Source organism: Carassius carassius, chromosome 46, assembly GCF_963082965.1.
Source record: "Carassius carassius chromosome 46, fCarCar2.1, whole genome shotgun sequence".
Classification (NCBI taxonomy): Eukaryota; Metazoa; Chordata; class Actinopteri; order Cypriniformes; family Cyprinidae; genus Carassius; species Carassius carassius.
In genome coordinates this window covers 3246108-3317648 of record NC_081800.1, presented here as the reverse complement: position 1 = coordinate 3317648, position 71541 = coordinate 3246108, and the positions used below count along the sequence as shown (strand labels likewise).

General features: G+C 40.4%; 4 protein-coding genes across 8 annotated transcripts in view; 3 read left to right on the top strand and 1 right to left on the bottom strand.

The window, feature by feature from the left end:
- Positions 1-1063, bottom strand: part of LOC132129471 (protein snail homolog Sna-like) — a 3099-nt gene extending 2036 nt beyond the window's left edge. The window contains exons 1-2 of the mRNA XM_059541088.1: positions 938-1063; positions 1-451 (exon numbers count right to left, since the gene is read on the bottom strand). The exon at positions 1-451 is cut by the window's left edge and continues 95 nt beyond it. Coding sequence (XP_059397071.1) covers positions 1-451; positions 938-1013 — 527 coding nt within the window. The 5' untranslated portion in view covers positions 1014-1063. The remainder of the gene's footprint in view (positions 452-937) is intronic.
- Positions 1064-18240: 17177 nt separating this feature from the next.
- On the top strand, positions 18241-24813 carry LOC132129249 (tumor protein p53-inducible nuclear protein 2-like). 3 transcript variants are annotated; one of them, XM_059540764.1, is made up of 4 exons: positions 18241-18408; positions 20162-20508; positions 22379-22781; positions 24247-24813. In XM_059540764.1, the coding sequence occupies exons 2-4, from the start codon at positions 20385-20387 to the stop codon at positions 24503-24505; spliced, it is 786 nt and encodes a 261-aa protein (XP_059396747.1). In that variant the 5' UTR covers positions 18241-18408; positions 20162-20384; the 3' UTR covers positions 24506-24813. The 3 variants fall into 3 exon arrangements, with proteins under 3 accessions (XP_059396747.1, XP_059396748.1, XP_059396746.1); XM_059540765.1 differs by having other exon boundaries at positions 18241-18417; positions 22652-22781; XM_059540763.1 differs by having other exon boundaries at positions 18241-18417.
- Positions 24814-27980: 3167 nt separating this feature from the next.
- LOC132128879 (glutathione hydrolase 7-like) lies at positions 27981-38303 on the top strand. Its single transcript, XM_059540260.1, has 16 exons — positions 27981-27993; positions 29182-29378; positions 29444-29655; positions 30863-31014; positions 31541-31655; positions 31771-31838; positions 32037-32110; positions 32238-32431; positions 32650-32737; positions 33513-33640; positions 35882-35970; positions 36041-36193; positions 36366-36483; positions 36918-37055; positions 37142-37241; positions 38080-38303. The coding sequence occupies exons 2-16, from the start codon at positions 29186-29188 to the stop codon at positions 38247-38249; spliced, it is 1992 nt and encodes a 663-aa protein (XP_059396243.1). The 5' UTR covers positions 27981-27993; positions 29182-29185; the 3' UTR covers positions 38250-38303.
- Positions 38304-40842: 2539 nt separating this feature from the next.
- Positions 40843-57230, top strand: LOC132129247 (nuclear receptor coactivator 6-like). Of its 3 annotated transcripts, none has more exons than XM_059540760.1 (15): positions 40843-40993; positions 44017-44271; positions 44614-44769; positions 46289-46411; positions 46951-47079; positions 48016-48858; positions 48964-49095; positions 49200-50502; positions 50612-50727; positions 50815-54327; positions 54427-54474; positions 55257-55287; positions 55637-55678; positions 55984-56129; positions 56784-57230. In XM_059540760.1, exons 2-15 carry the CDS (start codon positions 44061-44063, stop codon positions 56834-56836), a joined length of 6846 nt encoding a protein of 2281 aa, XP_059396743.1. In that variant the 5' UTR covers positions 40843-40993; positions 44017-44060; the 3' UTR covers positions 56837-57230. The 3 variants fall into 3 exon arrangements, with proteins under 3 accessions (XP_059396743.1, XP_059396742.1, XP_059396744.1); XM_059540759.1 differs by having other exon boundaries at positions 44014-44271; XM_059540761.1 differs by lacking the exon at positions 55637-55678 and having other exon boundaries at positions 44014-44271.
- The last annotated feature ends 14311 nt before the right edge of the window (positions 57231-71541 follow it).

The following is a 71541-nucleotide window of genomic DNA, read 5'->3' as shown; positions in this document are numbered from 1 at the left end:
TGCATCTTGAGCGCACCCAGACTGCTGTACTCTTTGGGACAGTGCTTGCAGTGGAAGGCCGCTCTGGTGCTTGTGCTGGTGGCTCCTGCAGCAGTAGTGAGCGTCTGTGGGCTGGCGGTGCAGTGCGTGAGCTGATGGAGAGACAGCACGGCCGGGCTGCTGCAGGTCTTGCCACAGTGGGCGCACTGGAAGCGGTCGGCGGGGTCTGGGCTGGGAGGGTCAGATGTACGGCAGTCGTCCTCCTCTCCACTGCTGCTGGAGCTGGACTGAGAGCTCAGGTCCAGAGGCCCAGGAGGAGAGGGGATGCTGGGTGACACCGCTGTGAAGGTAAGGGGTAAGGCACTGGTGGTCCACACGAGCATGGAGGGATAGGTGGGCACCACAGAGCTGCCTTCTCTGGTGGGGAAGACATCCAGAGGGAAGCATTGTGGGACGACAGCATAGCGTTGGTCTGAGGAAAGAAAAGGTGCCTGTTTAGATGTTTGCTGGACTACATGAAAATGGTTTAGTTTGTTGAAGTAGCCCTTTCTTGTTTGTATATTCTCAAGCTTTCAAACGCAGACTTTATTTGGTTAGCAACCACTGAATATCTGCTACATTATTATCTGCTCTGACTTACTTTTTGCGCTTTTTTAATCAGATTAAATTATTGTGAAATATAACAGCTGAAGCATTTCAGCAGTTAGATAAACTTCACATCCTGCAGTTTGTGCAGATACCATGGTGAAAAAAAAATCTAATTCAAAAAAATATTTATATATTAAATCCCAAAATTAAAATACCTTGAGTATTTAAAATAGGATAATAAAATAATAACGTTTTTATGTCAACAGTTATGGTGCAGGGTGTTATGACAACTTTCGGCTAATCATAAACCGTTTTAATTCACATAATGATATGGCATAAAATAACAAAAAGCTCTTAAAGGCACACTCACCAGTTTGACCCTCCAGTTCACTGTAGTTTGGCTTCTTGTTGGAGAAATATTTCTTGACAAGAAAAGAACGTGGCATTTTGCAGTGATCCTCCTCAAACTTCAGCGAAAGTTTTCGAGCAGCTCTAGATTGATTCCTTCAGAATCGGAGTCAGCTTCGGATGCTCAGAGCGGACGGAGAAGTCTCTGATGAAGTTCCACGTGAACTACTGCCATCAGCCCACACTGCTCTCTTCATATGGGGCTGGGCTGAGGAAGGGGGCGGGGCTCGAGCTCCATCCACGCCCCCCCACACCCCCTGACGGAGCCGGCCTCCTGCAGGTGCCGCACGGGGAACACGCTCTACACCTAACGTGTGTTTAGAAAACTTACAAAAAAATACAAATTAAAATACGTTGATGAGTTGCTGTAAAACAACAGGTAAATTTTATATGGACGAGCTGCGTTGTAATGAGCAGCGTTAAATGTCGTGCGGAATAACCGGTGGTTGTGGAATCAGTTTTATTATAAAAACATTTGTAAAACTGTTTTTTGAACATTGCAGTTGTCTTACTTTATTAATGACTTTATACCTTAATGTTCACATAAATAATAATGACTTAATGCAGGTGACTAAATTTCTATTTATTTATTTTTTATAGAAATGCTATAATAATAATAACATCCAGTAGCCTAATCTTTGTTTTATTTACTAGAAATAGCCTATAGGTGTGCCTTTATTGTCCTAGTCTATAGTTGAGTGTTATTAGCCCACATTATATTTTGGAGGACGGAGAAAACAATCCTCCGACTCAGTGTTTACAACCAATATTCAAAACATCTTTTAAAAACGCATTTATTTGGCTGGCCCACAAATGCAGCCTTGTGATGCACAATTTCAGCGTGTGACCCCCACAAAGGGAGGAATACACAGGCTTAAATTTGACACAAAGCACAATTGCAAGTCATTTAGCAATCATGTGGAGCACAAGCTCCTATTTCTCCTTCATCTCCGCGATCAGAGGGCACACATCAGACTGGTTTCCAGCATGGCCACTGCGGGACACGAGAGGCGCTCAGCGGGTGTGGGGCTGAAAATTAACCCACTTTTCTGAACACAAGTGTCCGTCCTGAATCCTCCTCTGTTGCGCCCCTCTCACGCCTCGGGCACACTCAGCGCTCACCTATTACCATTTCTGGAAAACGAGGTGCAAACTGTCCATCGGATACTTTGCCAATTCATTTGTCCTGGTGTCAGTCAGTGGCCATCAGATGAGCGAGGGTGTTAAGTGTGCTCGTTCAGCATGCATCATTCACCCTGAGCTGCTGTGCCCGGATGGGAACCACAGCCATTCCCTTCAGAAACATCACCATAAACAGCTGTTCACAACAGATGCATGCAACAATATTTACATGTAAAGTAGGCTATAGGCTTATATATTTTATTTTTATTTAAAGCTTTTACACACCTACTTAAAACTCTCACTCTATTTTTTTCTCAAGTCAACATTATTATTTGTTTTATCTACACTGTAAAAAAAAATCCCTTAAAAAAACGGTACAATTCCGGCAGCTGGGGTGCCGGAAAAATACCGTTAAATAACGGGCACATTAAGTAACGGTAATTTTCCGTAATTTTTTTGCTGTAATTTTACATGAGATTTTCTGTATTTTCTTCAGCTTTTAATGTTTAATAATATGTTTTACATAAATATTGTGGAAAGTTGAGAAAAAAAAAACATTAAATTATCATAAAGTTTGAACACTTTTTTTTAACACAGTTTTAACTTCAAATAATCAGCCATAAGTGTGAAAATGTGTTTTAATAGTTTATTGACCTAGCTGCAAGAATATACCAATAGTTTGTTCAGAACTGCAATTTACTAATATTCTTTGTTCAAAACTGCAACAATATACCAGTATAAAGATTATAGCACAACTGCAACAATATTCCAATAATTTGTCCATAACTGCAATAGTATAGAAAATATAATTACAAACGATCATAACTGCAACAATATTCCAGTAAAAAAAATAAGCCCAAAGGTTTAAATTACTGTAGATCACAACTGCAACAACATACCAATTCAGTTTGTTCATAACTGCAACAACACACAATAAAAGAATTGTTAAAAACTGCAACAATATAGCAGTTTGGTAAACAAATAAAAATTAATAATTAAAATTGTCCTTAAAACTGAACCACCTGTGAACAGATTAATTTATCTTGACAACAGATGATGCATGAAAAAAAATAATTCAACCATGAAATCAAATAATCAGCAAGTATTTTAAGTCTGTGACACTGTCAAGAATTTCTGCTAATGTAGGAAGATCTGACACTCAAAGTTTTACTCCATCCTTTCATAGTCCGCAATCTTGTTAATCAGTGAAAGAACCTTTGGACTGACTGACGATTTCTTTCTCGATGTGGTCTTATCCACTTCCGGTCCCTTCTCGGGGTTCATCTTAAAAAGGCATCTGTTGAATGAAAAAAAAATCCTTAGTAATAAAACATGGACTGTAACATATGCTGTGAATATATTTAAAATAAAAGCAGAACAATAAGAACTTGTAAAGGGCATGCTTGTGGTGGATGTTTGCTATAAAGAAGTATGTGAGAGGTTGTTGTGTGTGAGGCAGACTGAGAAGGTTGTGACGATGTAAGAGAGTGTGTAGTGTGAGGATGAGAGTGTGAGGATGCATGTAGGGCTGCACGATTAATCACATGCGGTTGTGAGATGCGTTTGCAGATGAATCGCATTCGATTATGAACAGGATATTGTGTAGCTTGTCAGTGAACTACAGCTACTGAAGTGCATTTCACTTCAGTAACTGTCTGGTTCAGCTCAGCTTCTAAATCGGACCTCAGAAGACTACAGAGGGTAGTCCGGACTGCTGAGCGAATTAACGGTACAACCCTCCCATCTATTCAAGAACTGTACTTATCCAGAGTGAGCAAAAGGGCTGTTAAAATCACTCTGGACCCCTCACATCCAGCACACTCCCTCTTTGAACTGTTGCCATCTGGTCGACGCTACAGAGCACTGAGCACCAGAACGACCAGACACAGGAACAGTTTCTTCCCTCAGGCAATCCATCTTATGAACAGCTGATAATAACTGTGGGACACACTACACTATTTATATTTATATACACTACACTTTTTATCCAACACACATACTTAGCGTACACGTAAATCTTTTGCACATAATATACATGTACATACATGGAACACACTATACTACTTATATTTATATTTATATACACATACACTTATTTATCCAACACACATACTTAGCGTACAGTTACAATTTTTCCACATAATATACATGTACATACATAAATGCTCTTTTTAATATACCTGCCATACATTGTCAATTTGTATATTGTCAATCCTTACCCACCTATTTGTATTTTTTGTATTTTTTATTCCTTATTGTGTTTTTTGTTCTGTCGCTGTTATGTTGCACTGCGGAGCTCTGTCACGAAAACAAATTCCTCGTATGTGTGAACATACCTGGCAATAAAGCTCATTCTGATTCTGATTCTGATTCTGATTCTCTGTGTATTAAATGTTTCTCGATTTGAAAACAGGTGGATATTTACTACTAATCACAGGACCGGCTTTACTGACGAGACACGCCTGAAAAACGCATGTGATTAATCATGCAGCCTTAGAAGCGTGTGTGAGGATTGCGTGTGAGAGTGTGTTAGTGTGTGTGAGGATGCATGTGTGACTGTCTATGTGAGAGTGTGCTTGTGAGAGAGAATGTGTATGTGAGATTGTGTGAGTGTAAGGATGCATTTGTAAGAGTTTGTGAAAGTGTGTAACTGTGTGTGTGTATGTGTGTGTGTGTGAGGATGTGTGTGAGAATGTGTATGTGAGAGTGTGTGAGTGTAAGAATGCATTTGTAAGAGTATGTGAAAGTGTTTAACTGTGTGTGCGAAGGTGTGTGTGTGTGTGTGAGGATGCATTTCTGAGTATGTGTATGTAAGTGTGAGAGTTTGAGTTTGAGGTTGTGTGTGTGACAGTGTGTATATGTGAGAGTGTGAGGATGCATGTGTGACTGTGAGTGTGTGTGTGAGAATGCATGTGAGAGAATGTGTATGTGATAGCGTGTGAGTTTGAGGATGCTTTTGTGAGTCTGTCTATGTGAGTGTGAGGATGTGTGTGTGACTGCATGTATGTGAGTGTATGTGTGTGTGAGAGTGTGTGAGTATGCATGTGTGACTGTGTGACGAAAAATATGATTTTTTTTTAGCTTTTAGACGACGCCTACGATTATGTATATCAAAACCAATTAAAAACACTGCATTATGCGTCGAAGTTCGGTAAAGTTGGCAAAATATCTACATATTCGAACTTAACGTTAACAGATTACCTTCGCTAACTGTTAAATTCATGAGTTCTTAAACCACAAATGATAATAATATTTAATAACAGCATCGTAGACAACCAGCCAACGACTTTCCTTAAAGTCAGCCTGTTTTTCCCTCAGGGACAAAATAACGTTAGAAGTTAGCCACACTTAACGACTAACGGCACTGGTCAGCGAAGTTAAACACTGGTTTAACGATTCAAAAAGGTAAACATTCTAAATGCTGGAACTCAAATATAGTAGAAATAACATATAGTAATGACCAGAATTAGAAAACATGAACTTTACCTGCTTTTTTCGCCTCAGATCGAAGATTGGGTTATATATCAACATCTGTTATCTGCTCTATCATTGCAGTACATTAATGCATTGTGAAATATTGACTGATTTCTGACTGCTGTGCAGTACAAACATTAACTCCTGATGTCTTTTTTTTTTTTCAAAACATCTCACATACAAAAGCTTTTAGTGTTGAACTGGGCTTCACATCATTTGCTGTGTTTTATGCCTGTCAGTGCACATTAGAAAACAGCCACAGGTTGTGTGATCTTTTGACCTGGACACAGGGAGCACATAAAGCACAGAAATGTCCCGAGCTGAGAACAGATGTTTGCCTTGTGTTGCTCAGGAGAGACAGACACTCACTCAGCACAGTGATGAAAAGAGCATTTACACAGCGCTTCATTCAGCACCAGACCTGTATGATCATGTCCCATGATTTGATCAACATCAGACGTGTGATCAGAGCTCACTGAAGACTCCTGCATGTGTGTGTGTTTGAAACAAAAATACAGTAAAAACTTTAATTTAATATATTGTAAACTGTAATGTATTCCTGTGATATGCAGCTGTATTTTCAGCATCATTCCTCTTAATATAAAACTTAATGACTTTTGGCATAAATGAAAAATCAATCATTTTGAGCCATACGATGTATTTTTGGCTATTGCTACAGATATACCCCAGAGACTTAAGACTGCTTTTGTGCTCCAGGGTCACAATTAACAATCAAAAAATTCAAAATACAAGTGTTTCACTCTTAGGTCTTCTGTTTTAACTTCCCTTGGTGTTATAACTTGTGAAAGCGTCATTATAATTCAATTTCTGCCTGATTTTATAGAAGCTGATTGTATGTTATTGAGACAAGCCTCATAAGAAAAGGGAAATCACTGAAAGTCAGTGAGCGGCTCATGTAACGGGAGGAGGGTGTGTGGGGTGTTGGTCTTCAGATCCCCCGCCTGACACAGCAGGAGCAAGATAAGGTACTGTAGAGGCACTGCATGAAGACCCCTCTGGAATTTAAGCTGAAACATATGGTGAAACAGCCCAGGAATTTCACTAAACAACCTTTGTCTACCTTGATGACCTGTCTGTGAAGACTCTGCTGTTCCTCTGGACTCGACCTCAATCAAAACACGAGCGACTCTAAAGCAAACACAACAGCGTCCTCAGATGACCGGCCGAGGCTGGACGCTGGGTGACGCTCACCATCTGCTTTTGGCACGTATACACACTGCCTTGACAAACATAATTCGGAAACAAATATAAGGGTGTTACAGACAAAAAAGGAGGAAGATTTGAATAATAAGTGCTACTTTTGACATGATGCCTTTTTCAACATGGTTAATGAAAATGTGGACAATGTTCAAACAACGGTATTGTGGATTTTTCTAATTGCTGTTCACATTAATATCACATTTTTTTTAGGATTTTTGAAGTCAGATATAACGGGTGCTATGTTAATGATGTTTTCTTCTCATCTCACATGCAAAGTGTTTGCATTTCACTCAAGTGTTATATGTTCAAATGGTGTACTAACTGTAGGTTGATTGTCATCCACATCCATTTTTGCAGATATCTTTGTGTGAGGTGAAGGCACTGGTTCACACCTTAAGGGGGTTTTACACAAAGTGCTCTGTTCATTAGCATTCCCATTCATCTCAGAGACACTTTCCTGGCTAAACGGGACACACTGTACAAAAGTACACAATCTGAAGGTCTTTTATGGTACACAACATTTCGAGCCAAACACCTGAGCTGTAAGTTAAAGATGACAAATCAGTGCAATGAGTGACAGCATATATTCTGTCAGAATATGTGACTACTTTTGAATGTCCATCAATGGACATCACTATAACAGAGGTCACCTGCCTCTTTCTTACACTGCCATCTACATGAGAACAGCAAACCTGCAGTCATTTGATCAGTTTGGCCATTTACCTCCTTTGTGCCATTACAGTGTTTTAATTATCATGCAAATTATTGTGGACTGAAAGTAGGATTGTTTACTAAAAGGCTTTATGGCCTTTACCAGTTAATTCATTGCTGGTTAATTCAAATCTAATTTAAAACACTTCAGACGCTTCCTTTTGAATACAGACTGCTTGTTTAAATACTGAGTTAATGTAAAGATTTGATTTATCCACAGACCACGATCAAAACAAGCAGCTATAAATAAGGGTTTGTGTCCCAAATACATTGATTTAATATTTAGCCATTTAGAAATCTTCTATGTATCCCAAAATTGCAATGTCAGGTGCAAAAAGCTCAGATGTTACACGGATACTTTCAATTGTATTCATAGATATAGTATTGTTGTTTGTATTGTTATTGTATTTATCTATTCAGATCTTCTTTTATTTGTTCTTTGATTGCAAATCAAATTACAAGCTCGGTTATTTTCTAAAAGCAGCTTTTAATGTCTCATGCAGTTGGCTCCTTAAGTAAATGTAACTTGTTTCAAGTGTTGATTAAATTAAAGCAAATCAGACTTGGCTTAAAAATCCACAAGGAAACAAAACACTGCCGTGTCTGTGACTGTGCATCACTCTCCTAACCACTAGAGGTCACACATGCCAAAACAATTCACAGTTTCAGTCCAGGTGTTTTTTCCTCTTTATCTGACTCTTGTTAGAGCCCTTACCATAACTGCACTGTGGAGGGGGAGTGCTGTGCTCCAAGCATAAGTGTGTCTGTCTGTTGGAGACACTTTGGTCAGCTCCATTCAAACTGAATGATGTTGTATGGTGATGTTTTAATAGTCCACACCCTTTGTCTGATGTTAGTGGGGGACAATCTCATGTGCATAGCTGCAAATACCCACAGAGAACAGCTAGGTATTCTGGCTAGACTTTACACTACTGCTGTAGTGGCTTTAGCCCTGTTAAACCAACAGATGCCAGCTCAATACTCAAGTTCTGCCAGAAAGCCTAAAAACAGATCACTATGAAGTACAGGTATCTGAAAGGCTTTAAATAAGTATGTGTTTTGGCTATCAGTGAATAAATAAATAAGCAACCTCCAGTAGCATTTCAGAGATGCGTGGGAGATCTAGGTCTTTGGAAAAGTACATTTTTGTTGACACATATTTTCCTGACTATTTATTCACTATGTTAAAGAGGGATTGGTTCTTTTACTACAATGTACTTTTATTAAGTCATTAGATCATTAAACATGTCACGTACAACAAAGTATCAAGTACGGTAGTCCTATTTTTATTTTTATGTTCTGATAAATGATCCCTTTAACTCTTACACATTCTAACATAAGCTCCCATTACTCAACTATAAGGTGAGGGTTAGTTGCGTGTAATAGTAATAGTTTACACTTATTTACACTTAGGTTACACTTTATTTCAAGGTGTCCTTGTTACAGTGTATTTATGCATTTAAGTACTGAGTAATATTAATAAACTACATGTATTTACCTGAATACTAAGGGCTATTATAAGGGTTACTTGCATGTAATTAATTGTTATTATAATAGTAACTGCATGTGAAGTGTGTAACAAGGACACCTTAAAATAAAGTGTTACCAGACACTGTTATATGAAGTGTTAGCATTCATTTTCTAATGAGTTATGCACTTGAGTCAGTTTCCATAAAGGTAGGCTATACATTTACTTAAGTACAGTTTGAACAGTTCACACAACACTGCTAACTCCATGTTTATAGGTGAAGAATCAGCGCTCTGTGTTTATGGTTAGTTTCTACAGTTTGCACCTGCTGGTAGACATAACTACACCAATCTATATTCCTTGTGATATTTGGAGCAAAATGCACTTGGTCGTGTTTTAAGCAAACTGGTTGAACAAATCATTGAATGACTCGATCATTAAGACTTGTCGCCACCTACTGGCGTGACGATAAAAAGAGACATTTAATGGTTTGGAGTCTGCTTTAACGAGATACCTCCCGCTGCACAACCGCAGAACCATTACGTTTTATCTACTGCCTTGCTTTACTCTGAGTGTATTGTATTATTTTATATTTTCATTTTTTGTGTTTGATACTGTACTCCCTGTGCATTTTGTAAAAAAAAAAAAAAAAAAAAAAAAACCCTTACGTCACAGCAGTCCCAGGATAGCTGCGTCAGGCCGGAAGTGGGCGGAGCAAAAGTTATCTTACTAGGCATATCGCTACATAGAGTTTTGGTTTATTTTAAAGTGTTAAATCCACGTTGATGTCAAGTCAGCATTTTATCATTAATTATTTAATCAGATAATAGATAGATGAGGTAGATAGACAAAAGGAAACTTGAGGATTTGACATTTTTCATTATTATTATTATTCTATTTTTACAATTACAAAATACACATTATCGTACATAAGTAGAAAAAGATTACAAAATAAATAAAACTAAAGAAAATAAACAAATGTTAAAGCAAAGCAGGCACATATTTAACAATAATTATCAAATTTGATAAAAGAAAACTAAAATAAATCTTGAGAAACATGCAATTTATTTTGAGGCCCCTTTTGTCCATGCACTCATCGAGAAAACTGTCCATATTATCCTTATATTGCAATTGGAAAACAAAAGGTTCTTTGGCCAGTTGCTGGTCATCAGTACTTTCGGCCTGTGAAAGCTGAAGATATAAAAAATATATATTTTTTTGTCCCCAACTAAGCAAGCCAGAGGCGACAGCGGCAAGGAACCGAAACTCCATCGGTGACAGAATGGAGAAAAAAACCTTGGGAGAAACCAGGCTCAGTTGGGGGGCCAGTTCTCCTCTGACCAGACGAAACCAGTAGTTCAATTCCAGGCTGCAGCAAAGTCAGATTGTGCAGAAGAATCATCTGTTTCCTGTGGTCTTGTCCTGGTGCTCCTCTGAGACAAGGTCTTTACAGGGGATCTGTATCTGGGGCTCTAGTTGTCCTGGTCTCCACTGTCTTTCAGGGATGTAGAGGTCCTTTCTAGGTGCTGATCCAGCATCTGGTCTGGATACGTACTGGATCCGGGTGACTGCAGTGACCCTCTGATCTGGATACAGACTGGATCTGGTGGCCACGGTGACCTCGGAATAAGAGAGAAACAGACAAATATTAGCATAGATGCCATTCTTCTAATGATGTAGCAAGTACATAGGTTGTTATGGGAAGTGTTTCCGTTTCCGGTTTACCTAATTAATGCAGCCTAAAAATCCGTTAACGGATATGGATATTAAAAGCATATTAGTATGTTATGTGTAAGCCAGGTTAAAGAGATGGGTCTTTAATCTAGATTTAAACTGCAAGAGTGTGTCTGCCTCCCGAACAATGTTAGGTAGGTTATTCAAGAGTTTAGGCGCCAAACAGGAAAAGGATCTGCCGCCTGCAGTTGATTTTGATATTCTAGGTATTATCAAATTGCCTGAGTTTTGAGAACGTAGCGGACGTAGAGGATTATAATGTAACAAGAGCTTGTTCAAATACTGAGATGCTAAACCATTCAGGGCTTTTATAAGTACAAACCTGATTCCAAAAACATTGGGACACTGTACAAATTGTGAGTTAAAAAGGAATGGAATAATTTACAAATCTCATAAACATAAACTTTTATTCACAAAAGGATATAGATAACATATCAAATGTTGAAAGTGAGACATTTTGAAATGTCATGCCAAATATTGGCTCATTTTGGATTTCATGAGAGCTACACATTCCAAAAAAGTTCGGACAGGTAGCAATAAGATCCCGGAAAAGTTACATGTACATATAAGGAACAGCTGGAGGACCAATATGCAACTTATTAGGTCAATTGGCAACATGATTGGGTATAAGAAGAGCCTCTCAGAGTGGCAGTGTCTCTCAGAAGTCAAGATGGGCAGAGGATCACCAATTCCCCCAATGCTGCGGTGAAAAATAGTGGAGCAATATCAGAAAGGAGTTTCTCAGGGAAGAAATGCAAAGAGTTTGAAGTTATCATCATCTACAGTGCATAATATCATCCAAAGATTCAGAGAATCTGGAACAATCTCTGTGTGAAAGGGTCAAGGCCCGAAAACCATACTGGATGCCCGTGATCTTCGGGCCCTTAGACGGCACTGCATCACATACAGGAATGCTACTGTAATGGAAATCATAACATGGGCTCAGGAATACTTCCAGAGAACATTGTTGGTGAACACAATCCACCGTGCCATTCGCCATCATAAAGAGGAAGATGCGACAAAGAAGACCTAAGACAGTTGAGCAACTAGAAGCCTGTATTAGACAAGAATGGGACAACATTCCTACTACTAAACTTGAGCAACTTGTCTCCTCAGTCCTCAGTCGTTAACAGACTGTTATAAAAAGAAGAGGGGATGCCACACAGTGGTAAACATGGCCTTGTCCCAACTTTTTTGATATGTGTTGATGCCATGAAATTTTAAATCAACTTATTTTCCCTTAAAATTATACATTTCTCGGTTTAAACATTTGATATGTCATCTATGTTGTATTCTGAATAAAATATTGAAATTTGAAACTTCCACATCATTGCATTCTGTTTTTATTCACAATTGGTACAGTGTCCCAACTTTGTTGGAATCTGGTTTGTAATAAGCAAGATTTGCTTCACAAACAACACTTCGCCTGCAGGTTTTGTACACACTCAAGCACTGCGTAACCTGTATTTCATTGCGCCATCTGTTGACCTGTAATGTCTCTTCACGCGACCTCTGCTCCATAAGCAGGTTTATGTTATCAGGCTAAGGCTAAGGGTAAGAGGAGACACAGGCCCAGGCAGGATATTTTAGGAAGGAGCAGAGAGAAGTTATGTAATCTGAGGTTTAAACTCACCCCACATGCTATCCATCAACCTGGCCAGTATGTACATGACCGCAGATAAACACAGAACATTGATAAGACAGGTCAAATAAGTCTGTTTCATTGCTCTAATCTAACTGTATGGTGAAAAGCGCTCTCTGTATGACAGGTGGTTGGAGAGGAGGGGAAGAAAAATGGTTGCTGACGTCAGTTTTTTTTTCTTTAGAATAATGTGCACTGATGAATCATGCACCATGAGACCAAGATCATGTTTTAAGAAATCCCTTTTGATTTTATTGTGATCTAGTGAGAGGTTAAATCTTCTTTTGGTCTTATTCTCTGGTGGAGTCTTATCCCCAGTGACTGTGTGCTTCATATTTCTGCCAAGGCCGTTCCTCTGGGACTGTTTGTTCCATTCGTGTAGAGACACCTCAGACGAGCGGAGAAGGCCATGAGGAGGAGGAGGCCACTGAACGAGCGTGTCTTAGTCACTGAGCAGAGAGAATAGTGCAGGAAGTAGCTGCATTTTCTGGCACAAATGAGCCCTTTCATCCGTGTTTACGTGAGTCACAGCACTCAGCTGCAAACGGAAGATCAATTCTATGCAAATGCTTAGATAATACAATTTTGCTTCACTCTTCCTCTGTATAGCCTATCCTGCTTGCTTTCCTTTCTTGATTTTTACTACTTGAGCTCTTGTAAATCCAGGTAGACGTTTGCATTTTCCGATGTAAATGTGAGTGGTATCAGTCTATGCAAAGCACTATGGTGCTGGGTGTTGAAGGTTGTTGCTATGACGTTCATGTAGCCTATGCTTATTAAAGTGTTGCTGGGTGGTTGTTTGGGTTTTGTGGCTGAAGGCTTGGGTGTTGCTACAGGCCCGAGTCAAAAACATCTCTGTGATATTCTAGTTACTAGATATGAGGTCCCTCCTTCAGCGTGAGTTGAAGAGATTTTTATTATTGTCTACTTTATAATGTTAAAGTGAAGAATGTTGGGTCCAAAAAGATTGTACTCCCCGGCAAATTCAACAGTCTTTTCATCTGTTTGAAATATGCTAATACTAAAACTGTAAACAGCACTCAACTGAAAGCACTAAAACTAAACTAAAAACTTATCAAAAATATACTTATGTAAATATATTTTAAATATATATGGTTCTTTATTGGCACCGATGAAGGACCATAGAAACATTCCATTCTAAAAAAGGTCCTTTTAGTGGAAAAATGTTCTTTAGATTATTAAAATGTTCTTCACACTAAAATGATTCTTGAAGAACTGTTCACTGAAAGGTCCCCATTTAGGGACCTTTATTTTTAAGAGTGTACCATTTGGAAATGTTCTTTTGAAATATGTTTAAAAATATATGTATACAGAGAAAATGTCACGATGTCTACTCCGAGGAGTGAGGAATGCAGAGACGAAGGAGATTCGGGATAACAGTCTTTAAAAAACGTAGCAAGGGTTACACAGGGCAGGCAGGAGACACACATGGCACTATCTTCAGATGAACAATACCAGACAGGGAACAACTCTTTAAATACGGGACAAAACCAGGGTAATTGACAGGACACACCTGAATCAAATGAACACAATGAAACCAGGGAGTCACAGGGAGCACATGGGGACAGAAACACAACAAAACAAGAACACAAGTCTGATATTTTATTTAGTTTTTTTGGGCAAAAATTAAGCACTGAAACATTTTTTCTAAATATTTATTTTGTGTTCCGCTGAGGAAAGAAAAGTCACACGGATTTGGAACATCATAAGGGTGAGTTAATACAATTTGTAATTTCTCGAACTGTCCCTATCTGCTATTGTATTATATCAATGTTATGAAGAACACCAGGAAGTGTTTGAGGACTCGCAGCGAGATTACTGCATGTCATCATATCCCACTCTGACCCAGAAACGCTCCATGTGGACTCTAAAGATAAAGAGTGAGAGCAGAGACAGATCAGCAGGCCCCAGAAATGACCTCAGTCTTATCGAGAAATTAGCACTGAAAGAGAGAGAGAGAGTGTGAGGGCTTGCTTGTGATGGACTTGCTCTGCCGGCAAACATGTCTGTTCTTTAGATACAACAGATACGCTGGATGTTATGTGATATTACCATGGAGACAGCCAGTTCAGATAAACAGCATTGATTAACAAAGAGATACATATAAGCTCTAAGTACAGATTCCAGCATTTAAAGAGGCTTGAGTTTCTGTGATGCTCAGAAATAGTGAGGAGTGTCACTCCAGTCAAGTGTTATACATACAGGCTGCTAAAGTTCACAATATAACACCGCAGCACAGTGAACTTTCACCCACTTTTCCACCCTTAATCTAAGGTGAAAGCCTGCGAAAAGACACCAGCCAAACACGCTGATGGCGCTCGAGCTTTAAGAAAGGAAATAGCTGGGAAACAAAGTAAGCAGCGGTGGAAACACAGACAGGGAGATTTAAAGAAACTGATGTTTCTAGGAATGTCAACAATTTTAAAGCTTCAGTGTGACGTTTCTGCAACAATAGTGGTTTCCAAACAGGTTTTCCAAATACTCCTTCCACCCCACCCCAAAGTCACGCTATTGGCTGATATTTATGTTGTTTAAAGAAACAGAGCAATGTTGTGAAAGAAACAATGTACCACTGTTTTCACAAGGGTTCAGGCAAAACTCACAATTTAAGAATTGGCTCCTTTTAGATTCAAGAGTGCATCTTGTAAACCTGCTTCATGTTGTTTGACTCAATTTAGAAAAATGTGTGTGTGTGTGGGGGGGGGGGGGGGGGGTTCTGGCAAATAAAGTGTTTTTTTTGTTGTTTTTGTTTTTTTACCATGTTCTATAAAGTAAAGATCATCCACTTGTTAAGTCTGATGTAATGCTTCACTATTTCTAGGAACAAATGTTCGATAAGATTCCAATACAAACAACAAATGGTGCCAATATACACCCATGATGTGCTGTAGTTACCAAAATATTGTGAACCTTTATCTCCTTACTCAGGAAGTGGGTGCTATTGATGCTGCAGCATTAGGCCCATTCCTGAGAATTTTCCGCTGAACATTTTTCCTATATTAACATCAAAATAATTCTTAGAATTAAATTTCGAGTCTGACTTTTGGACGCGTATACAGCGTTAATTATTTATTATACAGTTACTATTATTCTAGATTCTCTGCGCTGTGATGTTACTGACTTAACTAGGGATGTTCATTTGGTTAATTTTCCTAACCGACAACCAACAAACCAAATATTAACCGTTAACCCACAAGATTATTTTAAATTGAAATTAAATTATCCTTAGACAGGATGAGCGTCTGTGACCCGTTAAAAATAATAATTACGTATTTTAACCATGCAGCAAACCTTTTTAAATATTCTGATAAATTACTGAAAATAAATAAATAAATTACTTTTTAAAGCATTTAACTGATTGTATAAATCAGTCAAAATTAGCTGATACAGTTAGCTGCATTCATGCGCACTCAGAAACCGGTGACTGGGAACGTATTAGAAAAGCTTACCATGTAAAAGCTATTGTCATCATTGAATCTTTCTTAGACATTTCCAATTGTCGAAATTGGGTTGCGCATCTATCTGTGCATGATGGTGTCCAATGCCTCCTGCGAGCAGAGTTTCTCAAAGTTGGGAAGAGTCAAAGGAGAGCTGCGGTCCTCAGTGGGGCAGGAAAGGATAAGCATGCTAGCGCTTATGAGCTTTGAGCAAGAGACTTTTTGCTTTGCAGCTTTAGGCCCAATTTGGTCTTAATCTGGCCCTGTCCTTACTGAAAGGGGATTTCTACTTGGCCAGAAAGTGATTCATCTTTTCTGAATCATTAAAATATTGGTGTCCAGGACATTGTGAGCCTGAAGATTGTATTGAATACTGTGAGTGTATAAAAGCTTAGCTTCAATGTGTAATATATATATATATATATATATATATATATATATATATATATATATATAAGTAGTGCTCATTTACATCTGTTGAGATGGTATTCTCACTTGAAGCAGAGTAGAGACTTGGACCAGGAAACAACAGCAGAAATTGGATTTTATTGAAAGGAACATAAGTAATTATACAAATGCAAATAAATACATATTTATACAGGTGGCATGATTGATGTTGACATTTGTTGTTCATATTATGTAATGTTATTGAAAAGAAAAGGCTAACTTGTGTGTATAATACCATGTTTATGGGTATTGTGTTAAATGTGTTTTATATATATGTGTGTGTGTGTGTGTGTAGTAAACATTGATGCTTGTGAAACTTCCCGGTTATTGGCAGAACACTTTGCTTGCTCAATATGCAGTATCTTGCACCAGACACTACACGTGTATGAAACTGGGCATGTTGTGCCGTGTCTGTTTGATTCTGTAGGGCAGGTGTGAGATAAACAAAGTTTATTGTTATCATTTCAATAGTAATGACCACATCCAGGGTGTAGAAGACCAATCAGCAGGTGACTCAGGGAAAGGGAGGAATTATGGGAAAGGTGTCATTGTTTTGACATATGTAATAGTATCATCCCTAATATATTGACTGTGGGAGTGTGGAGGTGGCTATACATATCACATTCCTCTGATGAACAGGTTATAATATTTGTCTCTGTCCTCATTTATCTGTGATCACTGGAAGGTGTGGAATGACTGGCAAAAACTCGTCTGGTGGCATTAACTCAAGCTATGTCCATATTTGAAAGAAAAAGCAAGTCTACAAATAGCAGTTGATGTTGTAAACATCAGATTCTAACAGGTTATTTGTAGCCTAGATGCCAGATGTTAGGACCCTTTACTTTTCAGGTTCTCAGAAGCAAATGTTCCCTAGTTTGGTAAACTTTTATGGTGAACAGAAACTAGCAAAGAAAAAAAAAAATCAAAGATAGTGTTTGACTTTCCAAAAGAAGGGAAATACATCAAAACATTTATTATGTTTGTCAAATGAGCCTTTGTATTAGAAACACTCATCCAGCATAATTGACCCAAATCAAAAGAGGCCACTTTAATATTCTTGAAAAGAATTTCAATTCTTTTTAAATGTGTATTGACCATAAAAAGAATCATTGCATGCCTGCTAGTGTTAGCGCAAAAGATGCAAATGAAATGAATCGGAGTTAGCCTACTATCTAAAACCCTGTAGCTTAAAATGCCGGTCAACCATTGAGGCCTTTCCGAAGGTTTTCTATCCATTGGTTGTTGACATGTCGGTTTTCAGAGCGGGAGTTATGATTGGTTACCTGTGACACGTGTCCCGCCCCCATAGTGAGGAATGTGGAGAGGGAGGGACAGGCAATATTTACAAACACTGTTTAAAGAGAAAGAGCTCACACAACAGCATCTTGAACCTGCAGTACCAGCAATGCACCGTACCAGCCCAAGCCAGACCAGTAACATAATACTTGATGAATGATGCAAGCCTGTGAAATAACTTCATATCTTTAACCACAGCTGACTTTGGCCTTTATTTCTATGGCTACACAAATCTGACTCCCCAGGTTGAATGACTTTTAACTTTGTTAGATAAAAACATAATTGTATTAACTATATGTCGCAAGGAATCGCTGGTAGCACTATCTGGGTTGTGGCTAGAAGAGATACAGCAAAAACCGGAAGGTAACAATAATTAAATGTGTTTACCTATTAGATTGTGTTTTATTAACGTGTACACCTACCCCAACCCTAAACCTACCCCTTACAAAAATGCAAAAATAGTATTTATTATTGTACCGTGAGATAAAAATGACGCTATATAGATGTGTGCGTGCCATTAGTTTTTGCTGTATCCCTTCTGGCCTTGACCCACTATGTGCCCAACCCCCACCGCTTCACTTCCAGCGCTGGATCTGGTGTAAACCTCTGATTGGTCCAAGCGGCAGGAGTGGGCGGAGTCAGGTCGGTGCTACGAGCACCGTGACGTCACAATCAGCTGTTTGTACGTTCTATATTCTGATCTGCGGATCAGCTGGGCGAAGCAATAACATCACAAACAATATCTGCTTTTTCATATTTTGTACTACCTCATATAAAAAGAATACCTAAAGCTATGCTTTAAGATTTTTGTGGTTTTTAATTGTGTGGTCGTCGCGTTTACAACTTGAATAATTTTGCAGGTAAGACAGGTAAGATGTTGGATCTCTTTTAGTCTTTTAAAGCCAGATCTGTTTCGTAGCAGAATTGAGTCTGGACTAGATCAGACCTGCCTTGTGCTGATAACATCTGTCCATTAATGGATCTGTAGGAACGGTTTTATTCTCTTGTCATTCCTATCGTGAGACATATTTTGCTCTGGTCACAGATCGACTCGTAGCTGTGGACCAAATCCAGTCGATGGTATTTTCGTGTCTTTTCTTACAGAAGTCGTCCTAAAATAGCATTCATGACAATATTGTTTTTTTAAGTCGACGTTTTGTTGCAGTGGGTTTGATTTCTTATATTAACGTCAGGAGCAAGCCTGTATCTGCAGCCCCTCGGTCATCATCCGTCGGATCGGATCGGATCTCGATGAAAGCAGCTCTAATACTGGACAGAATGTGGTTTTTAGAGCTGATGTATACAGGCTGTGGTTATTATATGAGTGATTTGAGAGCTGCTAATACACTTGATCCGAGCTGTCATTGCTGTGACCCTTCTCTCTCTCTCTCTCTCTCTCTCTCTCTCTCTCTCTCTCTCTCTCTCTCTCTGTTCTCTGCTGTTATGCGTTTGGCATTCATGTTCATATTTTGCTTTTCTGTTTTCCAAACATATGGCCACGGCTGCCCAGTATTCACACAGGATACGTCTGTAAACGCACGATTCGATGGTTTTTTTCCAGCAGCATCTGTCAGACAGACGAGCGATAAATTCATGTTTATTGAACGCTTTTTCGGTCTTGGTGAATGCATTCAGTTTATCTGAAAAAAAGAAGAAGCTATTTTGATATTTTGTTGATAAAACCATATAAAAAGGGTTGTTTTTGATGGTTTCTATCAAAATGACCCTGCTTTCTTTCTGTTATTTCATCCTCCGTCCGCTAGTCTCATGAGGGCGGCGTCAGTTGTGCACGTGACGTCATCGTTACGCAGGGTAGATGCCCCGCCCCCAAAATACACTTGTAGACAGCCTGCCTGCAGGGGAGCCATTGGACTAAAGATTTTGTTTGTTCGTTTTCCCCGTTCAGTGAATAAGATGCAAAATAATAATAAAATAAAATAATTTATGCATTATGAACAAATAGTTAATATATATATATATAGTTCATGGATCAGTCATAAAACTATAATGATAATTGTCTGTTCTCTCTTATGATTTAAAACTGGTAGATACTGGTTACATTTCATATTCATATTAAAGTCATAATTAACAAGTACCGATCAACCTAAAATTACAAGATAAAAATATTACATTTAAAAGAAATGTAGCGTGTTTAGGACCATTATGGTTTTTTTTTTCTTCACTGTGACATTTTTTTTTTCATGACAATTTTATGACAGTATATTTCCAACCTAAATAACAATTCTGTGATGCAAAGAATAATAATAAATAAATAAATTACATAATAAATAATTTGTTACATGATACAAATTATTTCAAAACCACATTATTATATTATATTATATTATATTATATTATATTATATTATATTATATTATATTATATTATATTATATTATATTATATTATATTATATTATATTATATTATATTATATTATATTATATTATATTAGAAAATGTCACCAAATACTTGTAGTGCCACCACACTGTTGTTCTAGAGGTTGCAAAATGTTTTTTTTTTTCTTTTTATTTCTTTTTTTTTAAATGTTGTATAATGATATGGTTTTATTGACCAATTCTTTTCTTCTTTTTTTCTCTCTTTATCAAATGTAGATCTTTGCACCAAGTGAGACCTTATATTACACTGCGCCTTCTCTGAGACTCAAAAAAGGCCAATACACCTGTGATCAACCTGCCATCTGTTACATCACAGAAAAACAACATTAGTTACTATAGTTAATATAATAGCTATTTAAAAAAAATAAAAAAATCTTATAAGGCAGCTATCCCTCAGGAAACAAAAAAAAACCTGTGACCTTTGACCTCCGAGACAGCCATGTTCCAGCGGCTCACCAGTTTGTTCTTTGGAAGTGAAGAAGAACTTACTCCAGAGCTGAAGGGACCGAAGCCCTGTGTGTGTGAGGCTGATGAAGAGGGATGGCTCCTGGTCAATCTGAACGGTGCGTGTCCTACACAAACAATGATACATTTATACAGTTTACAAAATAAAGGCAAGGAGTAAATTATATGCATGGTAGTTTGAAGTCTGAAGAGTATGTCAGGGTAACAAGGCAACAATCTCCTGTATGTAGTGGATTAATATATATTAATTTTGAAAACATCAGCTTGGTTCCAAACCCTAGTGAACTGCCTAAAGCCCTGTTCACACCAAGAACTATAACGATAAAGATAGCAATAAAGATAACAATAGTAGCACCCACACCACCGAGCGATATCATCTGTTTATTCCAAGCACACGCGCGTCTCCTCACAGCAGGATTGATTCTGATTGGCTATCAGTGTTTATATCGTTCATCAGCTTGAAAAAAATAATTCTGAAAGTGATTCCAATGATATCGTTTCTCTGTGCCTTTATCGTTATAGCTGTGGTGTGAACTCTGCTATGCTTTAATATTGAGAACGTTTTTTTGAACTATATCGTTATCTTTATAGTTATTGTGCTTGATGTGAACAGGCCTTAAGGCAGCTATCTTCTGAGGCAATATCACAAGCACCACAGAACCCTGTCCAAAATGTTTTTCATTGCCAGCAACTGTTTATTCAGTCACATAGGCAGAACAAACAAATAGTGATTCACTCAACTCACAATTCGATACGATACTGATTTCACGATACGATTTTCTCTTGATTTTGTTTAAAACAAAATTACAAAAGACAAATTATAAATTAAAAGGTGTCCTTTTATTATTGCTTGGACAAAATGATGCACATTTCCTTTTGAAACAGAAATATTTCAAATAACAAAACTAAATTGAAAATTTAAAACGTAGCCCAAATCTAATCCGATAAATAAGACAAAAAACAAAGGCTTTGCCTGTGGTCTTTCCATTTAAAGTTTGAGGCAACCACTGCATTTGAATCACAGTCTAAACAAAGATGCTATATTCATGCAGCATGAGCAATTGTTAAATTTAAATTAGATTGTATAATTCGAACTTTTAAAACAAAAACAGAATGCTTTGACTTTAGGCTTGTGAAACTATAATACATAAAACATTTGCACAAAACAAACACAGCAGAAGCTCTGACTGAGAATGCAAATTCACTGTCTGACAGCAGGTGGCGCAGATGGAACAGGCATTGCAATTATAAACACCACTTTAATATACATTATACAGACATGAGATGAAAAGAAAATACAGTCTAAACCTTACAATACAATCAGTTCTCCTCGGAGATTCATACATTCATATAACTACCATCATAGTCTGAAATCGCATACTTTCTAGTAGATACTAAGATCGATTTGAAAGAATTAAAAAAAAATAATTCTATAGAGTATAAGTATGAGTAGTAGAATTCGGATATACTACAGCCATCATGTTGTCACTGTCACATGACCTACAAGCATCAGTTGTGTGCCATTCACAGCGCCTCTCTTCACAGTAAAGTGGACATCAAATGCACACTCCAGAACCTTGCTGGAAGTAGTTGGCCATTCAAACGCAGCGAATATCTCTAAGCAACGGTTGAGCCAGTGCTATACTGTTTCCAATTGGGCCTTTCGGACTTTTACTAGAAATGACAATATTCCTTTTGCAATGCTGCACGTGGCATTTCACTAGGTTTTGGAACAAAGTCGTTGAGACTTTATAAAGTTGTACATGGTGATTAGACACTAATGGCAGTATTCCTATTTTCTATATTTTTCTGTTGTTTCTGTATCCCTTCTCATTTCCATATTATTCCTTTTATTGGTATGTGTGCTCATGGTACTGGCATCCCCCACTTGCATGGCTTCAACCAAACCTTTCATATTCTGGAAACACACCCTGTTTCTGTCTTCTATCACTTCCCACTTCACTGAAGGTGAGGATGGGCCAGAGGCAGCATCAGTAGCATGTGCCCGTCCCCGCAGTGAATGTCATGCATCTCCTCCCACCTGCAGAAACCGCAGGACTAGATCAGGCAGGATACAGGCAGCACATGCTCCCTCCCCTCCCATCAGCTCTCCTCCTGATCCCACCTCCTTCTCTCACCTTGAGTCAGTAGAAGTGAATGTGTTGATAAGCGAGCGGGGATCATGTTCCTGCAGCATGGATGAGAGCTGGTTTGTCACCCCTCCGCCCTGTTTTACTGCAGAGGGAGCCACGGCGGAGGCCAGCCCCATGGAGGACCTCCTCATCGAGCACCCCAGCATGTCTGTGTACGTCTCCGCTGGCCCTCTCCCTGCGGTGGAAGAGAGCACCACCAGCCTGGCTGGCAGTGTCAGGTACATTTCACTTCTGCTGTTTACGCTCTTTTCTGCAGTGAGATTTCACTTAGTTTCTGTTATTTGTGTAAAACATATTCAAACCAGGTGACTGACAAAATATCTTGTTGTAACAGTTGGTTAGGACAAAAACATGGAAGGAATAATGTTGAGGTGTCCAATCCTGTTCCTGGAGGGCCAATGTCCTGCAAAGTTTAGCCTCAATCCCAGTTAAACACACCTGAACCAGCTAATCAAGGTCTTACTAGGCAAACTGGAAACTTGCAGGCAGGTGTGTTGAGGCAAGCTGAAGGCAAACTCTGCAGGACAGTGGCCCTCCAGGACCAAGTTTGGACACCCCTGGACTAAAACATCTTGATTTATTGCTTGCTGACATTAGATATTTTAAGGAGCCTATTTCAGGGGTTGTAGGAGTTTTGCTCCAACCTTAATCTGAAATAATCTACATTTGTGTCTTATCCTGTCTACTGAGATATTTTCATCTGAATGATTTTTCAAGGCAGCATAGATGTATCCTTCGCTGCAACATTGATATCCCATAATCCTGTGCATTCGATTCCCTCACATTTGAGCTAAAAAATAAAGATGGTATCTGAAAGTTGTAGTTTGTGGTTAGTTTATTTAAATGTATGTTTTTGTCCAACGTTTCCTACTTTAGATGTCATTCTAGCAAGAAATGAGTACTATAGTAATTTAATATTTGCTTAGTTATTACAAAAGCTCTTTCTGTTTTGTTGTAGATTTTTTTAACTTATGCTACACCTTAGAAGCCCATCCAAAATCAGTTTTTGAAGGTACCTTTGTGCATAAATGCCGTCATTGCCTGATAGAGCAGCGAGGCAGCAAGTCAGCTTTCGGACTTAGCCTTTAAGAAATGTATTATAGTACCAAATATTGTAGTACCATCTGGTGGAAAATGTTAAAAAATTTGGTACACTGCCTTTAAAACGTGTCCTGCACTAATATTCTCAATATCACGAAGAGTAGACATTCCCAAATGAAAATATTGACTGTTGATAGCCATTTTTGTTCAACTTTAAACAAGTCAATTTTAAATCTGTATATAATTAATGTTGTAGGACAGGTGTCCATACCTCTTCCTAAAATCGCCCCCTATTCCCTACATTAGGCCACTACTAGGGCTCCACTCGTCAGTAAAGCAGGTTCTGTGATTAGTAGTAAATCTCCAGCACATGCTTTCAGATGGAGCAGCATTTACTACACAGAGCCATAGTTCACTGACAAGCTACGCAAAACAGCTTTCATTATCGCATGCAATACATAGCTGATAATGAACGCGATATTGCGTAGCTTGTCAGTCAATTAAATTGTTTCAGAGTTTTGAGGTCACTGTCTTAATTTTGTCTTCCATCTTCTTCTCTTCTCATATCAATTTCACTCCATTCTGTCCATTTGCTTTTCATGCAAACGTATCCCATTCTTCCTCCTATCTGCACTGTTCCAGCGGGATGTCTGAATCCGCAGTGCCAGCTGTGACCAGGAGCACACGGGTGACCCGAGGAGCAGCCGCACAGGCAGGGGCCCTGGCTAAAGTCACCCAGGTCTCCAGGGTCCAGAGGGCCAAAGCCCGCACTGAGCGGCGCCACCTGGCTCGCAACCGCATGCAGCGTCAAAACCGTGTGCGTGAACAGGTCCAACGGCGTGCGACCCACACCCGCAACTCCTTCCTGCACCAACCGTGCCAGCGCAACATCTGCCACTGATGCATCAAAGTTTACATTGAGGGCATTATTACACACCCCAAGAAACCCACACCTTCCAATGAATCCCCTACCTTCTTAATTTACCTCTGAAGTCCTCCTTTTGTTTTTACTGGTGTTATGTTAATAATATTATTCAGTTTCATATTAATCAGGTTTGTTTTTGAGCCTAAATCAGTTTCCCAGTCTGGGAGTATAGCTGAAAAGGAGACACATGTAAACTCTGTATCCCTCTAAATGTATAACAATGACACTTCAGGTACATGGCACTGCTCGTTGACATATAATCACTTTAAATTGTCAAAAATAAAGAGCCAAGCACTAAAAGCTTCATAGAAACATGAGCCTAAGATTTCCAGAATAGATTTGTACCCTGTAAAGTCACATTGAAAAAAGCTACTACAGCAATGGAAGGGTCTCTTAAAAATGTGTCTGTAAAATAGAAACAGATGCAAGCAATTGAGATTTGGCAGAGCAAGACAAATCTAGCGGGATGTTTGTTATGAGCTCATTTAAAAGTAGATGTTGCTGCCTGATTTTCAGCATAGCGGTGCTAACTTTAAAAAGTCATTAAAATTTAATTAAATTGTTTGCTATTATATGACCTCTGTTCCTAAACCTAGTGGGATCCCTATCTAGACAGCATTTAGGAAACACCTTTTATAGGTGTGCTTCCACAAAGGCAGTCTCCTTCCAGTTTCAGTGAAGAAGTGATGGTGGAGAAAGTGGGCACTGTCAATTCTGTACATGCTCTGAAGGCCCATGCCCAACATTTATGTGTGCTATGAATTTGTGCTTATTAGAGTGTTGCCTTGCGTTAGCTTAGCTTAACAACATGCTAACACCAAACTCTATTGGAATCAGTTGTAAGCATCAAAACGCTTGTGCACTTTGTAACCCATTCAGTACCAAACACTATAGAAAACAGCAATATATTGTAGCCTATTTCAATTCATGTCTCTTGAGGCAGCTTCTTAAGGAATCTAGCTGACTAGATTTTGAAATTGAGCCTTCAGGTAAACTAAGGTAGAGTCCATCATGAATAGTACTCGTACTATGCCAACAACACAGTACTAATAATCTTTACAGGTACATAGAACAAGGAGAGGTTGTCATGTGGTTGGCTGTGGGTATAATTGCTGAGAATGTCCAGGATAATCTAGATTGTGACTCTTTATTTGCTTCATGGAGGATTACTGATGGGTGAACCTCACAAAACATGTCAAGATGGCTGCATATTGTGCAAAATACAATTACTTTTGATTTTGGGATGCAATTTGTCTTGATGTTTTTGTGAGATTGAACTGATGCTCCAAAAAAATAATAATAATAATAAACCAGTCCCTTCACGTGCTTGTCCACTGCAAAGTTTTCAGTGTAGCTCAAAAGTTCCCCATCCTGCACTTAATGATTTGTGGGAAATCACTGTGACCACAGAGACAAAGAACGAAAACGTTTCCCATGACCATTTCTTTATTTCTCAAATAACAATGTTATTATTTGCATGTCATCATATCTCTTAATTATTGATTGTAGGATTGTGCTTTACATCTTCATTGTATTCTGAAGTCTGTCCGTCAGAGGATGCTGGGTCATCCAGCACACATGCACTAATGCATACGTCGAATGCTAAAATGTGCTCTTTCTTGACAGCCAGCGAATACTTTTAGCACATTTTCAGGAAATGCGTCCACCATCCATCTTATGTGTATTCAGTAATTAACAGACTAACAATGGTGCTGGAAGTATAGAATTATATGACTGTTCATACATTTTTGAGACTTTGAAAAGTTTGCACTGTCTTATGATTTATGGAGATTTGTGGTATTTAGCATTGAATGAGATGCCAACATGCATGAGTTTGGGGAAAAAGCTTCCTTAAGGGGTGATCAATTAGTTGCTTTCACATGTATATAATTGCAAACTATTTGCAGTGTTTGCATTATTTTCATTTTGAAACATCACCTTCCTGTTTTAATGTTATCGTTTAACCGTGTGTTGTTCCAAACACTTGATTACATGTTCCTCTACTGAGTATTTTATGATAGGAACCAATGTTTGCCGTGTTGTCAATACCACCACTGAGCTGTTTCGCATTGAGGGGATTTGATTTTACATGCCATTTTCTTTTAGTTCTTCTCTCAGTTTATTGTTGAATCATTTTAAGAGTTCTTCTTGTAGACTTTCCTATCTCACCTGCCAAAATCTATTATTGTATTAAGCTATCTATTAACAACATAATGTAAGTATAATGTAAATCTAAATATGCTTTTATTTCTTTGTTTTCATTTGAAACTGACTGTTTCTACTTAATATTGAGTGCACAGAGAGCGCAGTATGAATATCAGTGGTGTATCTAGGAAAATCCAATGCCCTGTAGCCTTACAAGGGTCCTTAACATCGTCCACTCGAAAGTCATCATCTATTTGCATTGTTAGGTGAAGTGGACAGGGCATGAGCATAAAACCAGTGATCTCTGCCCTCTGAACAGATCCGCCGCTGCTGTTCAGTGTAACACCTGGTTACGTATACTCTGTGTTATTTCTGTGTGTGTGAGTGTGTTCAATATGATTCATTTCCTCTGTGGGACTAGAATGATGTCCATAAGCCTCGTGAGAGGCTGGTGGAAGCGATAGTTATTTGTGATTTAAGGGAGAGGTGGCTGAAAACATGAAATGAGAAAAGACAACAAAAATAAATATGCTTGTATTTTTTCTTCATATTGTTAATCAGAAGAGATGTTCACCTTATAGTAACAAAGTACAAATAGAGTATTAAAAATGATTGGTGTATCATGATATCTCTGGTGATTGTGCCTTTCACTGTTCTGCATGGTTTTCATGATGTGCCGACTGTTTCATCCACATAACAAGGGCATCAGAGACCTATGCAAAACACTCTGATGGGTTTCCAGCATCCTTGCAGAAATGCAGGTACCAGACAATAACAATAAACACTCAGGATGCAACTGCAGTATTTACCTGTGTGCTGGCTCTTGTTTCTGTCTTCATGCACATCACTGGGAAATATACCTACAACGAATCTTAAAAGTAGATATGACTAAAACACAATGAATATTACAATTAAATATTACTATATATATATATATATATATATATAGCTGATAACTATAGTATAGTATAGAAGGAAAGCAGCAGTACCAGTTAGTGACAATCATAAATCAGTCAATCATAAAGAACATACCATGATACTCTTTTGTTTGTGCTGTTACATAAAAATAAGGGTTAGCTACAGTGTAAACTTAATAGCTAATCACACCGACATATTTCCGAGAAACTTAATGTGTTTGACATGCATTTAATTAAGCACACACAGATGCTTTCTCGGGAGGGAGATAGGGAACCTGCTAAGCAGGATCCACTTCTAGTCAATGGCTGTGGCGCATGCGCAGTGTTTGATTCATTTAAAGAAACGAATGCAGTAGTTCACCTGACTGATATGACGAAGGACCTGAACTGCGCGTTTCACCTGTAAGTACGCTGAAATCATTGCTGTTGTTTAAGTGCTGGTGTAAACAAAAGCATTATACGGGCATCTTTGGCCGTTGCATTGCGTTTTAAAACAGCGTGTGAGTTAAAAAGACTGCATAGTTAAAATAAATAATAGATCATTGTCCTGCTATTTCAAGCGTCAAACGCGGCGCATGTGCTGACGCCCGCACACCTGCGTCTGTTACATCGCGTTATGTCAGGTTTTCTGCTCCGTGTCCGTGTAAATCAGCAGCTGTACTGTGAGATGTGATCAGATCTGCGCTGTAGTGTGGATGATGGAGATACAGATGGACGGAAACGAAGCGTGCTGTGTAACGCGCATCTCGTCGCGCGCTCCGCTCGAGTGTCATCGCGTGCTTCACTAATAACGCGTGAATGTAACCCTGATGCGCGCGGTCCGGTCCACACGGATTATTGAGATCTGTAACACTACAGTAAGTGTGCTAATCGACTGATTTACATGAAGATTGTTGGTGTTATATATCAGCTATTAACCAACATCCAGGCCTTCATCGCTGTCAATGAAGAAAAGATATGGAGGCCTGATTTATAATGTTACACTGGAAGTGATGATTTGTATTGGAGATTGGTGTTGAATAGTTAATTCAGTCCGGGTACAATGTCAGAATAGTCATTATGGTTATAATGCAAAAACATGTTGTTGTTTTTATTTCTATTTATTATGAAAAGGAATTAAGATCTTAGCTTAAAATAATGCATAAGTGAAAATATACATTTTCGGTCTTCCAGGTCACCATTTTTGTACTATTTCAATCAGCTCTCAGGTCGTTTGAAATAGTTCTGTGGTTTGACGTTTGTGAAAATGCAATATAGTCTGCCAGTAAATACGGTCATAAAAAAAACTGCAAGCCTAACAGTTAAAAAAGGAGAAGCAGAATGCGGTGTACAATTGTTTGAGGTGGAGAATTGCATGTCAGTTATTCATAAATACGTATATAAAATAATGCAAATAAAATCAGCTAACAGCTCTACACACAGCAGAGAAAATCTGATGAAACTCTCCGATCCTTCTAGAGGTCAAGACACTATAGCACTTTATAGAATACAGATTGTTTTCAAAGCAGCTTCCGAGTAATAAACCGGAAAATAGTGTCTGTGTTGCAGAATGAATATAGTGTTGAATAACTGCTATGCGCGTGATTCCAGGTGAATGATGTACTCTCCGGCAGCCGATGCAGGAGTGACGGTGGTGGAGAAGGACCCGGCTCTGAGCGGTGCGTACTCACCTGTGGACTACATGAGCATCACCAGCTTCCCTGGACTCCCAGAAGATGAAGCTTCAGCTGACAACATCCTCCGATCACGCAAAGACAACGAGACCTCTCTCAGCGAGCAGGACACAGGTAATGCGTTTGATCACAGTCCTGTCTCCTCACAGCGGCTGAAGTCCTGTCCCGTCTCTGTGCAGACCCTGATCTGTTCCTGCAGCGGCTGCCCTCCTCTGCCTCGGACTTGGCCAGTCGGGACTTCTCTCCTCTGAGAGAGACCAGCAGAGACCCGCTGGCACAGGACTGCGCCTGCACACGGGACGGGCTGACCGTCATCATCACCGCCTGCCTGACCTTCGCCACCGGGGTCACCGTGGCCCTCATAATGCAGATCTACTTCGGAGACCCACAGGTGCTGCCACCGCTTTAAATTGGTTCACAGTGAACGATGCATTCGCTCATGGGAGAAAGACGTGTTGTTATTAGGGCTATCAAAGTCAACACCATAATTGTGCAAAAGTTTGGGATCAGAAAGATTTTTAATGTTGTTTACAGGAGTTTCTTCTGCTCATCAGGGCTGCATTTATTTGATCAAAAAAAACAGGGGGAAAAATAATTTTGTGTAATATTATTATGATGTAAAATAACATATTTCTATTTTAATATACGTTAAACTCTAATTTATTTCTGTGATGCGCAGCTGTATTTTCAGCATCATTCCTCCAGTTTTCAGTGTCACATGATCTTCAGAAATCATAATAATATACTGATTTATTATCAGCGTCGGAAACAGTCGTGCTGCTTCACATTTCTTTGGAACATGTGGTACTTTTTTTCAGGATTCTTTGATGAATAAAAAGATAAAATGAGAGCATTTATATAAAAAAATAAATATTTTCTAACAACATACACTACAGTTCAAAAGTTTTTTTAAGAATGTAAAACTTTTATTCAGCAAGGATGTATTCAATTGTTAGGAAGTGATAGCAAATATTTGTTTTGTTAGAAAAGTTTGAATAAATGCTGTTCTTTTAAACTTTTTATTCATCAAAGATTCCTGAAAAAAATATTGCAGTTTCCAAAATACTATTTGGCAGCGCAGCAGTTTCCAGCGCTGATAATAAATCAGTATATTATTATGATTTCTGAAGATCATGTGACACTGAAGACTGGAGGAATGATGCTGGAAATACAGCAATAAATTATGTTTTAAAGGATATTAAAACAGAAAACATTATTTTATATTGTAATAACATTTAGCAAGATCAAATAAATGCAGTCTTGATGAGCAGAAGAGACTTCTTTGAAAAACATTACACGTCTTACTGATCCCAAACTTTTGACTAATGGCTTTATAAATATGTATGTTTAATAAATAGGAATGCAAAAAAATGCTTCTAACGAAAACGTCTGTAATTTGGTCTATATTTCATTGGCCCCCTTTAATTAATAAGTGATTAATTACAGAAAAATGTGTGATGGATTGATTTTTTCATTGGTTGGCAGCACTAATTAATACTATTCTGTCCGATCAAACCTATGACTTTTGGATGGTGGAAGATCAAATGCAAATAAAGAATTAGATAAGAATGGATTATTTTCTTCTGTTCTGTGCTCAGGTGTATAACCAGGCGGCGGTGGTGACGGATGTGGCCCGCTGCACGTCTCTGGGCTTTGAGGTTCTGGCCAAGCAGGGCTCCAGCGTGGATGCTGCTATAGCCGCTTCGCTCTGCCTGGGCATCACCCATCCACACACCTCGGGCATCGGCGGGTACGAGCGCTGCACTCATGTGTTCAGCAGAGGCTTTTATCCCAGGCCACTTACAGAAAGAGGAACAAAGCAATTCATCAGCATTTGCACAATGCAATGTTATTAGACACCTAGATTAGAAAGCGAGCTAGAGAAGAAGAGTGTGTGTGTGTGTGTGTGTGTGTGTGTGTGTGTGTGTGTGTGTGTGTGTGTGCAGAAAAATGCTTGCAGGAAGGGTGTGTCTTCAACCCTAATTAAACACACCCGATCAAGTCCTTCAGGCTCATCTAGAATAAAACTTGCTCACAAAGGAATGCGAAACAGTGTATGATGTTCGTCTTTGTTGTAATTGTTGAAATGTTCTATTGAAAGTCTGGCCAAGAATCTCTGTTAAAGCATCTTTTCCATAACTGGAAAGGTCATGGACATTCACTGGTGACCGTTTCCAGAAATCCTGTAGACCGTTTTGTAAGAAGGCACACGTGCAGGGGTAGAGAAATGGATTTGGTGTGTGATGGATGAGAAACGGTGAGCTCTTTCTTCTCAGCGGCGGCGTGATGCTGGTCCATGACATCCGCAGGAATGAGAGCCGGGTCATTGACTTCCGGGAGACGGCTCCCTCCGGGATTCACCAGGACATGATGTTACATGTTCATCAGAAGGTAAAGATTGATCTGCGTTCATCTCGTCTTTAAGTGTGTCCTGCGCTGATGTTATAAACCCAAAGCGGATGATGAATAAGTGCAGGTGTTTTCACGAGCTGTCTTTGTCTGTTAGTCAGGTCTGTTAGTGGCTGTTCCCGGGATGATCCGTGGACTACACCGAGCTCATCAGCTCTATGGGAGGTACAGTACAGTTCAAGATACAGCTGAGCATACACAGATCTGACACTTCAGCTTCTCTTGCCTCACAACAGCACAGTTAGAGACTAAGCCACCGAAACTGAAAGAAAACAAGCTGAATGTTTCATTATAATAACGCATGTTTGATGAGGAACAGGGGTTAATGATGTCTGACGGGCTGTTTCTCTCTCTCTCCTCGAGGTTGCTGTGGAAAGACGTGGTCACGATGGCTGCCGATGTGGCGAGGACTGGATTCAATGTGACGCATGAGCTGGGTGAGCATTCATCAGGAAAGGTCTGGAAAGAGAACGAGGCTGTCCAGGCTATCAGTACGTTTGCACAGGAAGATAGTAAATGTGATATGTTTATGTTGACTTGTGAGCGGTTTGGTGTATGTGGCAGCTGCCGCGCTGTCCGAGGTGAAGGAGCAGAACGTGTCGGATGCGTTCAGAGACGTGTTCCTGCCGAACGCTCAGGCTCCCCCCGCGGGACTCTTCACTAAACGGCTGGATTTAGCTGCTGTTTTGGACAGGATTGCAGCCAATGGAGTCTCCGAGTTCTACAGCGGGAATCTGACACAGGAAATGACATCAGTGGTACATCCCCTACTGAGATATACTTTTTTTTTTCATTCATTCAGGGGTTTTTTTCCCAAGTTTTAACTTCAATTTTGAATGGTTTTAGTTTTTTTAAAAACCTATCAGATCATTCAAATCTTTCTGATACTCGTATTTGTAACTATTTGTAGTTCTGTTCTTTGTTTTACCAAGAACTATTATATGATCATATTAATATCGTGTGTTTTTGAGGCCAGGTTGAAGCTAAAGGAGGTGTGCTGACGGAGGATGACTTCAGAAACTACACCACTGTCATACAGAAGCCACTGCAAAGTCTTTACCAGGGTAAACACACATCGAGCTGCTCTAAAAGAGCCTCTAGATGGTTAAAACGCAGTTTATTACTGTATTAAGTGCAGTAGTTAGTCTATTGCCTGTGACACACAGAGTCCAGACAGAAGAGCAATCGAACCCCTTCAGTTTCACAATAGTGCACGGTTGCTGTTGTTATTTGACTTCTCCAAACTGGGTAGACGGGAACTGCAGCTGTAATTTGACAACGCTGCAATTCAGCTGAACTTTCTAAAGCACACGATAGTCATGCTGAGGTGAAGATGTTTGTTTGGAAACAGGCGGAGTAACAGTTAAACTAGTTCATAAGAAATATACTAATGTATTAAAGTAGCTGATATTATATATGTGCTTAAGTACCAAAACTTAATTTACTTCTGGACGGTATCTCTGTTTTGTTTCTGCTGTGCAGTTTGAGCGATGACTCATGAATTATGATAAAGGTCTATTGTTTCCCTTGTAAATTATAAGCGGTGTTATATGAAATGCAGATAGTAAAATGAGCATCATGTTGGCTGATGAAAGTTTTTTTTATTTTAAAGCGGGTTGAATGGTTTATTTTAATTTATGAAGTGTTTTGAGAACAGCTTTTCTCTGTGGTGGAGTCATTATAATGCTTATGGTAATGTCATTCGATCAGTGTAGACGAGACTACTGCTGCATGAGTTATCATAACACTTCTGGATGTCCTGTTGCTGGCTCAGTTCTGCAGTAAGTTGAGCAGCTCCTGTAGTCTTGAGTACCTCAGCAGTATTTGGGTCTCTGACAGGCTACCAGGTGTTAGTTCCCCCTCCGCCCCACGCAGGAGCCGCCCTGCTGTCCGCTCTCAACATCCTGGAGGGCTTTAACATCACACGCCAGGCGTCCAGGAGCAGCATTCAGCACTGGACCGCTGAGGTGATTTAAATAAAGCGCCATAGTCATGTATTTATGCTTAATTTCTTCCTGCTGTTTCTCTTGTCTTGATCTCCATCCAATAGATTAAGTCAGTTTTGACTTTATGGCATATTTTATATGGCTTTTCACAATACACTTTACCCTGGGTTCACAACTTTATTTAAATCCTGGTTAAACCTTTCCAAGTTGGCTGATTTGTTTAAGGAAAAAAAAACGGCAATTAAGGGTTTTATTGAAACGAAACACAAGACTTTGAGCACGCTTTTGAGTTTCGAGGGACTCCGCGACGGTTGAAATGTGACGCACTGGGTGGCCATTTTACCTAAATGTAATTCAACCTAAAGAACATGAGTGAGATCTGTTTTTTTTTTTTCTTTAATGTTTTTAAGTTTTCAATTTATTTTAGTTTGATTTTAGTCATTTTGATTATTTTTTATTTCCGTATGTTTTTAATTAATTTCAGTTGTAGTTTAGTACATCAAGTTAAACTAAATGAAAATGAGAAATGTTGCTTTGCCAACTAGCTAAAATAATGTTTATACACACACACACACACACACACACACACACACACACACACACACACACACACATATATATATATATATATATACATTTTAGTGCTGGGCAACGGTTACAATTTTTAATCGTGATTAATCGCATTATTATCTGCAATTAATTGCACTGTTATGCTCAAAACTAGTAATGCTTTTAAAAGTAAGACATGTTCCTGGATCAACATTACTGTCTAAAAATATAGATTTAACTCAATCCCTACCCTTTAAACCTAACCCTACCCGTAATTTATTCCTAAAATCAGAGGGAAATGATTGGTTAATAACCTAACCCTGATTGTAAGCCTAAAACTGACATTTCTTGACAACGTATCCTCACTTCTGATGTGTTGATTGGAATGATGTTCCAGGAACATGTTTTTGTAAGTGAAGAAAACTAAAATAATGTGATCTGGAGAGACACAGAGGAGACTGTTGACTAAGGAATTATTGAATAAAGCCATTGTTTTTGTTTTCTTCGCTTACAAAGTGTTCCCGTAGCTTCATATAACCCAGATTGCACGTCTGATGGCAGATGGAGTATTCTGACGATGCTTTTCATACCTTTCCTGGACCTTGACACTGTTATTTACAGTCTGAAGCCTCCATGTTTTCATCCAAATATCTTAAATTGTGTTCCGAAGACGAACTGAGCTTTTATGGGTTTGGAACGACATTGGGGGGAGGGGGGCGGGTGATTAATGACAGTTTTTTAACCCTTGTGTGTTGTTTGGGACGTTTTTGTCCACTAGGGGGTAAATTTGAGTCTTATTTTGGCCACAACTTTCTCTGTGTTTGAGCTAATGGAATGATTTTTGGTGACAAATCTTATTTTGACCCATATTTTGGGAAAATGCTTTGAAATTTTTCAAAAACTCAATGGTACACTGTGGGCAAATTCACTACCCTTTCGGCATGTTCGTGGATGAAAACATCCACTAAATTAAACTGCTGTAAAAATGTATCAGATAAATATTTTTTTCAATTTTTTTGCATAAATCTATTAATCAACCTCAGTCCTGATCAAAACTACCAAATAAAAAAAAAAATCCAAGATTTTAACTCTTTAATTGCCAAGTTCATAAATGATGGCACTGATTTGGGGAAAAAAAACACACAAAATTAAATTTTTTCAATATAAAAAGTGATTGTGGACTGGATTTTTTTTTACCTTTTATCACAGTCTTGGGCATGTCAAAGATTAGTAACAAGATTGGCTTTGATGCATTGTTAGGTTTTGTGCAGCATTAGATTTAAATTTTTTCTCCCTAATTTGTTGTTGGTGGCTGTTTTTGCCCCATTGACTTCCATTATAACGACATTTTTTAATAGCAAAGCCATGACACCATATAATCATGCATTCTCGATTGTTTGTGGTTTTCACTTTTGGGAAGAGGTAAAAAAATGTATTTTTTACAGTTTAAAAACATTTGGTAGTTTTGATCAGGACTAAGGTTGATTTAACAGATTTATGCAAAAAAAATATGAATCTGATACATTTTTACAGCAGTTTAATTGAGTGGATGTTTTCATCCCGAAAAACTCGAAAGGGTAGTGAATTTGAACAATCCACAAGGGTTAATTTTGGGGTGGAGTATCCCTTTAACGCGCGATAAAATAATTTTCAGTGTTAATCAGTTAATACTATTGTTTAAAAACTCCCGTGTTTAATTTCCTCCCTGTGTAGTCTCTGAAGATCGCTTTGTCTCAAGCCAGTGGACTGGGAGACCCCATGTTTGATTCATCGGTTTCTGAGCTGGTGACGCAGATGCTCAGGTGATTATTGAATCCAAACATGATTATTTCAGCAGCAGTGAGTGCAGTGTTCACTGTGTGTTTCTGACAGTAAAGAGCAGGCTGCTGTGCTCCGGCAGAAGATCAGTGACTCCCAGGCGTCTGCGGCTGAGCTCTACACCCCGTCGTACGAGCTGCAGGAGGGCGCTGTGGCCAGCCAGCTCATGGTCATGGGCACTGATGACTTGATCGTGTCTGTTATGAGGTGCCTTACTCCACCAGTGTTTGTATATGTGTAAACCCCAATAGCAGCGGTGTCCAGTCCTGCTCCCCAGTCAAACACAGCTGAAGCAGCTAATCAAAGTGCTCAGAAACACTAGAAGAAGAACTAAACTTCGAAACACCGCAAATGTTTAATGATTCAATGAATGTTTTAGCTCTCTAAACCGTCCGTTTGGAAGCCGCATGGTGACGTCGTCTGGGATCCTCCTGAACAGTCAGATGCTGGACTTCTCCTGGCCCAACAAAACACACCGCTCTGCAGCTCTCAATCTGGTACGCACTCACCAACACGTGCCATGGGAAGTATTTTTTCATAATAGTAAATACAATTCTAGTCTAATTTCAGGTATAACCAAAGAAAGAAAACATCAGTATTTTTATACAATAGACAGTCTTACACAACGTCTGTAATTAAATAGTAACGTGACATTTGCCGGTAATAAAGTCATGAGATACTCCGCTTTCTCTTAAAAAATAACAATGTTATCATGTCGTTTATAAAGTGTAAAACAGGCTATCGATTACACTTTTTGGGGGGGGGGGTAAACGTTGTTTTCTGGAAGCTTCTAGGCAAATGTGTTGAATCTGAACAGGACCAGGACAGTCCTGTGTTATAGTTTTTCGCTGTATAGACTACAGTAAGGGACTCGCCGTTAAAGTAGCAGTTTTCCTCCGTGTGTGACGTGTGTGAGGATTGTTCTCCTCAGCGTAACAGCATTGAGCCGGGCAAGAGGCCGGCCTCGTTCCTGACGCCGATCGTGGTGCGGCCGTCCATCGGGGTGTGTGGCACATACGTGGCGCTGGGCTCCTCTAACGGCGAGCGGGCGCTGAGCGGCATCACGCAGGTCAGCCGTCTTCACTGTGCATGGACTCTCATTCACTTACTGACATCAGACTCGAGCAGTGAGCACATGTTCTGCTGTTTTTGCAGGTTCTGGTCAATGTGTTGTCCTCCCGTAATAACATGAGTGAGAGCGTGTCCTACGGCAGACTGCATCCTTTCATCCAGAACAACACCCTGCTGGTGGACTGTAAGTGCTCCGGATTACACTTCAGACTCTTCTCTGATCTACTGCATCCTGTACACCTGTTCTTTCCTTTATTCATATATATATATATAATCATGGGCAAATGTGTTGACATTCTGTGTATCTGAAAGAAGTCTCCTTTGCTCATCAAGGCTGTATTTGTTTTATCAGAAATACAGTCAAAACAGTCATGTGAAATATTGGTACAAATTTAAAAGAACTTTTTCTGTTTTAATATCGATTTGAAATCGATTTTTATATTTACTGTTCATTTGAATCAATCTAATGCATCCTTTCTGAATAAAAGTATTCATTTCTTAAAATAATTTGCTAGCTCCAAACCTATTAATTAGTGTAGATGTAAAAAGCTGAACATTTAGAGACGAGAAGTGCTTCATTTAGATGCTTTCTACAAAAGACAAATAATCTTGTTTTTATTATTAATACCATTCAACCTGGTAAGCATAGTAATATCTGAAACAATATTTGAAATATACGATTTAATAATTAATCAACAGTTACAAACATATATATATTTATACGTTCCATTTTCATGCTTGGAAAACTGCAAAATAGCACAAATCAGGTTTTTAAATGATTTTTCACATGCTGTATGTTGGTAACATTGCTGCAAAACCCATAGCAATAGAGGATAAAACCAATGCTAACGCAATGTTGAACTGAGAAGTTGAATAAATGTTTAGTGCAAAAAAACCCTGTATACTGTTTTGTATTTTCTTTGAGGAAAGTGTGATTCAGAGCAGAAGCCCTGCAGTACTGTTTTGTTCGATGATAGTTTTGAGGGTGGAGTTCTGCTTTAATTCTCTTGTTCTCCGTCCAGCTCAGTTTCTGGAGGCCGATGTGAAGTCTCTGATGCAGAAGGGTCATGATGTGCGTAAGGTGGACATCATCTCACTGGTAGAAGGGACCCGGAGGACCAATGAGCTGATCATCGGTGTGAAGGACCCGCGCAGCACTGACGCCTCGGCGCTGTCCATGTCCATGCCCTAGACTCTCTCTCACTCACTCTCACACACACACACACACACACACACACTCTCTCTGCTGTTTGTGCACTAAACAGGGATCTTAAGAGGTCTCCGCACCACAAACACACAGAAAAACAATGACATGTGACTCCTCTTTGTTGGTTTTGTTTAATTTACCTAAATATTTCAAGAACTATGTATGTTATCACACATGACTGGACAAGTTAAAGGAATAGTTCACCCAAAAATGAAATTGATGAAACTATACTGATTGAAACTGATGAAGATTAATCAGGTTTGGAGAAATGTAGCATTGCATCGGTGTCTCAGCAAATAGATGCTCTGCCGTGAATGGGTGCCGTCAGAATGAGAGAAACATCACAGTAATCCACACCACTTTGCTTAATTCCTCCAAATCTGTTCTGTTGAAGAAACAAACTCATCTTTGAAGGTCTAGGGCTGAATAAACGTTCACTTCTCAGTGAACTATTCCTTTAACTGTTTAACTGCTCCAACACAAAAATCATTTGGACACACCTACTCGTTATTTATTGATATTTTCCACATTGTGGAGACGTTAAAACAAAAGTATGAAGCATGAGAATTATGAAGTGAAAATGTTAGTGCTTCTTCAGTGGCCAGCGTTTGTCTGGAGTCCTGCGGAGCACACTTCTGTCAGAAACCCTCACGAGGAGCATCTTGGGATGCGTAACACAAATAAACAGTATTGAAGGATGCTTCGTGTGTCCTGCTGGCTGCTTCTCCTTCACTCAGAAGATCATCATATCGGATGTCTTTTTATGATCATAATCGGGAGTTATTTGAGGATCTTATTGTGTGAATTACTCCAGTGGCAGATAAAGGCAAATTAAGTGATTTTTTTTTCATACCTGGCAAGGTCTCTTGAAGTCTTCATGACATATCTTCACAAATGTGAATAAATGCTCCTGTTTACGAATGAATGGTGGTACACACAGTGGCGGCCAACATGATTAGAACAATAGTATTTTCATCAGATTGAAAATGGTTTTAAGTCAGTTATTTGTATCTTTTGCTGTAGTGTGTCAGTAGTAATTATCAGTTTACATGTCCAAACATTCACTTAGCCATTATTAGTAATAATCCAGTGAGATTTCTGTATGAAGATGAGCCAGTGCTGCACACAGAGATCTGATCTGATCTGATCATCTATGAACAAACCGAGACAGACTCAATCCAGAAGAACTGTGGAAGTACACCGAGGGCAAAAGCTGTTTTAAAGACAAAGGGAGGTCGCACCAAATGTTTATTTGATTTAGCTAATTGATCTCATTTTAAAGCATTTTTACACGTGTGCCTAAAACTTTGCACAGCACTGTAGCTTTGCAGGTTTCTTCAGTTCTTCTGGATTGAGTCTGTCTCAGTTTGTTCATAGATGTTCAGATCAGATCTCTGTGCAGCACTGGCTGAACGTCATACAAAAAAATCACACTGGATTACTACAATTTGGAAATGTAAATTGATATTTCAAAAGATAGAAATAATTGACTTAAAACCATTAGCCAATCAAAACATCCAGGAATCATTAATGAAATGGTTTAAAATGATTGAAGAGAAATCAGTCAGTAGTAAAATATGAGGTAAACAAGATTGACTTTCTTCTAAACTTTCAAATGCAGTTTGATATATGCCATAATTGTTATTTACGTTAATAATTTTATTTTGAATTGTGGATATCAATTTGCTGATTTAATTGTACTGCATTTTCTTTCTTTTTTTACGTGGAAACCGTGAAATGAAGTTGCAGTTTATGCATATATTTCTGAAAGACAATCAGTGAATTGATTATCTAAAAGTGAAAGTGAGCTTCCTGTTAACGGGCATATTTGGTATTTTCTGCCACAATCAAATATTATTGCACTATTACAGCATTAGCTTTACAATGACAATCAAGAGTAAATATTCTATTGTAGTGTAGTTTCTGGCATTATTTCAATCTCAATCAGCATGCAGTTGGGTGTACTCCTCCTGTGATCTATATTATATACTCAGCTAGCCCATCGTCCTTCCTGGAAGACAGCTGCCACAGAAAATCATCAAAAAGTTGATTTATTTAACTAATTCCATTCAAAAAGTGAAACTTGTGTATTATATTCATTCATTACACACAGACTGATATATTTCATTTTTTTTATTGCATGTTAACATATACAATTATATTAACAATCATAGCCTCATTTTAATTAAGTTTTAATAAAGGTCAGTTGCAATTTTACTTTGTCTATCAACTATAAATTGTACACATATGCACAAACAGCAGTGTGGGAGAGTGAGCGGACAGATATTGTATTAAAATTTTGACTTTCTAATGCAAAAAAAATGTTGCAATGGTCCGCACGCTCACCTGTTTCATATGAGTGGAAATTCAGAATAAATTTTAATTATTTATAACCTAATTGACAGTCTCAAATGGTCAAATGTAAAAATCGTCAGAATCTCATGAAACATAACTTTATTTTTTTAAACGTTGTCACTTCTAATCATGTCTTATCACGTGTTTTGTGCTCGTGCCCGTGATCTTTTGGTCACGGTGTTTCAGTGCTCATAACTCTCTCTCTTGTTTCTGGACAGGAGAACGGACACTGACGCGCGCGGCCCCGTGTGAAGCGAGTGCGCGCACGCAAAGCGTTGAACTTACGTGCCTAGCCGCCTCTCGAACGCGCCGTTAGCGTCTGCTAGCACAAACCTGTTTACTACAGTAAAACCACTCCTTATGGACTGACAACGGTGAGATCTTACCTCCCCATTATCTTATGGAAACATCTCTATGAAATTAACATGTAAACGCGTCCACTGCACGGACGGAAGAGCCTAGATTTAGTGAAGCAGTGACCAATGAGGCTGACTGTGTTTGTCTTGCTAATATCGTTAACGTTACATTAGCCGGAGTGACTAACTCGTCGTAATAGTTCGGTTATAGGCTGCTGTGTTATTGTTAGGACTGCATGTACCAGATATGAGTTTGAAAGTCAATATAATGATGTATGTTTGGCTTAAACATAAGTTAGGCGGTTTGTCTTTGTTTTGATATCGCTAATGCTAATGCTAGAGAAATAAACCCATATGAAGCTCTTCAGTTAAGTCATTAATAAAGGCAAGGATAACAGTACTCCAGATGTTATGTGTTAGATATTTACAGGTTACAAATGGGTTAGCTTGCAGTGAAACTCTCTTCTGTGTTACTAAAGTCACCTGATAGCAGTGTTTGACATCTCGGTGTCTGATCACTGATATTATTGAGTTTAATCAGTGTTGATTCACCGTGTTCTTTGAGTTGGTGATCTCTTATTTGATAAAGATACTTTGAGTAGTTTCTAATGCACTAACAATCATGGTAGCATGGTATTTTTGAAGTACCTGGCAAACACATGGTGTAAGTCATTGTATTATCATCCCTATGTAAAGCATTACACTATAAATCAGCTCTTCTCCTGAAGAAATCATGTTCAGTCACTGTTTCCTGTTGTACTGCATTAATGTTGATTTATTTAATACTGTGTGAAGTACCGGTAGTTTGATCATTTTCAGTTTGGGGTCATTGAGAGGACTGCCATCTCTTTATAGCGCAGTTCATACACATTGCAATCTTCCATAAGCATGTTTTCTAACTTAATATCAATTAAGTATAAAATGTTAGAGTTATACAACTTTTTTGTGATCTCATAATAATAATAATAATAAAGATTTAATAAAGGAAAAAAGCCTCATTAAAATAAATAAACCTGGCAGCCTTGCATAATTATCTGTTATTAATTTGAAACTTCTTCACTGTGTTTTAATATTTGAAAAATCTTTGTCCAGCAAATGCATCTAACATGCAGGAAGCAAACGAACAGGAAATGAGATCATAGAGAAGACCCCTTTAGTGTTCAGTCCCTCATGACAGCGTGTCCTTCAGCGCTTTTGACCATTTGATGACAACGCTGGGTAGCTCTTTATGAATAGCTCTTCTGAATTAATAAATCATAATTTGTATAAACTAGAAGGTATATTTTTAAAAGAATGATTAAAGAGGTGTCCACTCGCATTTACACTAAGCTTTTGTGTTTTTGAAGGAAGTCTCTTATTCTCACTAAAGCTGCGTTTCTGTAAAATCAAAAATACACTACATACAGGTATATTGTGAAATATTATTACAATGTAAAATAGTCTTCAGCGTCACATGATCTTCAGAAATCAGAAAAACACGATTTGCTGCTCAAGAAACATTTCTCATTATCAATATTCAAAATGGTTGTGCTGTCCAATATTTTTTCAGTATTCTTCGATGAATAGAAAGTTTAAAAAGCATTTATTTGAAATATATATATTTTTAATGAATTTTAAAATGCTTTTTCAAAAGTCTTCACTTTTGCTCAGTTTAGTGCGTATTTGTCTGAATAAAAGCTTGAATTTCTTTAAAAAAAAAAATGTACTACTACTTTTTTATTCGATGTTTTGCCACAGGACACATTTAGTCATTCAATTGAAACCTTTCTTGATTCTTGAAAATGGTTTATTTTCCTGAAATCATATAAACCAGTCTCTGATACATTTCTGATTATTATCAATAATGAAAATCATCGACAACGATTCTCATTATCCATTAGTCAGGTCTGCTCACAGTGCACGTACAACTTCAGCTGGTCACAAAATGCATCTACAAATAGTGGAGGAAACAGAATGAGCTCCTGCAGGAAAAGTACATGATCCAAGCTGCCCAAAACATGATAAATCTGTATTGTAAGCTTCAAGCTGATGCATTAGTGTGATGGCTTGCCTGTCAGTCGCTTTTACAGATACGTGTGTGACCTTGGCGCAAAAATATCCTTATCTGTAAGCCTTTCCATTTTTGCCTTAAGGTCCGTCCTGACAGTCTGCGTTAAGTTGAAATCTTTACTGAAAAGCGGCGGGCGCGTGCGTTAAACAGACAGATCGCAGAGAGGCGAGGGAGACAATATTCAGAGCAAAAACATTCACTCTGCTGAAATACCTGTTGTTTAACACTTACATTCAGGTTTAAAAGTCAACATGCACTGCGAGTAATTTATGAGAGTAGGAACTGTGAAAGGACAGCAGCGTGTAATTGTCTAAATGTAAATATCAGACACTTTTACAGGATAAAGAAATGACAGTAAGAGGAGACTGACTGTGATCAAAGTGTTCCTACAGAGCATTACTGTGATTGTATTCGTCTTTGTTATCTGCTTTAGTTTTTGATCCACAGATTTAAGCTTTATTCACTATGTAGCCTACAGTGGTTAACACATTTATTAAAACAAATTGATTAAATGTAAAAATCATCAAGTGCTTGTTTTTTTTTTATTCAGATACCCAATTAATCAAAAAGTACATAAACAATGCAACCAAGTGAGCTGTTATCAAAGGAAAAGGAGGCCATTTTTGTTATTATGTGAATAAATACTATTTAGTTGTTTAGTTTGTTATTTGTCCAAAAATTCCAATAACATTTTTAGAATTATTGTTTTAATATTTGTGTTTTGTCTAATAAATTAAGCACTGTATGTTTTCATAGCATTCAGCTGGCACATTTGTTTTAAGGACATCGGACAGAATGTGGAATTGTGTGTTTTTGTCAGTAAAATAAAGAAAATAGGGAGTTTACTCCGATTAATCGGACAAATTATTGCCCAACTAATTGATTATCAAAATAATCGCTAGATGCAGCCCTAAATTATGATGTTAATATTTAGGAGATGCAGACATAGCGTTCTCATCGATGGTGACAAATCTTGTTCCTCTTTAAGCAGTGTCACCGTCTCCAGAGGCTACGCAGCTCTTTTGGTGAAGGGCTATGGCGCATCAGCTCTGCCTGGATGCACAATCCCCTCGAGCCGTCCCGCTCACGGATCACGACTCCGGAGTGGAAGATGGAGACGATGGCTCCTGCAGCCCTACCACAACCTCCACCATCTTTGTTGCCTTCAAAGGGAACATGAATGATGAGGACTTTCAGGAGAAGCTGGATACCATCTTACACGGGATGCCTGATATGCTGTTACTAGGTCAAGATTTGACTTTAAACTATGATTAATATTCATATGCATGAGAGTGATTAATTGCTGCAAAGATTCATTGAATTTTATACATTAAATTTGAATTCTGTTTATTTTTCAAATGCAAAGCGTCATACTCTCTTTGTTCAGGGTTTAGGATATGGGCTAGTAGTCCAGTTTTCCATTTTGTCAAAAAGGATTGACGAGTGCAGTTTTCGTTCTTGCATTGTTGTATTTCAAACCCAGTGGTCACTGACTAAAAGCGATAAACTCTATTGCATGCTCTTTTTAAATGCTTTAAATCTCAGTTGGCTTATGTTTCTCCTGTACTCTGCTCTGTGTCTAATAAAGGTACTCAGAGGCTGGAACCCGAGCGCGTGGAGCCGTGGAACAGCGTGCGTGTCACTTTCAACATCCCCCGAGAGGCAGCCGAGCGACTGCGCCTCCTGGCTCAAAACAACCAGCAGCAGCTGCGGGATCTGGGCATCCTCTCTGTGCAGATTGAAGGTACGGATGTGTTAAATTCTTCCTTGGCAAACCACACGCAGTGTAAGGGTCTGCCAGCAACCTCATTTCCTGCTTGACCTCTTTGGCACATTGTATTTTTAATAGGGATGCACCGAAATGAAAATTCTTGGCCGAAACCGATAACCGAAAAAGAGAAAACCAAGGCCGAAAACCGAAACCGAAACACCGAAAGAAATTATGCCAATTATTAGTACCATTGCATTTATTGCTATGACCGTGTACTAACTTTACTAAAATGAAGACATTGCAATTGCATAAATGAATATTAAAGTTTCAAATATAATTACAATTACATAAATTATAAAGAAAAAAAAACATAAAAATACATCATTACAAATTATGCAAATATTTATTAAGCACATTGCAACAATGCACAGTATAAAATAAAATTCAAACTAAAAATTTATCCCACTCATGTGAATTTTAAATAATAATGTACGGCCTACTGGCCTGCAGAAAGGTTTTAAAATGAACTGTTCTCTCATAAAAACAAAATTCATTTAGGTGAAGTGCATTTGAAATTGTTCTCTGTAGGACTAGAAAGTGCATTACTTCTCCAGTAGGCAAGACTGTTATCACTTCTGGGGATGGGGACTTCAGACAGATAACCATCTAGCTGTTAAGCAGTTGAGCTTGTCATCTGCCTGACATTTGAGAAATATTTGAGAGAGTGTATTTAAATAGGGCCAGGGCATAAATAAACATTTTTATTAAATTAAAGCAGAAATCTAGCAGAAATATGGCTACAATCTGATATTATGTATGTATGTGTGTGTATATATATATATATATATATATATATGTATGTATAGGTCACATATATAGTAGCCTAAGAACAAAATAGCCAACGTATTATTATTATTTGAGGCACTTTCTTGCAGAATTTCACTGAACACATCAGACACCGAGGGTGCATGCGCCTCATTGGTGCAGAGACAAGTCTTTTTTTCTGCGCTTCTCCGTCTCCACGCGGGTTTTCCGCATCCAGCGCGGCCTGGATCATTTCTCGTGCGCGCTGCCTTATTTCCGCATCCAAGTAATGGTCTTTATAACGTGGATCAAGCACATTCGCGATGAAGTGCGGAGGATCGGAAAAGATCTCAGTGAGACGTGTGCTAACAGACTCTAAAAGACTGTACTTTTTTTTGTTTTCACTTCGTGGTCCATCTTAATCTCTTTGTTAGGAGACGCTTTAGTGCTGCGAATAAAGGAATAAGAAGAGAGAGAATGTTCTCACTGGTGTGAAGTGAATGTCGCGGGGAGCTCGTGGTCTGCGCTATGCAGGTGCACGTGCAGGTCGCGGTTTCTGTTTGCGTCCTCACAACATTTCGGCCGTTTTGTTTCGGTGATAAAAGTCTATCGGCCGAAAACCGAAAACCAAAAATTTTCGGTGGCCAAATATTCAGTGCATCCCTAATTTTTAATCACATACAAGTTTAATTTTAGCGTTTGTTCTACAATCAGCAAATGTGTTGATCGGCCTGTTGGGTTCATACAGGTGAAGGAGCCATTAACGTTGCGGTTGGACAGGGCCGCAGTCAAGAAGTAAGGGTAAATGGACCTCTTGGTGCACCTGTTCAGATGAGAATGGATGTTGGATTCCCCATGCAGCAGGGCCAGGGTAATTATACACAAGTGCTTAACTTCTAGAGGTGCACCGTCTTGCGGAGTTTATCTTTAACCCTAATCAAACACACCTGTACAAACTAATCCAGTGTTTCCCACAGACCTAAACTCAGTGTGTTGTCAGACGTGCTGATTGAAAATGCAAATTCATTATTTGCCAGCAGAGGGCGCTTTTGGAGCGTCAGAAATAGCGGTTTCCCCGGTAACGGCTGTAATAATAAACACTGCTCTATCAGGCATTATAGCATCGAAACGTTTCAAACTTTTACATTGTCCTCATTTGTAAGTCGTTTTGGATAAAAGCGTCCCTTTAAAGATACATTGATATAAAAAAAAACACCCGCGCCGCATTTTTACTTTGAAACGTGTAGAGCTCATGTTTATTCAATGAAGTCAATGCATTTCGGAAAATCTATTTGTGGCGGTCCGTGTTGATATTAATAAATCAATGTTTGGGAAACACTGTAATCAAGGCCTTCAGGATGACTTAATTTAATTAGGCAAATGTATGCTGAAGAAATACTTGTTTTTCAGCTGGAATGCGTATGAATAATCCTTCGGTGTCCATGATGCCTCCTGGGGCTAATATGGCAGCACAGGGAATGGTACCGAATAGTGGTGCACCAATGCAGCCAAGAGCACCAAGGCCACCTTCACAGACAGGTAATGATAATGGTTTAATTCAAACAAAATATAAATAATTATTTATATTCCATACTGCCCTACAAAGGTAAAAGCAGTAGTTGCACCACCATTGGGACCGTTTGTCTGTTTTATGGATTGTTCTCAAATTTATTTTCTCACACTGTTTTCTTTGAGTGTAGTTGAGCCAAACGTCTCTGTCACAGGACAGAATTATAGACCCTGTTTACACCTTGTATTAAGATATATGTTGGAGATACATCTGTCAGACAGGACACATCAGCAGTTCATAGCTGGTAGTTGCATGCATTTCAGATGTCGCCTATGACCATAGATTTCTGTGGGTCCTCTGGTTTTATGACTACATGCATCAGTCACTATGCAAGTGTTTTTTTTTATGTTGAAAATAACACAAAAATGTGTTTCAAGCTGAAGTTTTAGTACCTCTATTAAGTGCACATTTGAGGATTGTGCTTCATATGTTCTGTGTGGCATTATTTTTTTTAATTCAAAGTTTATTTTCTTTTAAGTTACACTTAACTGACAAAGTTTAAATGTATTGTTTTAGTGCGTCGGTTGATTTACAGGTGAGTAGGTGCTCCTCTGATGTCATATCAACTAAAGGCTGGAATACACTACACAACTATTGACAAGATTTACAGATGATGAATTGATGGATGAATCAACATTAGTGGCTGAAATTCAAATCCAGTCTGCAGTTGACAGATTTCACAGAAAATCGCATAGTGTAAAATGGCCACAGCCTCTAGTTTTTAAAAGTTATGTAGTGTATTCCAGCATTAAGATGGTTCATGATCAAATTGGTCAAAAGTGGAAGTCCAGATTATTTTTATGTGAAAAGCCTTGGAATCTTATTAACAAGGATGTAGATCTCATTTCATATTTCAAAAGTTTTCACACTTGTGTTCACAATTTTTTATTTAATTTTTTTTTCAGACACAATGGATCCCACGATTTCAGGGTTGGCCTTACAGCAACAGCAGCAACAACAACTCCAACATCCTCAAGTGGGACATGGTCCACTCGGCAACTTAGGACCACAGGGACATCACATGCAAGCCATGCAAGCAAATCGGCAGCTAAATCCTACAGCCTTACAGCAACTTCATCAACAACAACATCAACAACAACAACAACAGCAGGTTCAGATGGCCCAACTAGGTGGTGCACGTGGTCCTTTCAACCCCTCCAACCAGATGCCTATACCTCCTGGCTGGAACCAGTTGCCCTCTGGAGTTCTCCAACCACCACCTGTCCAGGGTCCTATGGGACCAGGTTGGAGGAAAGCCCCACCACAACCACAAATGGGACAGCGTCAACCCTCTTTAACATCTGTTCAGACGCCCAATCATCCACCACCACCATATCCGTTTGGAAGCCAGCAGGCTGGACAGGTTTTCAATACAATGGCACAGCATCAGTTGCAACCACAGCAGACAGGGGCAAACCAGTTTGCAACCCCTCAGCCCAAAGGCCCTCAGGGAGCACCAGGTGTAGTTGTCTCAAGAGCGCCTCCTCCTTTGCCTCTCTCATCTGCCCCACAAGGAAGTCTTGCAGCTAAGTCCCCTGGTTCGTCATCATCACCTTTTCAACAGGGTTCACCTGGAACACCTCCAATGATGGGACAGGGGCAACTTGGTCCGCGTCCCACAACCCCTCAGGGTTTCCCACAAGGTGTTGGATCTCCAGGAAGAGCTGTGATGGGCCAGCAAGGAAACATTCAGCCTGGCTTTATGAGTATTCCACAACATGGACAGGTTCCTCAAGGTGGAATGGGAGGTATGTTTTCAGCATTTTACATGCTGACATTCTTAAGGTAAAAGTGATAATGTATTATTTATTTGGTTACCTGTATTTGAATAAATTCATGTGTATATATTGCAGGTATGCCTAAACGAATGCCAATGGGTTTCCCAAATGCTCCTGTTAATCAGAATTTTGGACAAGGACAGGTTACTACTGCTGGGGCAGGTGGTACACCCCAACTACAAAATAGTCAGAGCATGGCGAACTCTGGTAAGATGTGTGGATTGTTTTAATGCCGTTTTTAAACTTCTGTTCTAATATGAAGTTTTGTCTAGTATAGAGAATTTTCAACACATCTTAAAATCTCATTATAGGTGTCCAGTCATCAGCCTCAGCGCCAAACCACATGCAGTCAAATCCCCTTCAAGGTGCTGGAATGACCCACCACAGTGGCATGCCAGCCCAACCCCCAGGCACCACCTCAGGTGGTAGTATGGGGCAACCTCAGCAAGGTCTTCAGACTCAAATGATGGGTGTACCACAATCACAGCATCAAACACAGGTTGTAGCTTCTACCCAAAGTCAAATGGTGCAAAACCAAACAGGGGGCCAGACTGTTTTATCCAGGCCAGTGAATACTGGGCAGCGAGGAATGACCCCTCCTAAGCAAATGATGCCACCACAAGGTCAAGGGATCATGCAGAGCCAAAACCAGCTTGTTGGAGGACAGGGACATCAGGCATTATTGCTTCAGCAGCAACAACAGCAGCAACAGCAAAATGCTATGATGGAACACATGGTAGCTAGTCAGATACAGGGTAACAAGCAGGCCTTTGGCCCAAAAGGTCAACCCGGAGTAATGCAAGGCCAGATAATGAGAGGTCCTTCACCTAGTATCCAAGGTAATATGCCGCAGTTTCAATCTCAGATGGGTCAGCAACAGATGATTCCGCAACAGCATCAGCAACAACAAATGGCTCATTTGCAACAACAGCAACAGCAACTACAACAACAGCAGTTACAACAGCAGCAACTACAACTGCAACACCAGCAGCCACAACAGTTACAAATGCAACAGCAGCAACAACAGCTACAGCAACCCCATCAGCAAATGGTACAACAACAGTCTCAACAAATTCCAATAAATGGCAACCCCAACCAAGCATTAGGGATGCATGGGCCTCAAATGCGTCTTCCAGGAAGTCATCATTTAGTACAACAACAGCTTCAGCAAAAACAACAACAGGTGATTCTGCAGCAGCAACATCAGTTAGGAGATAGTAATGGAAATGCTGATATCAGCCAGCAGATGGTTCCAGACCTGCAGAATCAGCAGCAACAGCAGGGTATGTTGGGGAGTTCTCAACATTTACAGGTTGGCAATGGTAATTTTCCTGGTCATGGTATGTCCTTCAATCCTCAGTTTGCTGGTCAGATGCCAATGGGAGGCCCATGTGGCCAAGCAGGTGGATTTCCAGTGAACAAGGATGTGACACTAACTAGTCCCTTATTAGTAAATCTTCTCCAAAGTGATATTTCTGCCAGTCAGTTTGGTCCTGGTGGGAAGCAAGGAACAGGTGCGGGTGCTGCGAACCAGGTCAAGCCTAAAAAGAAGAAACCTCCTCGTAAGAAGAAGCCAAAAGTAGAGGAAGGACAACAGCCTATTGACAATCTGAGGTAAATGCTTTTTATTCTTTGATATTTTTTTTTGTAAGTTATTTAGAGTAAATAACTCTGTTGCACTGTTGAATATAACTACAAAGTTTGATAAATGTGTCTTCCTTAGTGGTCTGGATTCACTGCCTCATGGAATGGAAGAAGTAGAGATGCAAGGGCTGGGTAGTGATCAAGGGTCTGGCATTGACTCTAACTCTAAACTTTCTGAATTCACTAATCGACAAGGTAAATGATTTAATGACTTTTGACTATTTATTGTTTATACATTAATTTAATTAGAGAATTTTCATTTATTTACCATTTTGTTTTTAGGTCTGCCTGGACAGTCCGGAGATCAAAGGGTATTACAGCAGATGCCTATGCAGTTTTTGCCCCCACAACAGCAGCAACAGATGCAACAAATGCAGCAACAGCAGCAGTTACAACAACAGCAACAACAGCAGCAGCAACAGATGCAACAAATGCAACAACAGCAGCAGTTACAGCAACAGCAGCAGCAACAGATGCAGCAACAGCATCAACAGATCCAGCAGCAGCAAATGCAACAGCAACAAATGCAAATGCAGAGTATGCAGGGTCCTCAAGGTCAAGCTGGAACATCACAAGGACCCCATCATGTCCAGACACAGATTCATTCACAGCAGTCAATGCAGATGCAACAACAACATCAACCACCACCGCAGCACCTCCAACAGCAACTGCAGTCACAGCAACAACAACAGGCACAACAGCAACAACAACAGGCACAACAGCAACAACAACATCAGCAGCAGCAGCAACAACAACAACAACAAATGATGATGATGCTTAAAATGCAACAAGAAGCTAAGAATCGAATGCCACTACAGCAAGGTGGACACATGCCAAAGGGTTTAGCCAATACTAATGATCCTTCTCAGAGAATGCCTGTATCACAGCCAGGCAACATGCCTGTAATGATCGATCTTCAAGGCCATGGAGGTGTTCCACCTTCTCCTGATAAAGCCAGAGGAATGCCACTTATGGTTAATCCACCTCTCACTGGACCAGCAAGAAGAACACCCCATTCAGAGGTTGGACAACCAACACCACCAGAGGAAACCCCTGGAAATCATAGCATGCAGGACCGGGTACCCCTAGAAATTGGTCAGCAATCAGGAAATGGAAATCAACCATTGATTCCCAATCAAGGTTCAAATACTCATTTAATGAAATCTGTGCCTTTATCAGTGCCCCACCAGCCAGGAGCAAGTCCCCAACAGCAGTCCCAGCAAGTGACAGCAATGGCTGGCTCTCATAATATTCACTTTTCAAGCTCTCCTGCAACTTCCCAGAGTTCTCGCCCTAAAACACCTAACCGAGCCAGTCCCCGACCATATCACCACCCTTTAACTCCAACCAACCGTCCACCTAGTACTGAACCCTCTGAAATAAATCTGTCCCCTGAGAGACTGAATGCCTCTATTGCTGGCCTTTTCCCTCCAAAAATTAACATTCCTCTGCCACCGCGGCAGCCGAACCTTAATCGAGGCTTTGATCAGCAAGGTCTTAACCCAACTACACTTAAAGCAATTGGCCAGGCTCCGCCCAACCTAGCAAATCTTCCTGTCAACAATAATACCAGTGGAAACAATAATGGCCCACAGTCTTATCCATCAGGTGGTGGCATGGTAAGCTCCGGAGGAAAACACGACAAACAGAGCGGTATTGGGCAAGCTAAAAGAGGTAGTCCCAGTAATAGTCGAAGATCCAGTCCTGCCTCAAATAGAAAAGCTGCCACCCCAAGCCCAGGAAGACAGAAGGGTGCCAAAACATCACTGACATCACCTCCACATCCACAGCAAATGAGGGTTAGTCCACAGAACATGATGGTTAGTCCCAAATCAGTGCTCCCAACTACCTCTGCATCTTTGTCATCAGCAGGTCCTGGAGAATCACAGCAGAGTTTAAATTCTCAGCAAACCATACCTGTTATTGCCGATACAGTTAGAGATGGCCAGGTAGTGACTACACAAGCAGAGCAGCACCAGGCAGGTCAGTTAAGAGAGCAGACTGCTTTTAAAATGGCAAGCCCTCGGGTTTCGTCTCAGGAACCCAGACGGCAAGAGCCTAACAATTTGGTTGAACAGCGTGCTGAAGATAAGCAACAGCCTCGGACAACACCACAACATGACCTTGGCTCTGCTGTATCACCAGCATTTAGAGATGCTCCAACGTCTCTGAATCAGCTATTAGACAATACAGGAAACCCATCTTTGTCAGTGAAATCTCAAAATATTCCTCAAGTGGGTGGAGAACCTGTGCAGAAAGAAAGCCCTCATGCTCCACCAGCACAGGAGAACCAACCTAATCCTGTTGTCTCACAGAGCACAAATATTGGTACCACTTTGTCTTCAAGGGAAATTGATCAGAAACCTAAATCTGCTTCAGTATCAAGTCCAAATACTGTAGCCAGTAGCAGTGCAAACCTGCAGTCTGTCAGTGCTGTATCAAGTGTTAGTTCAAACCAAACTGTGCTCTTAAGCCTTACTTCAGTTCCCAATTCTTCAGTAAGTTCAAATCACAATCTTATACCAATCTCAAATGCCTCTCAAACGGTCTTGCAAAGGCCCATCTCATCAGCACAAACTCCACAAAATCAGATCACAGTCTTTGTAACCTCTAATCCCATTAGCTCTGCTACCAACACGGCTTCTGTCGTTCCTCCTGCTGTTGTTTCTAAGGTACTAGCAGTACCCAATAAAAATATAAGACCTCCTGATGTCCGTCAACAAAATCCTACCCAAATGCGTCCACAGTTCATCACAGGACCTGTGTATTCAATATTTCAAGCTACGACTGTTCCATCAAGTACTAACGTCATGTCTCAGCCTGTCACCATAGTCTCTGCAAATATCCAACTTACTCCTACCCAGGTGTCAACTACATCACCACCCTCTGCACCACCATCAACATCTATGCTGACAAACTCACCTGCTGTAAGCATAGCTGCCACTCAGCAGAGCCGCACTGTCATTGGGCAGCTTCAGGTTCAAGTACCTGCAAGTCAGGCTTCCCCTGTAAACGTAGTACCGTCACCTCAACAGCCAAGTCCTGGAGTTCCAAAACAGGAGGGTGTCTCTAATGCTAGTGGCCCGAAATCTAGTCCTGTTGGGCAGACGGTGTTACATTCTGGCAAGTCCTCACCCTTTCAGCAGCTATTGGCTTCTCCACCTGCTTGCTCTAGCCCAGGGGCTACGGCTGTTTCACGCAGAAGTCCCCTGTCTACAACAACAATGTTAGCCAAAAGCAGTCCAGTCCAGACTGTTGTAAGCAAAAGTACCACACCCAGCATATCTTCGAGCAGTGCTGATGATCAAAAAGAGCGAAACCCTGTCACTCATATAGGAAAGTCTCTGGATGTTGCCCCAACTCAAGCTTCTTGTGCAGTTACATCTGAAACGGTATCCGCACTCCAGCCCACTGCTACAGTGACTGTTCCAGCTGCTCAAATAGCGTCTCAGCAATCTGCACTTCCTCCAAAAGTGTCTTCTCCTAAACCTGCACCCACTCATTCTCCAGTCCCTACATCTACACCATCGTCTAAAATGCCGCCCCCAGCCTCTACCCCTGGGATGGTTCACCTGTCTAGTCCTGTTGCTACTTCTTCACCATCCACTAGTTTGCCTGCAGATTCTGTCTCTGCACCCACTGCTGCTCCAGGACCTCCCACTACAACTTCCGGCTCCTCCACTGCAACACTTGCACAACTCTCTGGGGAACAGCAGCCTTCTACATTGGCAGACACTAGTGTACCTGACTCAGCTGAAACAAAAGAAGCAATTATTGATGCTCCTAGCATCTCAGGTAACTACTTGATGGTATCAAGGCAATTTCGTTAGTTGTCCTGTCATGTCATGTTTATGATTTTTAATTCGAAGATATTCTTTTAATTTAATTACACAGTTCATCCTGAAGCTCCACAAGAAGACCAAGCTTCATGTGCCCAAGCTGGTAAATGCTTTAATAAAATCTTATTTTTACCCATGCAAGTGGTAGTCACATGCAGGGGCGGCGCTATGGCTTCTGGGCCCCATGAACAAGGGCCCTTGGAATCGTTCTAACAACCCCCCCACCCCCACCTTTATGGCGCCCCTGGTCCTATATGATCCAACTTAAGTATACCTATGCATGTGACCAAATGCATTGACTGACTGACTTACGAAAATGTAAATGCTATTTACTTTTCATCTTCTCTCTGTATAATGCATGTTAATGCAGCTTTGTTTACAGCGGTAACCAATGAAAAGCTGTATCACTGCTGTTCCATAAGTGCCTCCTGCTGTCAGAGAGTGAATTTGCGTCTCATTCAGCCCGTCTGCTTTTATTTAGTTTTATGTAGCATAATTTCACAAAGCTACTCACTCAAGTGTTTGGTCTTTGGAAGTTTGCTGTTGTTCCACCTCTTCCATTTATTTTTTGACCGTGAATACAACGGGCATCGTTGCAACTTTGTGGAACAACTAATTCACGCAAAACAAATCAATGGGCATGTGTGACCTAAGCATACAAAGTATAATGTGGTTAGAAGTATACTTTGGACTTTAGCATATGCTAATCGTATTAAAGATGATGTGAAGCATGCTTTGACCAAAACTGTTTCTCTAGTCTGACTCTGCTTTGCACCAGCTTGGCTCAGAGGAACTCCCAGGGATAAAGCCTGAAGTGGACAAACAGAGAAACACTGTGCACAGTCAGTGTTTAACACAACTAATTTGAGTTGTCTTTATTTACAGGACAAGGGGTTAGCACTGCAGCAGAACAAGGGTAAGGCAATATGTAATGTTCTTTCTTCAATAATTTTATAAACTTCATGTTCAGCATTAGTTGTGAAGACTGACTGTTTTTCAGTTTTTTTTCACCATCATTTAAATTTTATTCTTAACATTTTTAACGAATACATTTGTCAATTGTATTTCAATCAAGGTTGATTTTATTTATTGAAGATCAGTTTTATTGGATCATCTGAATGAACTCACCCTCATGAACACTAATAATCATGGAATGATTCATGAAATCATTCTTTTTCTTGATCATTACTCAAATATGGGGAAGGAGGCAAAAATGTTGTTCAGCATCAAAGCAGTTTACCGCTGTTTTTCCACTTCTATAACAGATGGGCAAAGAAAAGAAAGACGCCCGTCATCTTAGCCCCAAGGTATGTATATAGCAGACCTGTAGATTCCCTGCACGGGTCCGTGCACGGGGCAGCGTGGCCGTTTAGTAAAACGGTCATGAACAGGACGGACGTTATCTGTGGTAGATGAGGAAAAACAGCAAGTGTGAATTCCTCAGTTGTACAGGGCCCAGATGTGCTCATTTTCTTCAGTTTTAAGACCATTGAAAACAATAGATTTCCAAAGAAAACTAGAGAATATATGTAGCATGCAAACAGACTCCTCTCCACAGCATTTTGAACTTTTTTTTTTTTTTTATCCCTATTGCCCTTTGTTCCTTCTCCAGGGATACAAGGGCCACTACTGAGAAAGCCAAAGGTCCTAGTCGACGAAGCTCACGAACAGACAAGGAACCTGAGGAGGAAGCATCCGACAATGGCCAGAGAAAAAGAGCTGCTAGGCCAGGCTCAGCGTCCTCCAACACAGGAAAAGGTACAGGTTAGACGTCCAGTCATCACTTCATTATTATACCATTTAAGATTAACTAAATTTGTGTTAGGTATTTAAATAATTACTAAATTATTAAAATAAAGCACTCCTAAACTGCATCTGACAGAAGTGTCAACATCTTTCACGCATGTCTTAAAATAAAACTATCGCATTAGAAAAACTAAGTTTGTTGTTGTTTCTTTGGCTGTCCACTCCGTGGCCCTCTTGTAACCCTCTTTTGGTTGGTGACCCACTAGTTGAGAAACTCTGAGCTACATGTCATAACACAGTAGAGCAATATAAACCTTAGTGGGTCTCTTCCGTTCAGGGAGGTGCTCTCATTTTACTAGTAATCGGCGCCACCTATTGTTACGGATGTATTGACATGTAGAGTTATTGACCCTGTAAATAAGATGACCCCATTTTTCCAAATCTATTTCCAATTAAGAAAACCCTGTTTTATATTCTGAACAGTACGGAAATAGTTTGCTCCAATAATAGATGTTTCTGTCTGTAAAGTATTGGTGGTGTTTCTTTTTCGACAAGAATCTTTAAAAGGAGAAAATATCCGCCGTTTTTCACCAGACAGTTTACCACAAGTGCTGAAATAAATGTTTTTGATGACTAACTTATCTTTTGTTTCTTCTGTCTTTCAAGAATCGAACACTGGAGCCAGTCCCACGCAGGCAAAACGAAGGAAGTCAAAGTAATCGGGACACACAAACCTGTGAATTGTACTTTATTTTTAGTTGTTTTCTGAACTTGTTTTTCCTTTTGTTCTAAGCAAGATAACCATGTACAGAAAGTTTTCTTCTTTTAAATCATGATACTGTATTTTGTCTCTGGCTAGAGATCACGTTTAGAATTGTGTATGATGTGTTTGTATGTCATAGTTTTGGTGTGACTTTTTTATGATTAATAATATTGATCAATTCTGGATTAATCATGTGATGTCTGTAGGATCACAATATAATAATGTGACAGAATGTGTACTTTCCACCCCCATGTTGTAAATCATGAATTAACTGCAGTTCAATACTGGTAGAACCCGTCTTCACCCAGTTAGCCCCGGATCACACGCATTAAACTATTTTTACAAGTGTACATTTGACTTGTTTTTGTTTGTCACCAAACATGCAAATGAGAACCCTTCCACTGTGATGTTTTTAATATGAAAGCACCATGAGTTTATTTTAACAAGACATTGATTAAAAAAAAGATATCTAAATCTTAAATTAGAACAGATTTAAAGATGACACTTGGAAAGTTCTGCGTATAATACTAGCATACGTACTGCATACTGTCACATGACCTCATTGTGTGCTTGGATCATTAGCTAGTGGCTTTCAATCTGTAGTTTCCAAAAAGTAGTTTTTCTCCTAAATAGTTCACAGTCTAATCACATAATAGGCAGAAATAAATGCAAACATCGTGGTTGATTACATGAAGGCTGATTGGTATTCATCTTATCAATTTGGAAATAGAAGTTGAATGCAGGCAATTTTATTTCATCACTATATTGAAATATCAGAGCCAGCTGGCTGCACAAGTGACCACAGACAGCGCCGCAATCATCACATACAAACATCATTTAAATAACCACTTTCGACGATGCAATTGTGCGTGTTAATTTCACTGTTGTCTCTCAGAAAAGAGAATAAGTAAATATGATGAATTTCACATTTATGTGTTCCTGGGGGATTCCTATAAAGTCATGCTAATTTGAAGATTTGCATTAAAATCACCACAATTAATGTAATGTTTTACACTGTGACAGTTTTCATGACTGTTTGGTGATTAAGGTTAAGGTTTCACAGAATAAATCCAAGCATGGAGGAAGACCAAACTAGAGGTATTTTGTATTGCTTGGCCGGAAAGTAACCTATCCTACAGAAAATAATTAAAAACTGCTAGATCCGATTACTTTTCTTCTCTTTTAGAAGAAAACAAACATAACCCCAGGTATTTATTCAATACAGTGGCTAAACTAATGAAAAATAAAGCCTCAACAAGTGTTGACTTTTCCCAACACCACAGCAGTAAAGACTTTATGAACTACTTTACTTCTAAAATCGATACTATTAGAGATAAAATTGCAACCATTCAGCCGTCAGCTACAGTATCACATCAGACAGTGTACTATAGACCCCCTGAGGAACAGTTCCACTCATTCTCTACCATAGGAGAGGAAGAATTGTATAAACTTGTTAAATCATCTAAACCAACAACATGTATGTTAGACCCTATACCATCTAAGCTCCTAAAAGAGGTGCTTCCAGAAGTCATAGATCCTCTTCTGACTATTATTAATTCCTCATTGTCATTAGGATATGTCCCCAAAACCTTCAAACTGGCTGTTATTAAGCCTCTCATCAAAAAACCACAACTTGACCCCAAAGAAATAGTTAATTATAGACCAATCTCGAATCTCCCTTTTCTGTCCAAGATACTAGAAAAGGTGGTATCCTCACAATTATATTCCTTCTTAGAGAAAAATGGTATATGTGAGGATTTCCAGTCAGGATTTAGACCGTATCATAGTACTGAGACTGCTCTTCTTAGAGTTACAAATGATCTGCTCTTATCATCTGATCGTGGGTGTATCTCTCTATTAGTTTTATTGGATCTTAGTGCTGCGTTTGACACAATTGACCACAACATTCTTTTGCATAGACTTGAACACTTTGTTGGCATCAGTGGAAGTGGATTAGCATGGTTTAAATCGTACTTATATGACCGCCATCAGTTCGTAGCAGTGAATGAAGATGTATCCTATCGATCACAAGTGCAGTATGGAGTGCCTCAAGGCTCAGTACTAGGGCCGCTACTCTTCACGCTTTATATGTTACCCTTGGGAGATATCATCAGGAAACATGGTGTTAGCTTTCACTGTTATGCTGATGATACTCAGCTCTATATTTCTTTGCGGCCCGGTGAAACACACCAATTTGAAAAACTAATGGATTGCATAGTCGATATAAAAAACTGGATGACGAGTAATTTCTTACTGCTAAATTCTGAAAAAACAGAGGTGTTGATTATAGGACCTAAAAACTCAGCTTGTAATAACCTAGAACACTGTCTAAGACTTGATGGTTGCTCTGTCAATTCTTCATCATCAGTTAGAAACCTAGGTGTGCTATTTGATCACAATCTTTCCTTAGAAAGCACCTCAGTATTTGAATGAGCTCCATTTACATTATAATCCTCTACGTCCGCTACGTTCTCAAAACTCAGGCAATTTGATAATACCTAGAATATCAAAATCAACTGCGGGTGGCAGATCCTTTTCCTTTCCTTTGCCACCAGATCCAGTCTGTGTCCAGATCAGAGGGTCACTGCAGTCACCCGGATCCAGTACGTATCCAGACCAGATGGTGGATCAGCACCTAGAAAGGACCTCTACATCCCTGAAAGACAGTGGAGACCAGGACAACTAGAGCCCCAGATACAGATCCCCTGTAAAGACCTTGTCTCAGAGGAGCACCAGGACAAGACCACAGGAAACAGATGATTCTTCTGCACAATCTGACTTTGCTGCAGCCTGGAATTGAACTACTGGTTTCGTCTGGTCAGAGGAGAACTGGCCCCCCCAACTGAGCCTGGTTTCTCCCAAGGTTTTTTTCTCCATTCTGTCACCGATGGAGTTTCGGTTCCTTGCCGCTGTCGCCTCTGGCTTGCTTAGTTGGGGTCACTTCATCTACAGCGATATCGTTGACTTGATTGCAAATAAATGCACAGACACTATTTAACTGAACAGAGATGACATCACTGAATCCAATGATGAACTGCCTTTAACTATCATTTTTGCATTATTGACACTGTTTTCCTAATGAATGTTGTTCAGTTGCTTTGACGCAATGTATTTTGTTTAAAGCGCTATATAAATAAAGGTGACTTGACTTGACTTGATAAATAAAGTGTAATGATATTAATAAAAACAGTCTTCTTAAGTAAATGAATTCTTAATACATATTACTAATCGAAAATTAAGTTTTATTATATTAACAGTAGGAAATTTACAAATTATCTTCATGGAACATGATCTTTACTTAATATCTTAATTATTTTATGTCATAAAAGAAAAATCATTAATTTTGACAAATATACCCCAGCGACTTAAAACTGGTTTTGTGATCCGGTATATATATATATATATATATATATATATATATATATATATATATATATAGACGGATCAAAATTATTCTTACAGCATTTTATCATGAGGGTCTTGAGATGATGAATCAAATTAGAGATACTGTAGAGCTTGACTGAACCATTCAGAGGACAGCAATTTCACTGAAGCCTTTAACTGTTCTGAGCTATAGAGGAATTTAGTTATTTTTATCTATTTATAAACTGAACATCATATTAGTTGTGAAGTAAAGATGTGAAACCAAACCAGTGGAACATATTGCTTGGTTTGGTTTAGTATTTGAGTTGTTTGATTAACTGCACGTGTCCTGAAAACCATGTCTCTCCTAACAACAAAACACACACACACAAATAAGAAGAAATCAAAGAGGCAAGATAATAATAATAATAAAAATAAATAAAAAGACAGTTGTTCTTGACAGTTAACATTATTATTTTTGTTGTTGTAAAATGTAATGTTTTATTAGACTTTATTGTTATTAAATGTTTCCTTTAACCATTTCAAAGGTTATTTGTTATTAGGTTAGGCACTGATGCCTACATTCCTGAAGAATAAACTGAAGGACCATTTAGCAGTGAATTACTGTCTCATAGTAATGCCTTATGTGTGTCCGTCTCCATACAGTCATAAACTCCTAATTCACCAATACATTATTCATTAATGATGTTAAAATACTGTAAACCATTTTTTTTTATTATCAACTTAGAATGTTTTCCTGTGTGCTTCCTATAGTGGACAGCATCAGTATCACAGCCCTTCACTGTCAATGATTTTGATGTGAACAGCTGATCATTCAGAAATTACTGTAACCCTCCGAAGGAGCAGAAATGTATGAAATCCTGTGTTTCTTCATAATGTCCTGTTGCTCACGTATAACAAGTTTGTGAAGTTTGGACATTGTGTTCACAAGAATTAGGCCAAAAGGTCATTATAGGTCACAACCCATATTTTGGGCCATATCTGCTGGACGATGAATTAAATTAAAACTCTTTTGATAAGTTTTGTGTTTCAAGATGGTGTATACTGAATTTAGTGATCACCTTTGGTTTAGAGGATTCATTTAAGGGGTGTTCAAAAATACAAAATCCCTACTAGAAGAAACAGGAGTTCGTTCAATTTAACTTTTGACACAAGATCTTTAAAACAAACCTCAAAACAAACAGAAATTGTTACAGCTACATTCTCCCCAACACACACACACACACAGACACACACACATGTCTGGCTCACTGGTTCATCCTTGTAGGGACTCTCCATAGGGGTAATGTTTTTTTTACTGCACAAACTGTATTTTCTATCAACCTTCACCTAAACTAACCCCTCACAGGAAACTTTGCACATTTTTACAATCTCAAAAACGGTGACAAAGTCCTCATGAGTTGGTGCGTATTCAGGTTTAAGTCCCCACCTGAATAGAAAAACATGTACACACACACACACACACACACACACACACACACACACACACATTTCAGTGTCATAAGACTTAAAATATACATGTAACAACGAGATAAACTTCTTTTATATCCTGACATAAAATGTGTTAAGATTTGTGTAGTGCTTAACCCTGTGGTTTGACCAAGCAGCAACCTCCCGCTCTCTCTCGTGAAGCCAACAAGGAAGTGACTAAAACTGCAATTCATCGACTGGTCTCTTGAGGCTGGCTGCAAAAGGCAGTCAGTCCCATAGACTCCCCATGTTAAAATGCCCCACTTTACAGCAGAAAAAAACTTGTTTACAGCCTGGTGCCAAAAATGAGTTTGGTCTATATTAGCTATAGCTAACTGTGAGGAGGGGTGAAATCTTTTATAACTCATCTGTTTAATTTATATTAAGCCTGTATATTATATTAAATTCTGTATAATTAAGGGTGTTGCCACTTGAGTGACAGGTGGATTGCCGCTGCTGACACTGCCATCACGATAGGTGGGCGTGGCTTCAGCAACCAGCTCCCGCCTTTTTGCCCATTTTCAATTGTCAGGGAGAGTCGCGCAGTGACATGCTGCCAAGATGGCGACGGCTCGCTCTGCACACTTTAAGCTTCAAAAACACTCTTCAGGAGACTACGGGTGACGTCACGGACACTGCGTCCATGTTTTTATACAGTCTATGGGTTTGACAGTGTTTGGTCAAGCGTGAGCCGTGCATGCACAGTGGCGGTACAGTCAGACTCCTGCCATCATCCTGTCATCGCTTTTACAACACCGGCAGCTTTATCATTTCCAGCTAAAACCTTCCTCTGTGGACCGCAGCAAGTGTGTGTTTCAGGTGCTGTCCGGCTCTGTGGACCACGGTAAGTGTGTGTTTCAGGTGCTGTCCGGCTCTGTGGACCACGGTAAGTGTGTGTTTCAGGTGCTGTCCGGCTCTGTGGACCACGGTAAGTGTGTGTTTCAGGTGCTGTCCGGCTCTGTGGACCGCAGTAAGTGTGTGTTTCAGGTGCTGTCCGGCACTGTGGACCACAGTAAGTGTGTGTTTCAGGTGCTGTCCGGCTCTGTGGACCGCAGTAAGTGTGTGTTTCAGGTGCGGTCCAGCTCTGCGGATCATCTGTAAGCGTGTGTTTCAGGTGCTGTCCGGCTCTGTGGACTGCAGTAAGCATGTGTTTCAGGAGATGTCCGGCTCTGTGGACCGCAGTAAGTGTGTGTCTCAGGTGCGGTCCGGCACTGTGGACCGCAGTAAGTGTGTGTCTCAGGTGCGGTCCGGCTCTGTGGAACGCGGTAAGTGTGTGTTTCAGGTGCTGTCCAGCTCTGTGGACCCGGGTAAGTGTGTGTTTCAGGTGCAGTCCGGCTCTGTGGACCACAGTAAGCGTGTGTTTCTTGGCAATGTTTCTAAGATGGAAGAATGCAGTTTTTGTAACATTGGAAATATGATTTTCAAAAGACAAATTGCTGTCCAATATAACACCCAGATTTCTGACTGTAGAGGAAGTAACAGTACATCCGTCTAGTTGCAGATTGTAATCTACAAGATTCTGTGTGGTGTTTTTTGGTCCAATAATTAATATCTCTATCTTATCCGAATTTAATTGGAGAAAATTATTTGTCATCCAATCTTTTACATTTTTAACACACTCTGTTAGCTTAGATAATTGGGAAGTTTCATCTGGTCTCGTTGAGATATATAGCTGAGTATCATCAGCATAACAGTGGAAGCTAATTCCGTATTTTCTAATAATATTACCAAGGGGCAACATGTATATTGAAAATAGAAGGGGACCTAGGACGGATCCTTGTGGCACTCCATATTTTACTGATGATAAATGAGATGACACCCCATTTAAGTAAACAAAATGGTAGCGATCGGACAGGTAGGATCTAAACCATCTTAGAGCCTGCCCTTGAATACCTGTATAGTTTTGTAATCGATCTATGAGTATGTCATGATCTATGGTGTCGAACGCAGCACTAAGATCAAGTAAGACTAGAAATGAGATGCAGCCTTGATCTGATGCAAGAAGCAGGTCATTTGTAATTTTAACAAGTGCAGTTTCTGTGCTATGGTGGGGCCTAAAACCTGACTGAAATTCTTCATACAGATCATTTTTATGCAGGAAGGTGCTCAATTGAGCAGACACAACTTTTTCTAAAATTTTAGACTTGAATTTTGAACTTGAGATTTGAAATAGGCCTATAATTTGCCAGTACACTAGGATCTAGTTTTGGTTTCTTAATAAGAGGCTTGATAACCGCGAGCTTGAATGGTTTTGGGACGTGACCTAAAGATAACGACGAGTTAATGATATTGAGAAGCGGTTCTTCGGCTACAGGTAACAGCTCTTTTAGTAATTTAGTGGGTACAGGATCTAATAAACATGTTGTTGGTTTAGATACAGTGATAAGTTAATTTAGCTCTTCCTGTCCTATATTTGTAAAGCACTGCAGTTTATCTTTGGGTGCGATGGATGAAACTGAAGGGTTAGACGCTGTAGAATCTACATTCGCTATTGTATTTCTAATGTTATCTATTTTATCAGTGAAGAAATTCATAAAGTCATTACTATTTAACGTTGGTGGAATATTTGAATCAGGTGGTGTCTGGTTATTTGTTAATTTAGCCACTGTGCTAAATAAAAACCTTGGATTGTTTTGGTTATTTTCAATGAGTTTGTGGAAATGCTCTGCCCTGGCAGTTTTTAGAGCCTGTCTATAGCTGGACATACTGTTTTTCCATGCAATTCTAAAAACTTCCAAGTTAGTTTTTCTCCATTTGCGTTCAAGACTACGAGTTACTTTCTTGAGAGAGTGAGTATTACTGTTATACCATGGCACAGTACGTTTTTCTCTAACCTTTTTCAATTTGATGGGGGCAACAGCTTCTAATGTATTAGAGAAAATAGTGCCCATGTTGTCAGTAATTTTGTCTAATTCATGTGTATTTTTGGGTACAAATAGCAGTTGAGATAGATCAGGCAGGTTATTTGTGAATCTGTCTTTGGTGGCTGGAACAATAGTTCTGCCCAGACGGTAACGCTGAGACATATAGTTAATATCAGTTATACGCAGCATGCACGATACAAGGAAATGGTCTGTAATATCATCACTTTGGGGTACAATATCTATAGCAGTAAGATCGATTCCATGCGATATAATTAGATCTAGTGTATGATTAAAACGATGAGTGGGCCCGGTGACATTTTGCTTGACTCCAAAGGAGTTTATTAGGTCAGTAAACGCAAGTCCTAATGTATCATTTGCATTATCAACGTGAATATTAAAATCTCCCATGATTAGCGCCTTATCAACTGTAACTAGAAGGTCTTAGAGGAAATCTGCAAATTCTTTTAGGAATTCTGTATACGGCCCTGGTGGTCTATACACAGTAGCCAGAGCAAGAGATACATTAGACTTCTTTTGCATGTCTGACAGTGTAACATTTAGCAGAAGTATTTCAAAAGAGTTAAACCTGTATCCTGTTTTCTGGGTAACATTGAGAATATCACTATATATTGTTGCAACACCTCCGCCACGACCAGTCTGACGGGGCTCATGCTTATAACAGTAGTTTGGTGGAGTAGACTCATTTAGACCAAAATAATCATTTGGTTTTAGCCAGGTTTCAGTCAAGCAGAGTACATCAAAACTATTATCTGTGATCATTTCATTTACAATAACTGCTTTGGGTGTGAGTGATCTAATATTTATGAGCCCAAACTTTAAAAATTGTTTTTGTTCATTTACTTTACATTTTTCTGGTTTAATTACGATAAGATTTTTTCTAGATCCTACATTATATTTTGACCTCACTATTCGGGGAACAGACACAGTCTTAATAGTTTTTACAGCGCAAGTACTTTTATCATTTAAGCGGGTGGAACAAAACTCATCATAATAGTTATTAGAGAATTGTCTTACTAGTCACATGGAGCGAAGTGTCCTGGAGATGTTATCAGAGAGCAGCTCCGCTCCGATTCTGCTGAGGTGTAATCCATCAGCGCGAAACAGCCTAGGACGCTCCCAGAAAAGATTCCAGTTATTAACAAACAGCAGTTTCTGTTCTTTACACCATGACAACAACCATTCATTTAAAGTAAAAAGTCTACTGAACCTTTCGTGTCCTCGTCGATACGTGGGCAGTGGTCCTGAGACGACGATCGTTGCCGCGGGCGTCGTGCTGCGAACCGTCTCGATCAGGCTGCTGAAGTCCCTCTTCAGCGTCTCCGTCTGCCGCAGCGTGGTGTCGTTAACCCCGGCGTGAAGCACGACCACTCTGGGGCTCTCGTCGACCTTCAGGATCGCGGGTATCTGCGCAGAAACATCGAGAACACGAGCACCAGGCAAACAATGAGTGTGCACTTTACCTTCGGCTAACGTAGCACTTACGTGTCGGACGATGGAGTCTCCGATGATCACAGCATCGCGTCCTGTCTCGCGGAGGGGAGCGAAGCGGTTCCGGATGGAGATGTCGAAGGCAGGAGGGGGAGCAGTCGTCGCCCGGGACCCGGCTCGCGTCCTCCGCTGTGGATGCACCCAGGGTCCGTGGTGTCCCGGCGTCGCAGTGAAGGACATCTGGGAAGATCGCGTCCTGGGTGCACCGGGCCTGTGCAGAGAAACACACGGAGTAGACGTGGTGGGACTGTTAGCAGATCGCTGTATACTTACCCCGGACTTGTGAGCGTCAGCCCGGGATGATTCCAGCGCGGCTCTCCGCTCTCTCAGCTGGGCCTGCCTCACCTCCAGGTCTTTCCCATGGCCTCGAGCTCGAGCTGCACAGAGTGGAGACATTCATCCGCCATTAAAGCAAGTAACAGTGAGTACAGCAAACTCAATACAGTGAGTTTCAGTTGTGGTCCAGCTCTGTGGACCGCGGTAAGCATGTGTTTCAGGTGCTGTCCGGCTCTGTGGACTGCAGTAAGTGTGTGTTTCAGGTGCCGTCCGGCTCTGTGGACCAAAGTAAGTGTGTGTTTCAGGTGCTGTCCTGCTCTGTGGACCGTGGTAAGTGTGTGTTTCAGGTGCTGTCTGGCTCTATGGACCAAAGTAAGTGGGTGTTTCAGGTGCTGTCCGGCTCTGTGGACCAAAGTAAGTGTGTGTTTCAGGTGCTGTCCGGCTCTGTGGACCACAGTAAGTGTGTGTTTCAGGTGCTGTCCGGCTCTGTGGACTGCAGTAAGCGTGTGTTTCAGGTGCTGTCCGGCTCTGTGGACCACAGATAGTGTGTGTTTCAGGGGCTGTCTGACTCTGTGGACCACAGTAAGTGTGTGTTTCAGGTGCTGTCCGGCTCTATGGACCGCAGTAAGTGTGTGTTTCAGGTGCTGTCCGGCACTGTGGAACACGGTAAGTGTGTGTTTCAGGTGCTGTCCGGCTCTGTGGACCACAGTAAGTGTGTGTTTCAGGTGCTGTCCGGCTCTATGGACCGCAGTAAGTGTGTGTTTCAGGGGCTGTCTGACTCTGTGGACCACAGTAAGTGTGTGTTTCAGGTGCTGTCCGGCTCTGTGGACTGCAGTAAGCGTGTGTTTCAGGTGCTGTCCGGCTCTGTGGACCACAGTAAGTGTGTGTTTCAGGTGCTGTCCGGCTCTGTGGACCACAGTAAGTGTGTGTTTCAGGGGCTGTCTGACTCTGTGGACCACAGTAAGTGTGTGTTTCAGGTGCTGTCCGGCTCTATGGACCGCAGTAAGTGTGTGTTTCAGGTGCTGTCCGGCTCTGTGGACCACAGTAAGTGTGTGTTTCAGGTGCTGTCCGGCTCTATGGACCGCAGTAAGTGTGTGTTTCAGGTGCTGTCCGGCACTGTGGACCACGGTAAGTGTGTGTTTCAGGTGCTGTCCGGCTCTGTGGACCACAGTAAGCGTGTGTTTCAGGTGCTGTCCGGCTCTGTGGACCACAGTAAGTGTGTGTTTCAGGGGCTGTCTGACTCTGTGGACCACAGTAAGCATGTGTTTCAGGTGCTGTCCGGCTCTGTGGACCACAGTAAGCGTGTGTTTCAGGGGCTGTCTGACTCTGTGGACCACAGTAAGTGTGTGTTTCAGGTGCTGTCCGGCTCTATGGACCGCAGTAAGTGTGTGTTTCAGGTGCTGTCCGGCTCTGTGGACCACAGTAAGTGTGTGTTTCAGGTGCTGTCCGGCTCTATGGACCGCAGTAAGTGTGTGTTTCAGGTGCTGTCTGGCTCTGTGGACCACAGTAAGTGTGTGTTTCAGGTGCTGTCCGGCTCTGTGGACCACAGTAAGTGTGTGTTTCAGGGGCTGTCTGACTCTGTGGACCACAGTAAGTGTGTGTTTCAGGTGCTGTCCGGCTCTATGGACCACAGTAAGTGTGTGTTTCAGGTGCTGTCCGGCTCTGTGGACCGCAGTAAGTGTGTGTTTCAGGTGATGTCCGGCTCTGTGGACCGCAGTAAGTGTGTGTTTCAGGTGCTGTCCGGCTCTGTGGACCGCAGTAAGTGTGTGTTTCAGGTGCTGTCCGGCTCTATGGACCGCAGTAAGTGTGTGTTTCAGGTGCTGTCCGGCTCTGTGGACCACAGTATGTGTGTGTTTCAGGTGCTGTCTGGCTCTGTGGACCGCAGTATGTGTGTGTTTCAGGTGCTGTCTGGCTCTGTGGACCGCAGTAAGTGTGTGTTTCAGGTGCTGTCCGGCTCTATGGACCGCAGTAAGTGTGTGTTTCAGGTGCTGTCCGGCTCTATGGACCGCAGTAAGTGTGTGTTTCAGGTGCTGTCCGGCTCTGTGGACCACAGTAAGTGTGTGTTTCAGGTGCTGTCCGGCTCTGTGGACCGCAGTAAGTGTGTGTTTCAGGTGCTGTCCGGCTCTGTGGACCGCAGTAAGTGTGTGTTTCAGGTGCTGTCCGGCTCTGTGGACCGCAGTAAGTGTGTGTTTCAGGTGCTGTCCGGCTCTATGGACCGCAGTAAGTGTGTGTTTCAGGTGCTGTCCGGCTCTGTGGACCACAGTAAGTGTGTGTTTCAGGTGATGTCCGGCTCTGTGGACCGCAGTAAGTGTGTGTTTCAGGTGCTGTCCGGCTCTGTGGACCGCAGTAAGTGTGTGTTTCAGGTGCTGTCCGGCTCTGTGGACCGCAGTAAGTGTGTGTTTCAGGTGCTGTCCGGCTCTATGGACCGCAGTAAGTGTGTGTTTCAGGTGATGTCCGGCTCTGTGGACCGCAGTAAGTGTGTGTTTCAGGTGCTGTCCGGCTCTGTGGACCGCAGTAAGTGTGTGTTTCAGGTGCTGTCCGGCTCTGTGGACCGCAGTAAGTGTGTGTTTCAGGTGCTGTCCGGATCTGTGGACCGCAGTAAGTGTGTGTTTCAGGTGCTGTCCGGCTCTATGGACCGCAGTAAGTGTGTGTTTCAGGTGCTGTCCGGCTCTGTGGACCACAGTAAGTGTGTGTTTCAGGTGATGTCCGGCTCTGTGGACCGCAGTAAGTGTGTGTTTCAGGTGCTGTCCGGCTCTATGGACCGCAGTAAGTGTGTGTTTCAGGTGCTGTCCGGCTCTGTGGACCACAGTAAGTGTGTGTTTCAGGTGATGTCCGGCTCTGTGGACCGCAGTAAGTGTGTGTTTCAGGTGCTGTCCGGCTCTATGGACCGCAGTAAGTGTGTGTTTCAGGTGCTGTCCGGCTCTGTGGACCGCAGTAAGTGTGTGTTTCAGGTGATGTCCGGCTCTGTGGATCGCAGTAAGTGTGTGTTTCAGGTGCTGTCCGGCTCTGTGGACCGCAGTAAGTGTGTGTTTCAGGTGCTGTCCGGCTCTGTGGACCGCAGTAAGTGTGTGTTTCAGGTGCTGTCCGGCTCTGTGGACCGCAGTAAGTGTGTGTTTCAGGTGCTGTTCGGCTCTGTGGACCGCAGTAAGTGTGTGTTTCAGGTGCTGTTCGGCTCTGTGGACCGCAGTAAGTGTGTGTTTCAGGTGCTGTCCGGCTCTGTGGACCGCAGTAAGTGTGTGTTTCAGGTGCTGTTCGGCTCTGTGGACCGCAGTAAGTGTGTGTTTCAGGTGCTGTTCGGCTCTGTGGACCACAGTAAGTGTGTGTTTCAGGTGCTGTCCGGCTCTGTGGACCACAGTAAGTGTGTGTTTCAGGGGCTGTCTGACTCTGTGGACCGCAGTAAGTGTGTGTTTCAGGTGCTGTTCGGCTCTGTGGACCGCAGTAAGTGTGTGTTTCAGGTGCTGTTCGGCTCTGTGGACTGCAGTAAGTGTGTGTTTCAGGTGCTGTCCGGCTCTGTGGACCGCAGTAAGTGTGTGTTTCAGGTGCTGTCCGGCACTGTGGACCGCAGTAAGTGTGTGTTTCAGGTGCTGTTCGGCTCTGTGGACCGCAGTAAGTGTGTGTTTCAGGTGCTGTTCGGCTCTGTGGACCACAGTAAGTGTGTGTTTCAAGTGCTGTCCGGCTCTGTGGACCACAGTAAGCGTGTGTTTCAGGTGCTGTCCGGCTCTGTGGACCACAGTAAGTGTGTGTTTCAGGTGCTGTTCGGCTCTGTGGACCACAGTAAGTGTGTGTTTCAGGTGCTGTCCGGCTCTGTGGACCGCAGTAAGTGTGTGTTTCAGGTGCTGTTCGGCTCTGTGGACCACAGTAAGTGTGTGTTTCAGGTGCTATCCGTACTCTGTGGACACTGTGGACTCTCCCTGCTGTCTAGTGTTCAGAAACAGCACTGTGAATAAGCTTCCGCACCTCAAGAGCCGCACACCGAGCGCACTATCTGATAGAGAAGTAGATCAATGTGCCGAACACGACGGTCATCGTGTTGGTTTTGAAGGCTAACGGGATGAATTTGTCCTCAGAAAGTGGGGAGAGGATGCGTGAGGACTTAGTCTTTACACCATTTTCTTTTCTCTGAACACAAGCCGCATCTAATCTCTCCCATAAACAGACAAACACTCTCACTGCTAGCTCTCAGTGCTCAGCAGATGTGTTCCCAACCAAACACCACAGTCAGCCCAGCTGTTACTGTCAAATCATCGTGCATTAATGTGACAGAAGCTTTCGCTGACTTTCTGTCTTTCTGTCAGCAGCAACTGTGGGAACTAACTGTTTTGGCCAAAACTGTAACATTGGAGAAGGCTTTTGTCTTTCAAACACATTAAACTGCACAAATTCAAATCATTTCTTATTTACATGTAATGCAGGGATTCACAAACTTTTTTTCTTTAAATCAGCAAAGCCTCGTTCACCAAATATATTTACTTTAAGTATCTTGAAGTAGATTTTGAGGTAATAAGTTAATAACACATTTGCATGTTCGCGGTTCTGTGACATAAAGCTTAACAACACATGCAGGTAAACAAATTAAATATTTTACTTCTTTAATAAGTATTTTATTTTGATTGCTGTTTTTTTTCAAAATGATTTATTTTCATTTGACATTTTTATGAGTTAGTTAAATTTGAGCTTTTTATTAAGCTCACGAACCCCATGCAGTTCCTCTATGAAACCCAGTTTGAGAAAACCTGACATAATGTAATGTTTAGTGTTAATAACAACAAAGGGAATATATTTTCTTACTCTATGTATTTTTATATCAGTATGATACAAGATAGTCCTATTTACGCTTGCACTATTGTACTACTGTGGTTTGGGATGTATGAATATAGTAATCATTCAGTACCAAGAGGAAATTTACTGTATATATATAGAGAGAGAGAATGACAGATTAGAAAATGCAATAGTAAGTAGTTTGTTGTAATTCAGTTCTACTGAAGCAGATGTTTGTTTTCAGAGGACAATGTTGGATTGCAGTGTTTATTGAACATTGGCTCTGTCTGCAGTCGTTATGGTTTCTTCTTATCATGCTTTACAGTTGGAGCTCATGTACTCTCTAACACCCTCAAACTGTCTGACAAACATGTATTCTGGTGGCACAGTGATGCTGTCA

Coding starts and splice junctions, on each gene's coding strand:
- LOC132128879 (XM_059540260.1), top strand. CDS start 29,186: ATGATGTACTCTCCGGCAGCCGATGCAGGAGTGACGGTGGTGGAGAAG. Junction 29,656..30,862: donor TCTACTTCGGAGACCCACAG/GTGCTGCCACCG, acceptor TTCTGTGCTCAG/GTGTATAACCAGGCGGCGGT. Junction 32,738..33,512: donor ACTGCAAAGTCTTTACCAGG/GTAAACACACAT, acceptor GGTCTCTGACAG/GCTACCAGGTGTTAGTTCCC.
- LOC132129247 (XM_059540760.1), top strand. CDS start 44,061: ATGGCGCATCAGCTCTGCCTGGATGCACAATCCCCTCGAGCCGTCCCG. Junction 48,859..48,963: donor TCCTCAAGGTGGAATGGGAG/GTATGTTTTCAG, acceptor TATATATTGCAG/GTATGCCTAAACGAATGCCA. Junction 56,130..56,783: donor GTCCTCCAACACAGGAAAAG/GTACAGGTTAGA, acceptor CTGTCTTTCAAG/AATCGAACACTGGAGCCAGT.
- LOC132129249 (XM_059540764.1), top strand. CDS start 20,385: ATGTTCCAGCGGCTCACCAGTTTGTTCTTTGGAAGTGAAGAAGAACTT. Junction 20,509..22,378: donor GCTCCTGGTCAATCTGAACG/GTGCGTGTCCTA, acceptor ACTTCACTGAAG/GTGAGGATGGGCCAGAGGCA. Junction 22,782..24,246: donor AGCCTGGCTGGCAGTGTCAG/GTACATTTCACT, acceptor GCACTGTTCCAG/CGGGATGTCTGAATCCGCAG.